Raw genomic sequence first — 72089 nt, 5'->3', positions numbered from 1 at the left:
GCTTCAAATCATTAATCTTCTTCATTGGTTCAACCACTTTAGAATAACACCTCCCGCTGCGGGTGAAGTGTCCTACTTCGCCAACATTTCTGATTGTGACTTTGGATTTTTCACCTTCAGGTATGATAATGTTAACATCATATTTCCATGGTACTGCCTTGTTATCTTTATAAGGGAAAGGAGATGGTACTTTAATTATCATCTTTGGTTTCACTTGCTCCTTTTTTTCATCGTAATAAATCACCAATGGTCGATTGGCACTATAAGGGAAACCTGATGATTGATTATCAGAAGTGCATACTTCTCCTTCATTGTCCTCTTTCATTTTGTTAAAGATCTCGACTTTCTTGTTGTCCATCATGTCTTGAATTAGTTTTCTGAATCCTTCAAAAGACTGGATGTCATGCCCCTCGATCCCATGAAAATCATAAAAACACTGACTTTTTGTATTTCTTTCTTTGAAAATTCTGTTAGGGTGACAGAACAGCCCCTTTTCAACCATTACTTCCCAAATCTTTCGTAATGGTGTCTTTATTTCAGAAATACAACTTTTGGCACGCCACCTGTCTTCTTTTGTCACCACACTCACGTTTCTTTCAGTGTGGTTAGGGAGCGGATTTCCAGTCTTATTGCTAGCACTATCAAATCGTAAAATACCTGCATTGATAAAACCTTGAACCTTCCTTTTAAAGGCTAGACAATTTTCTGTAGAATGCCCCTGGTTTTTGGCGTGGTACATGCAACTGGCATTAGGATCGTACCATTTTGGGTATGGAGGCTTTAGGGGTGCCATATAATGTGGGGATATTAATTTCTTTTCCAAAAGTTTTGGGTACAGCTCTCCGTATGACACGGGGATAGGGGTGAATTGAGGTTTTTCAGAATTGGGTTTTGCCGGTCTTTGTTCATTTTTGGGTTGGCGGATAGGGTTTACGATACCGATAAGATGGACGAGACACGTGGTGATGGAAATCTTGAACGTTCTTGAGAATGAAATCTCGCAGCTCCGTAATACTATTCAGGCACTCTCCTCCTTTTCTTCCCTCTCTAGCTGGCTTGACCCTTGACTCCGCTACCGGAGAAGAGTCCTTGTGTCCCTAGCGCGGGTGATGCCTCATTCATTAGTGCTCCTACCTGAACCTGTGGCTCACTTTTTCTAAGTAATGGGGAAGAGGACCAAAACATGCCACTGAAAGACTCTACTGAGACAAAGATGGGCTGTCAAGAACGTAGAAGAGGTAGGATGGACGGTTGGAGCCATATATTCTTCTTGCTGATCAACGATGATTACAATATCAGGCAATCTCGTCATATATTTAATCCCGCCCAGATATATTTGCAAGCAATAAATAGCTCACTGAACGATGATTGATGCAGCCCCCACCTCTGAAAGCTGAAGGAAGGTAGTGCCCTCGATTGTTCCAGAGAGAAGGATAATCTCAATAATAGACTCAGCTGAACCTTGTATTGTCAAACTCTATCCGTCTGATGGTAACGGTCCACTTTTGCTGATATTCTTATAAATAAGGTGGGGTTCGGCCCATTCAACGATGTAAAATATCACAATGTGATAAAACAATCAATTAAAAAAGATCCTCTAATTCCAATTAAGAATTTATTGGGTCCTTTAGGAACAACACCCAAAATTGCGAATTTTTATTCAAAAAATACAATCTTTGTGGTCTAATAGAACAAACACTAATACCTTAATTGAGTCGGTCAAAATAAAATCTGTTTATCAAAGTGCTTCTCCGATTGCTCAAGACATCTCATTTGACCAACGGGTCCTCGAACCAACCTGTCCTCCCTTTCTATTCCTTGGCAGGCGTTTTTATTCATTCATTGATTGATTCAAGGTAGCTGTAGCTTGCTTCCAAGTCCAAGCGCTAGCGGTAGAAGCTAGTCGCCGGAAGGTCAATCACAAAGATAAATTATTAAATAAAGTCTCTGGCTCAGCTTTATCAGATTGGGGAATATAAAGTACTTCCTCCCCTGTCCTTTCTTCATCTCAACTACTAGGATTGGAAGACTTCCACATCAAGTGGAGAGTCTAGTCGAGCCTCCTGGTCTGTCATTATACCCTGAGAAGTAGAAAGAATTACAATCCCTATCCCGCCTAAAATCCTAAGAATTTGTTGATACAAACCCAGCCTTCTCTGACAAAAGAGATACAGTCATCAACCAGAGTCCGATAAGGGTGAGATGGACCAACTCCCGATCGTAGAAAACGAACCACCACCTCGGCACCCAACTCTTAGATGGATAGATCCTCCAAGTATGATATATGGTTTCCACTTTACGTAGCCAAAAAAGATGGGATTACTGGATTACCTTCTTTACTTTCTTTTCTTTCTTTGCGGGGATTACCTGATTCCATTCCTTTTAATCCGTCCTTGTATCAATATCAGCTTTGTCATCCCTTTTATAGATTTGTTGTCTATGAAAGGATAGTATGATCCTAGGGTAACCTGATCTAGTGAGTGATACGGGTACAGATAGTTTAGTATGAATATCATACGGGGTAATCCTACCGTACGCCTGTTGAAGTGTTATGCGCACTACTTTTGAGCAGTCATGGCATTTGGTAGGAACTTGGAAAATGGTCTTTGGTTATCTATGGCGTAGACGGGATGAGGAGGAGGTGCTTGATAGTAAGGGTTTTAGGGAGGATAATAGAAATTTGGAGGCAGGTGATATCGAGGTCGTGGCTGGGTTAGGCAAGGATTAGAAGTGTGGTGGCTCCCAGTTCCCACCATATGAGTTTCTGCTTCTTTTTTCTTTATAGGTGCTACCCTTTTCGAGCTTTCAAAACCTTCCATTCTTCCACTCTTGATGGCATTTTCTATAAGTTCCCCAGATATTATAATATCTGCGAAGTCTTTCGTGGCACTTCCTACCAACTTATCATAAAATGGTGCTTTCAAAGTGTTGATGAAGAGGACTGTTATTTTAGTTTTAGTCAATGGAGGTTCTACTTGAGCCGAGATATCCCTCCACCTTTTCGCGTATTGCCTAAAAGTCTCCGTCGCCTGCAGAGTTAGCCGATCAGGCACCATGTCAGATACATGCTTGTATTGTTCACAAAATGCTGACGCCAAGTCTTTCCATGATCGGATCATTTCTCTACTAAGTTGATTATACCATCGAATGGCCGATTTGGCCAAGCTGTCTTGGAAACAGTGTATTAGCAATTTATCTTCATTTACGTAACTAGTCATCTTCCGGAAAAACATGACAATATGCGCCTTTGGACATTTCGTTCCATCATATTTTTCAAAATTTGGCACTTTAAATTTTGGAGGCAGAACCAGATCGGGTACCAAACTAAGCTCTTTGGCACTTAGTGCAGAAAAGGTTTCAGCACCTTTTATCGCCTTGAGCCTTTCTTCCAAGCTCCTATACTTGTCCTGGGCATCATGATCATCCATTTTCAACCTGGCTATTTCTACCAGATCATCCAAATCTGGAACATTGGGATCAGCAGGATTAGCTCCTAGGTTTGATACGAATATACCTTGCCTTAGATGAGTAGGAGGTACGGGTCATTGCTCCAAGCTTGCAGGTTCTCATTGTGGACATTCTCTTTGCATTACATGTGCATGAGGTGGAGTGAATCTTGGGGGATAGAGTGGATCCTGATCATGATTAACTCTCGACTGAGGCTCCATAATGTCAGGGCTCTGCATATGTCCTTTTCCTTTGACTAAAGCTGTCATCATCTCCATCATTTTGGCCATCTGCTCTCTTTGCTAGAACGATTCCTCTTGAGATCTTAACATCAGGTCTCTTGCTTCCTGTTGTGACTTGGTCAACTGCTCTTGCAATTCTCTTTAGGTCCTTTCCATCTTTTCAATTCTCTCATTGATCTCGGCCTCCATAATTCTAGCTTTTCGGTGCGTCCTATAAAAATGGCGTGATTCCAGAATTGTAGTGTCGGAACTGCGAATTATACAATTTTAGCCTCAATGAATGATTATGGTGATATGTACATGCAATGAACAGATGAATGGATGAATGACAAATGAATGTTAGTCATGAATGAATGTGCAAGAATTTAGTGTTGATTCCAAGATGGCCCTTACTTAGGCATTTCATTAATCAAAACAGTCTATTACAAAACGTTTCGCTATCTTTGATTCAACAGTTGCATAAACTTTCTAGCCATATTGCCTTGTTTCTTCACTCGTTCTAAGAATTCTGATATGCTTGATCTTTGACTCGGAGGGAATTGGCAACTGAGAGCTTCGGCTTCATCTGATGATTGCACGACTTGCATAGCCGCCTTGCGAATTTCATTGATCAAAAAGCTGAGTTGCATTTCCTTTTCTTGGAGAGCTCTTTCGTAGGCGTGAGTGTCTCTGTCGTACTGACTATTCTTTTCTTCTAGGGCTTTTAGGAGATTATCCAACTGTTGCTGTTGGGCTTGCAGTGTATTTTCTAACTCTCATACTTTCCCTCTTAGCTCCTGATGTTTAGACTGACTAGTCACAAATTCTGCAAACACAATTTCATACTGAGCATTCTTCTTCCTTAACTCTATCATAGCACACGCAGCTTTTTCCTTTTTTTTCTTTGCTTTCCCTTTCCAGAATTCCATCCCACCTTTGATATTTCTAATTTCTTCCTTCCATTCTACTGACGATTTGCCCAAACCACTATTTTTTATAGTGTTTCTTAATTTCTTATTTTCCAAATGAAGATCCCTTAAATCGTTTCTTACGATCTCAGCGTCTCTTTAAACTTTTCTGGTTTTAGAATTTTCAATTTGAACATCGATTTTCAGTTGTAGTTTTCCTCTTGAAGAGAATTGATATCTCGTAACAGCTTAGCCTTTTCACGTTTAAATTCATGTCTAGCTATTTCTAACTAGGATGGCATTTCTTCTGAGAAAGGATTCTGGAAAGTATAATCCGTCGGTGAGATTTGTTGACTGTTCACTCGTCGTTGTCTCCATATGTCATAATCTTGAGTGATGGTATTAGTGTAAAGAGCTAACTCCATTAGGTGAATTTCCTTCTAAGACTTTGCAGTATCTCAGACTCTTTTCATGTAACCCTCACTTGTAAAGGCAAACTCAGACTGTGCCAATCCTCCGGTAGCATGTATGAACTGTCATGAATCAAACTTTCTTTGAACCATTAATGGGGCATATCCAACTCTTCCCCATAATCCTAGTAAAGGCACCCAATCTTGGCTTCCACATTTGTCTAACAGAACTGAAGGACGGATCCATGGTGCTCTTCAAGTTATCTCTTCGGCGCGAAGGTTTTGAAAAACCTAAATCCAGTGCTGTTCGTTGACATCCTTTGGCCAATCTTTCTTAAGATAAGCTTTCAATAGCGCAAAGGTTTTTGAAAACATGTGGAAGGGTGTGCACTCTACTTTCCAGAAATGGCTCAGAATCTAAACATTAAGTAACTGCGCACATCTGATAAAACGTCATTCCCCTTTTCTCCAACAACTGCTTAGAAATCTAAAAGTCTCAACCAAGATAGTCGAGATGAGGTTGATCCCTTTCCTTAACCGTTCGAAGAAATCTACTACCGCAACTTCTACATACCCGAGAACCTTTGGAAAGACAATTAATCCATAAATGGCCAAAGCAAACAAATCTATTCTCTTCACAATATCTGGATGGTTTTGAACTAAATCTCGCAGAGAAAACCACGGAACACAACTAACTTCGTTCTTTTTCTTTATTTGTTTTTCAGCCCACATATCAGTCATTCCTGTCAACCTCACTAACTTTTTCTTGAAGGTCATTGGTTTGGGCTCTTTTACATATATCTTGCTGAATTGTACATTGTCAATGCGAAGCAAGGCAGTATACTCTTCTATAGTCAGAGTCATATAGTCCTGATTGAAAGTGAAACATTGGTAAGTTGGATCCCAGAATCGAACCATGACTTGAATTAGTTGTTCGTCTATATTGACGGCGATCAAGTGAGCTATATCCCCGTACTCTTCGGTGAAGATGCCCCTAGTGTCTGAATCCCACTGTTTCCAAATCCGAGTCAAATCTTCGAGGTTATTCTGATGAGCATTTAAAATTACTTGCTCGGGAAGATTGGAGATACATCCTTCCGCTAAACTGTCCCCTTTCACTTTCTGAGTTTTCAAAGACCAGTCTCGAATCACGGTATTTTTCTCAGTCACTTGTGTAATTGACTCCTCCATCAGAAACCCGTTTTTGGCAACCAATCTCTAATCAACACCTTCCTAATCAAGATGCCTGTGATGTATGATGAAAAATAAAAAATAAAGACAAACAACCTTGGCTAGTAATCACAACAAATAAGAACTGTGAAAAAACTATAAAAACTCCAACAAATTAAGCTACCCAGTTCAATTCCTTTGCATAAACAGTGTAAATGTAGAGGAAATGAAAGGCAAAAGGCGTTTCTCCCGTGTACTTATTTTGGTGACTATTAACGGACAGAGGTTCGGCATGGCTCTAATTAGATGGCTCATATGGTTCACTACATACGGTTTCGGTTCTAGACAGGTACTCGAATTGTTCGTACTGTCATCTGCTAAGATTAGTACAGAACCTCGGTCATTGCCCATCACAGGCTTATGAGTTCAATTCGAGGGATTACATTTACTTATGCCTATGCGGAGGGACAAGTTAACTGACAAAAGCATAAGTCATATGTAACCCAGAAGTATTCACTAGCCTGTGCGGAGGGACGAGTTGACTCACGAAGGCATAGCGGTTACTTCCACTTAAGCGGACGGAGCCCGGGTAGAGAGCTCATGTTATGCAAAAATGCAAGTGCACGGTGTGTGGGGAGAAACTCACAAACCTTTACATTTTATTTAAAAACTAAACTAAAAAAAACTAAAACCATAAAAACTTAGAGCTGAAAGAATATTTACAACATGATGCAAATGCATTACTTTTCAAAAATAAAATTTAAGGATCACGACTAAATATTAATTTGAACAAGGAATTTTGAAAATTTTGACAACATACGTTTAATTCTAGACTCGACTCTCAAAAAATGTCCCCAATGGAGTCGCCAGCTGTAACGACGTAAAAATTTCGCTTTGATCACTAGTTGAGGTGATTATTTAAAAATTTAAGAACAGAATTCCGGTTTTAAAGAGAAAATGAGTCACCATCGATATTTTTTCTAGGTGTGATCGGACACCTAATAAATCCTCTTTTTTAAAAGAAAATTTATTTTTGAACAAAAATGAAGGCCAAATTTGGGTATACGCGAAAATCCAGAGAAAAATAGGGTTCGGGAGTTGGTTACGCACGAGGAAGGTATTGGCACCCTCGCGACGCCCAAAATTGGTATCTTGTTAAACACGCATTGTCTTAATTCTCAAAAATACAAGTTTAATTTAATATTTAATCGCGATCCAATTGAAATAGGAGAATTTGAAATTTTTGGTTTTTTAGAAGGACATCTCGTTTTTAACACGAGCCAATGATATCCACCCAACATAGCGATGAAATCAGTGACTTAGTGTTGAAATCGATACGTTGCCTTATTTATTGAAATTAAAAAATAATAATATCATTTGCAATAGAAATTTGTAAATAATACAAACAATGATACAATTAATGAAAAATATTAAAATACAATATTAGAATAAAAATACAATAATATTCACAGTAAAGAAATTATAATAAAAATAATGTTCTAATAATATAATCAAAGAAATAATATATTTGTAATAATAGTTGAAAATACTAATATGTACATGAAAGATTCACATGTGTATGTATATGTTAATAATGATGATAATGATAATAAAACTAGCAATAATAATGAAATACAAAAAAAAGCAAATATAAAATAATAATAATGTTAAAATAAAGTAATTAAAAATAGTACTATATATAAATATACATATATATATATACATATATAATAAAAATATACACTAATAATAATAATAATATTGAAATACAAAAAGCAAATATAATATAATAAAAATATTAAAATAAAGTAATTAAAAAAATAATACTATGTATAAATATATATACATATACATACATATATAATAAAAATATACACTAATATTAATAATAATAATGATAATAGTAATAATATTGAAATACAAAAAGCAAATATAATAAAAATATTAAAATAAAGTAATAAAAAATAATACTATATATAAATATACATATACATATATGTATATAATAAAAAGTATACACTAATATATAATAATAATAATAATAATAATAATAATATTTAAATACAAAAAGTCAATATAATAAAAATATTAAAACAAAGTAATAAAGAATAATACTATATATAAATATATATACATATACATATATAATAAAAAAATACACTAATATATAATAAAAATATAATAATAATAGTAGTAATAATATTGAAATACAAAAAAGCAAATACAATATAATAAAAATATTAAAATAAAGTAATTAAAAAATAATACTATATATAAATATATATACATATACATATATAATAAAAATATACACTAATATATAATAAAAATATAATAATAATAGTAATAATATTGAAATACAAAAAACCAATACAATATAATAAAAATATTAAAATAAAGTAATTAAAAATAATACTATGTATAAATATATATACATATACATACATATAATAAAAATATACACTAATATTAATAATAATAATGATAATAGTGATAATATTAATAATATTAGAAATAATAATAATATTTAATAAAGAAACAAAAATAAACAAGAAAGGACTAAAATTGAACAAAAAACAAAGTTTTGGGGCAAATTTAAAAATTAATAAAGGGGAAAAGGACTGAATCAGGCACGCAAACAAAGAAGAGGGACCAGATCGGGTAATAAACCCTCTCTCCAAAACGCGCAACATTGGGTAGGATCTGATTGAAATCCGAGCATGAATTCGGGGCAAAATTAAAATTTAAAGAAAACTCAATTTCAAAGTGACAAAAAAGCGGAAGGGCTAAAAGCGCAATTATCCCTTCCGTGTAAAAACACGCGGATCTCCTGAGGCGGGTTGGGTCGGCGCGCGGGTCATCTCAAAACGACACCGTTTTGGGGTTTAAAGACCAAGACCAAAACGACGTCGTTTTAGTCCTTTATAAAAGCCAAGTTTTTTTTTAAATTTCATTCTTTCCTTTGTTTTAAAAAAAACACCTCCCTTTTTTTCTTTTTTTCTCTGCAGGTGTTCTTGGTTCGGTCAGAACTCCGGCGAACCGCCACCGCCGACCACCCTACACAGTGGCTGGAAATTCGAAAAAGGTATTTTTTTTAGTTTTTTTTTTGCTTAATAATATATATTTTGTTATAAATTTGCAAATAAAAAGGAATAGAAAAAAATAAGAAATTCGGGAAAAATGAATCACCTTAGGCTTTCAATCTTGATTCTTTTGGTACTTAGATCCTCTGATTTGGTATTGTGCTTTTGATTTGGTATTACTCTTAGTCACTTTTCTTGTGTTTGAAAATATGGTATATGTATTAAAACTGCCCAAAAAAAATTTACAATCTTTGGCTTTGCTTTTATAGCTATTTTTACATGCTTTCATTATTATTTCTTTACTATAGCCATTTTTACATGCTTTCATTATTATTTCTTTACTATCTCTTGTTTCTGCCTTGCGTGATTTTTGCAGGGTTTGGCCGGTGGAGGTGATTGGTGGAGCAGGTGATGCCAGAGGGTGGTTGCGGCTGTCAACGCAAGTGGATAGGGTTTTTTTTTCTGTTAATGTTTTGGCTATGTTGGGCTTATTTAGTGGGCTTTAGGGTTTTTTTTTAAATTTTTTTTCTTTGGTTTGGGCTGATGTAATTGGGTCAAAATTGGGCCTCAACAGGGATACTATAGACATTTCATAAAATATTATGGTCTCATCACTAGGCCCTTGACTGAATTACTTAAGAAGAATGCTTGGCATTGGAATGAACAAGTGACTCAAGCTTTCCAACAGTTGAAAATAGCCTTAATACTGCTCATGCGCTTGTCCTTCCAAACTTTCAATTTAAATTTTGTATTGATACGGATGTGTCGGGCTTTGGTATAGGAGTGGTTTTTCAACAGTTAGGCAAACCAGTGGCTTACTTTAGGAAGGCCTTAAGAATTAGACACCAAACTCTATCAGTCTAGGAGAAAGAAATGATGGCTGTCTTGTTGGCTATTAAAAAATGGCACTACTACCTGGTGGGGAGACATTTTAAATTTTGTACTGACCATTAGAGCTTAAAATTCTTGGATGATCAAATGGTAGTCACATATTTTAGAAGAAATAGGTTGCTAATGTGATTGGTTAAGATTATGAAGTCGTATATCGAAGAGGTTCGAGTAATGCTGTTGCTGATGCTTTATCTAGGTGACCATGTCTATAGGAGGGGTAGTTATTTCAGCTCACTAGCAGCACCATTAGCTCTCAACTACCTTCATGGGTTCAAGCATCTTTAAAAATTGTGCATTGCAAGCAACAGGGCAACAAACATCCTAAGTATAGTTGGGATGACCGATTCTTGTGAAGGAGAGGAAAGATTGTGGTTGACAATGTGCTTAATTTGAATCAAAAACTATTTCAGTTGTACCATGATAGTCCACTAGGGAGTCATTCGGGAGTTTATGCAACAACCAAGAGGATAAGTAGTCAACTCTATTGGAAGGGTCTTTCCAAGGATATTAAAAAGGAAGGGTCAGAGAATGTGACATTTGTCAACGATGTAAGTCAGAAACGGTAGCGCCTTTGGGTCTATTACAACCCTTACCAATACCGGAGCGAGCTTAGTCTTTTGTGTCCATAGACTTCATAGAAGGTTTACCTTGTTCCAAAGGGAAGAATGTTGTTTTTGTTGTGGTAGATCGTCTCACAAAGTATGTTCATTTCATGGCTTTATTTCATCCCTATACTGCTATGACTGTTGCTCAACTATTCTTGGATAATGTCTACAAGCTACATGAAATGCCTGACTCTACTATATTCGATAGAGACAAGGTGTTTATCAATAAATTTTAGAAGAGTTGTTCAAGAAGGTGGGAACAAAGCTTCATCTTTCCACTACATATCATTTGGAGACTGATAGTCAAACAGAGGTGCTGAATCAGTGCTTGGAAGGCTATCTCCGATGTATGACAAGGGAGAGATCTCAAGACTGGATCAATTGGTTATCCTTAGCTGAATGGTGGTATAATTTCACTTTTCATTCGGCTATTCAAAGCACACCCTATGAGGCCTTATATGGTCAATCCCCCATCACTACACACTCTACTTAGTTGGAGTCTCCTTAATGGCTATTGTGGATAAAAGTTTACAACATAGAGAAGCTGCTCGACAACTGCTAAAATTTTATCTAAAATAGGCCCAAGATAGAATGAGACAATAGGCAGATAAGCACATAACATATCGACAATTTGCAGTAGGAGACTAGGTATACCTTAAACTTTAGCCTTACAGACAGTATTCTGTCAAGAAGGTGCTAAACCAAAAATTAGCTCCTAAGTATTTTGGGCCATATAAGGTGGATAGTGGGGTTGGGAAGGTTGCATATAGACTGCAATTACCACAAGGATCGAAGGTCCATCCTACATTCCATGTCTCCCAACTTAAAAAACATGTTGGCAATGCTCTTACACAAGCTTCTCTGTCAGTGGTGGATAACCATGGGTCATGGGTCAATAGACCTATTCAAATATCAGATAGAAGAATTGTGAAGTGGGGAAATGTGGCTACAACCGAGGTTTTGGTCGAATGGGCAAACTCATTTCTTGAGGATGCCACTTGGGAATCATGGGTAAAGTTGAACGCTAGTTACCTTTATTTCAAGGATTGAAGACAAAGATATTCTCGTGGGGAAGGTATTTGTTATGGACCATTTTTAATGACAATTGGGCTGAAGGACATTAGTTAAATGGTGCGCACTAAGTTTAATAAAACGATGCATTTTGTGAATGGAAAAACTTATCGTACAAATTGTTGTTTCTTTCTGTTATTTATTTCCTATATATTTGTTTGTAAGGAAGTAACCTAGATGTAAGAAAATACAATAACTGTTTCCATTTTCTCTATTTTGCATCTCTTCTTGTATTTATTTTTTCTACTATTTCTCTTCCTTCTTTTGAATTTTCAATTTCGGTGCTATCATTTTACTAGCTGTAACAAAATCTCATTGACAACCTGATGTTTAATTACGACAAGTTATATCTATTAATTATAATTCATATATATATATAACAATAATGTAAAATATTTTAAAAAATAGAGGTGAAATCAAATACTAGTTGAATTGGAGACATGTTGTATAAGAGCTAAAATAGGAAATGAAAGATAAGTTGAGACCCAAAAGTTGATTTGCCAAATGAAAATTTAGAGTTTAGGGTTAATTATAAGAGCTTTTAAAGACTCGTTACGAAAGCTAACCGCCATCTCCATTGCTCTCTTTCTTAGTAAACCAACACTACTCGATGAAAGAAAACAGAAATAGAGGATTTGCCTAATAAGGTATACCCTTTATTTTAATACAAATTTGTCATTTTGTTATCCTTAATGTCATGTTTTAGTGAAATTGGCAAAATACTTTAGAATTTAATCGATGGTTAAATCCATCAAATCATCGATTTGTGATTCAACTAATTTATCTATTTTAATTAAATAAATTAAAAAATATAAAAAAATAGAGAAAACGAGTCCAATTAGTTTTTTTAGAACTTGAATTAATTAGTTTTGAGAGATTTGCAAGTCAACCTGATATCTAACCTTTTTTTCTTTTGATTGATATCCCAACTGGTTCCTAATCCAACCAGTCCAATCGACCAATCAAATTTAAACAACATTACAAGTTAGTAACACTTGTTAAAGATGGTATACTGACTTATTTGACCCTTCAACTTTACAAAGAAGTCATTTTAGCTCTCTATATAATTTTTCGCCACTTTTAGCTTTTGAACTTGTATTGTTTGTCAAATCACCCAATATGGATGGAAAAGTTAAAGTTTGTTAATTTTACTGATGTAACAACCCATGTGTATGTCACATTACAATTAATTTATTTTTTAAAAAATAATTTTTTTATAATTTTTATAATTTTAAATAAATTTAATAATTTTTTTGAATCTTTAAAATTTTAAAAATTAATTGCTTTCTGGCGTAACATCCACATGTAAGTCAACAAAGTTAACTTTTTCATCTATTTTTGGATGATTTGACAAATAACACAATTTTAAGGGCTAAAAGAAATGAAAAATTAAATGAATAACTAAAATGATTTTTTTATAAAGTTAGAAGACCAAATAAATCATTATACCTAAAATATATCTAAACTTTTTAACAAATCCAAAATCAAGAATTTTTTTAAAGTTATAATGATCATAATAGTTATTTTTTTAAAGTGTTATAAGTATAATACAAAATATATGTTCAAGTGACATAGCTATTAAATTATTACAACACAAATTAAGAATTTGTACAATATAGACTAAGGGCCTGTTTAGTAGTGTTTAAAAAAAGCACTTCTAGCTCCAAAAGCATTTTTGGGAGAAAAGTTGTACTAAAAAGGAGAAGTTAAAATTTTTAGCTTTTCCTCTCCCAAAAACATTTTTAGTGCTTAAAAAATATTTTTAAAAATACTAATTACAAATATTTAATGGTTATATTTAAATATTTAAAATATAGTTTATATATTCTAATTAAATTTTATAAATAATTAATATTTATTGCTTAAAAATATTTAAAATTTATATTTTTATATTAAAATATTAACAATAAGTTATAATAATTTTTTATATTCTTACAAAATATAATAATATTAACTAATTTAAATATTATTTAAATGCATATTTGTTACTTGATAATAATATGTCTAAAATGAATATTTTATTTCTCAAAAGTACTTTTTGACGGCAATGCTAAACACTCAAATTTTAAACTAAATTTTCCAAAAGCACTTTTCTACAATATTTTTCAAAATCATTTTTTTAAAAGCATTGTTAAATTAGTCGTAAAGCTAACTAGTTGAATTAATTAGATTGGACTAAAACTACACGTAATAAAACTCAAAAACGTAGGAGTTTAATTGTAGAGGCCACTATGAGCGATTTCATAGGCTTAGGCCGTTTTGGGCCACGTTGGCAAAATGAGTAGTGTGGGCCCTACAGACTCGTGGGCCCCACACTGGTAAACCACATGGACATGTGGGGATTATTGAGACAGGCTGTGTAATTCACACGGCCAAGGTCATTTTGGGGCTTACTAGGCCACACAGGCGTGTTGGCCCACATAGGCCCGCATTATGGGCTTTGGGTCCATTTTCAATGTTGGACTGTTAAGGTTACATGGCTCGTTTGAGACGACTATGGACCTACTATTGGGTCGGTAAGTATACCCAGACCCTAATTTGATGAAATGACTATATTGCCCTTATATGCTCAGATGACTGTTTTGCCCTATGTGATGTATGTTTACATTTTAGTATGTTATTTGCAACTGTATTGAGTACATGTATAATATTATGAAATGACATGACATGACACGTTGCATGATGCATTGCATGGGGATGGGTTTATATATGATTGGAGGAAGTGTATTGTACTGGCAGCTCTATTGCAAATCACTGATGGCTCTAAGCCTATTATACTGGCAGCTCTACTGCAAATACTGTTTAGTGCTGCAACGGTGCTAATTCTAGAGTGTAGGGATGAGTGGGTTGATTATATCCCCTCATGGAGTGTAGGGTTGGACGGAGATGGTGTGTAGAGGCTGGATGGGTAGGACTTGCATACTGTTTACTGATACTACACTGTTTATTGATACTGCACTGTTTACTGTTACTGCACTGTTTACTATTACTGAATTGGGCCAAGGCCCAAACACATGTCCATTCTGTATTGAGATGGGCTAAATCCCAAACTAGTATTGCCACTGTTACTGATATAGGCTTAGGCCCAGACAGTACTTGTTTACTGTACGTTTGACTGTCTGTTTATTAGGGAATACAGATTGAGTTTTTTATAAACTCACCCTTCTGCTCTCCTGTGCAGGTAATCTCTAGGTGGGTCAGTGCTGCTAGGGACTCGATGGAGGCCACACCTCTACTTTACCTACTGTTTTAAACTTTTAACCTTTAAGCTATTTAATTTGGGTATTTGCTATGTAATAAGGCCTTTTTACATTTTTACTTTAATTTGGGGTTTACTTACTTTAATTTATATTTGCTAGAAGTAGGACGCATATTTTCAAAAAGACAAATGTTTTCAAAACAGCACGCCTTTACAATATCTTTCAAGATCTTTCGCAACAAAAAATATCTTTAAAATGTAATAACAACCTAAATGTTTAAGCCTACTTGAGTTTTTATTAACAAACAAGATACTTAAAAGTTTTATAAAAGATCAGTATGAGGGTTTTAATATAGTACGGACTTTTCGATTAGATCGATGCTTTTCAAAACACACTTCAATGTGACATCGCGATTCGGCCATAACATTTAGGCCGAGTTTTGGGTGTTACAATCCCAATATAAAATTCATAATAACTTTGTCTCATTTCTATTTCGGTATCTTCGCTGGCTATAATCATCCTGAAAGTTTCATCATTATCTTGCTGATACATCCAACAGTTAAACACAGATTCAGAAATAACACATTTCATTCCGAGCTATTAATACATCTTTTTCAAATCATTTTACATTTTATCATTCCCAAGATAAACAGACATAGTACCACTATGATCATTCATGTAAAATTTTCTGTATAAACTCCAAATTATTCAATATACAGGCTTTATCTCGGAATAACAGACAATCATCAAATTCAAATCTGCTATCTTGATTCAATAATTATTTCATTCTAAACCCATTTAACTTACAACTCATTATCACTTTTCTGAGTTTTACTATTTTATCGTAGAAACATCAGTTTAGCTCTATATTCAGCTAAAATTAAACTATTATCAGACAATCATAATCAGTATCCATGGCTTACAAAGTATACAGAGATTTCCTACTCAGAATATTTGTAACCACAATCATTCTTTCCAAGTGATATACAATTATCAAATCATAATCTTTCAACGTTTCAAACCATATATGCTATCTCAGATTCAAAACTTTTAGCAACACCAGGTACTTCAAACTTTTATAATGGGTGAATATATGACATTTTTCACCAAACAAGTAATGTTTTTAGATTTCAACACAAAAACAATAGTTGTCAATTCTAGATCATGTATCAAGTAATTCTTTTCATGTGGTTTTTAACTGTCTGAAAGCACAGGCTATTACTTTGTCTTACTGCATCTAAACACAGTATAATCTCATTTAATAATACATCACTGTAATAACAAATTCCTTATCCAATTCAGGTTGAACCAAAATTAATATTTTGATCAACAGAGCTTTCAATTGGTCAAAAATTTACTAACATTTGTCAGTCCATTCAAATCTTACATCTTTCTGTAATAATTATGTCGTCAATGTTGCTATTTCAATTATTACACTGAAGCTTTAAGTTTTTCCAAAACCACAACCATCAGATAGATTTAAAACCATTGTGCAATAATATAACTGACATTTCAGTTGTATAGATAAAACAACACTTTAATATCAATAATGTACCTCAACTTAAAAGAGGGAAAACTAAAAGTGGCCCCAATAATGACCAATGCGTTAATACAGTTTCTATAATTTCTGATCTCTATCACCATACCTTATGATTGAGTCAATATTTATAACGATAATAAATGTAATCACCTCCGATCAAAGAATATCTTTTACAGATAAACCATGTTTGAATAATAAAGAGATAGATGATATCTCAGTAGAAACAACTGTTATTAAGAAAATATAACTTGCACATTCACAATTCAGGGCTTTAATCAGTAGAAATAGAAAATAACATCATATAAACCTTATCATTAAATCTTATATCAATCATGATGAATTAGAAAACCCAAGTAAGGTAGAGCAATACCGCTCATAAATCAACCTGACTTACAGTAATTCCATCTATCATGATTTACTAGCCTTTCAATACGACAAATATTGCATCTGAACATGAATAATTTCATATGCCTCTGAGAATAACAGAACTTATAGAGTACACAAGAGATGTTGCTGTAATATACTCAATTATAACAGCTGTTTTCAAATATATTTGCAACTTCATCACTATTCTACTGACTAATTAAGTTATCAATAATCTTACATTATTCAGTTCAATGAAAGAGTCAATTTGAAAAAAAATTTCAACTAATCCGTTCTGTAAATCTCATATATGGATAAGTCGTTTACTCATGAATAACTTCTTCCTTAACAATGACATCACATATTCAGAATAATTTTTAGTAAAATCTGATATCTCTTTTTAATACCGTCTTTACTTATTAAACTATTTCCATTCTGACTACATCATTATTCATTCAGCCTTTGAACTCTTTAGTTTCACATTCATGAGCTTAATCCATATAAATCTTGTGAATTTCATTGTATAACACTATACTGGTAAATGGTGGAGATCGTAAGCCTCAAAACTCAACGTTCATAAATACACACATATCTCACTTAACGTGTATCATTAACATGATCATTATAAAACATTTATTTCATACCTTTACAAGTCCTTTTTTATAATAAGCAACATTTTTACTTAGGTACGTGTGTATTACTTTCAGCAGTATCAGAATTAGCTCAGTTGGAGAGCATCTCTGTCTGTTTGCAAAATAATTTTCATTAGAGTCGGGAGATATCACACTATCACAAGTTATATAATGACATGTATTTCTAGACTTCACACACGCTACATTCAGTTTGAGAACTGACTAAACCATAGCTCTGATACCATTAAATGTAACACCCTTAACCGTATCCGTTGTTAGAATAGGGTTTCAGAGTATTACCGAAACTTTCAGAACATTTTCAGATAATTCATGTAAATTACTATTCATTAACCGAGATTTATTCATAACATCCTTTTAATGAACCCTCGAGGTCCAATACGAGCATTATAATCAATTCAGGACTTAATCGAGACCTCTAAGAATTTTTCGTGAAATTACAAAATTTTTCCAAGGTGCAGGGCTTACACACCCGTGTGGTCCAAGGGACATGCCCGTATGACCCTAGGACACACCCGTGTTAGAGGCCGTGTTTGACCTCGTGTAACTCTCTAACTTTTACACACGGCCGTGCCACACACTCGTGTGCTAGGCCGTATGGTTAATTAATTCAAGTCGAAGTTCGGTGCAGGTTTCACATGGCCAAGACACACGCCTGTATTCTAGGGCATATAGCACACACGGCTTAGACTTACGCCCATGGCTCTACCGGTGTGCTCAATTCTAAGCATTTTGTTTCTTAAAATTAAGGTGTAGGGACACACGGCCTAACTACACACCTATGTACTCAACCGTGTGTCACACACGGCCTAGACGCACGTCCATGTGTCTACCCGTATAGATAAAATAAAGCCATTTTCTAGCCTCATTTGTCACCCAAATTCACTATTTTCCTGCACCAAAACATACCAAGCCATTCTAAGCATTTAAATTAAACAAATTTCATCATTCATCATGGCATACCATTACATGCATACATGCTTACAATCTTACATTGCCTCAATCCATATGTTAGACATAATTTGATCAACTACTTAACATATATTTAGCTACCATATCATGACATTACAAGTATATCAAAACAACCATTACTAGCCATTCCAATGGCTAGATTACAAGCACTATTTACATTTACATACGAATATAGCCAATATAACCTATACATGCCATTACAACCATAATTGATTTACCATATATACCGATATAGGCCGATGGATAGTGTGAGTGATCTTCGTCGAGCTTCCAATCCAACATGCTTCCGATATACTCTAAAACAGGGAAATAAAACTAAATAAGCATAAAATGCTTAGTAAGTTCGTATGACATGGTACTTAACTTACCATTCATTCTATTTTGAGGTATCCATGTAAGGCATAATCAATCAATTTGACCTCAGGCCCTACACACATTCTCATTGCCCTTGTTAGTCATATATTCCATAATATCATCAAACATATATTGCCTCAACAACCATCAAGTTTTCATACACATATGCTTTTCACAACATGTATTCATTTAACATGTATAAATCATCTCTTTATATTACAAGTATAATTTCATAATAGTTTATTTCAAGTTCAGATCATTTTGTATTAGAACTTTACTCATATTACTCGGAATATCAAGGTCACTATTAGTACACTCAAGGTATACAAGTCTATAATCAAGAATAAACATATATTCATCAAATAAAGTCCATGTACAAATATCATTATCTCATGCTTTCATATATCATTTTTCAAGTATCATCATTTTCTTGTATTTTAGACAGATACGTGTAATAGCTCATTTTATCATTCATATCTTCTCATTTCTAGAATTGTTACCCGTTGAATTTATTCGAAATATCAATGGATAGCAAGTAATACATTCGAGGTTTACGAATCAGGATCTGTCAATTCATGTCCAATGGTACCCATAAGGTGCTCTATCAGATAATACATTCTCAAGTCACACATGTATTCAACAGGATTACCAGTCCAGGCTAAATCCTTTCATATGCTCTAAGGAGCTTGATCTGAATTACCCGTCCGGGCTAAATCTAATCCATAACATGTGCTTAAGAGGACTTATATCAGGATTACCCATTCGAGCTAAATCCTTTCTGTAATGAGGTCAACAGGATTACTCGTTCGAGTTAAATCCCGTTAGTAACAAATGCAGGACCTCATTAATTTCGGGAAATCACATATCCATCGATTTTTCATTTTATTCAATCGGGATTTAAACATTTTTCTCAAACATTATCGGCATGTAATTATTTCATACATCCACAACTTTCATGTAATTCAAATAAACACATTCCACATTCATTTCAAGCATATAAGTAACATTCTCATCGTTTATCCTTTATCATCTATCGAGCATTATCATTTAATTTAAACATTTTTATTTATCGGGCTTGATCGGATATGTAATCATTTCACATATTTATGACATTGATACAATTTACATAAACACAATCAATGCAAGCATGTAAATAAACACAATTTAGTTACACGAACTTACCTCGATAAAGGTTCGTGTACAAACATTTACTAATCCGACATTTTCTCGTTCTAGCTCCGAATTTGTTCTATCCGAATCTATACGAGTAAATTTAACATCAAATTCACACATCTCATATACATTTGGACTCAAATTACATCCTAGGAAAAATTACAATTTTGCCCCTAACTTTTTCATAAATTCTCATTTCGTACCTAGGCTCGGAAATAAAATTTGTGCAATTTACTCCCTATTCTAAGCCTAACCAAAATCCCATTACAAAATTTACAGCACATGTATTCATAAAAATTCAGCATTTTTCTTCAATTTCATAACTTTACATTTTAGTCCTTAAATCATGTTTTCATCAAAAAATCATATTGTAAAAGTTGTTTATCTATGAACAACCTTTCATTTTCTACCATAAATTTCTAATTTTCAGCATATACATCCATGACCCATTTTCCATACTTTGATAACTTCTTAAATTGATCCTCCAAATAGATAGATTAAGCTATCCCGGTTTCAAAAATATCAAAATTACTAAAAACGAACCAAGAAAACTTACCCAATTTGGCCATGAAAGTTTTTTCTCTCTCTCCTAAGGTTTCCAATTATTTTTTGGGGAAGAAGATGATAAAATAAAATCATATTTCTTTTTTTATCATTTTTTAATTAATTAAATATTTTCACTTTCCAATTTAGTCCTTGGCCTTTTTCTAAATTTACATGGATGAGTCACCAAAATATCTACATAGTTTCTTTAATGGTCTAATTACCATATAAGGACCTCAAGTTTTGAATTCCATAACTATTTAATCCTTATAGCTACTAGAATTTAACTTTTACATTTTATGCGATTTGGTCCTTCTCGTAATTAAACACATAATCGATAAAATTTTCTTATCAAAATTTTCACATGACATTTCTATCATAATACGGGCCATATATTAAAGTAAAATAAATTTTATTTTTCAGCTCAGATTTGTGGTCCCGAAATCATTGTTCCGATCTCACCGAAAAATGAGCTATTACACACCCATTAAGTACTTTAATAGTTGTACGATGGTTAGATGTGAATAAAAATCAATTTTGTCCTTGCGAGAATGATGAAGAGTTTCTTGGTCCTGAAATACCATATCTAAGTGTCATTGGGGCATTGATGTATCTTGTAAACAACATAAGACCTGATATAGCTTTCGCTGTAAACTTGTTAGCAAGATTTAGTTCTTCTCCAACACGTAGACATTAAAATGAAATTAAACATGTATTTAGATATCTTAAAGGGACTATTGGTATGAGGTTATTTTATTCAAATGATTCAAAATCCCTATTAGTTGGCTATGCTGATGTCGGATACTTATAAAATCCACATAAAGGTTGATCCCAAATAAGATATTTATTTACAGGTGGAAGTACTACCATATCATGGCATTCGACAAAGCAAACATTAGTTGCTACTTCTTCAAATCATGCAAAAATAATTGCAATGCATAAGGCAAGTTGAGAGTGTGTTTGGCTAAGGTTATTGACCCAACATATCCAGAAGAACATATCCAGAAGATATGTAATTTGCCTTTATAGGAAAAGATGTCAACTATCTTATATGAATATTATACAGCATGTATAGCTCAATTGAAGGGTGGTTACATAAAATGTGATAAAACGAAATATATTTCGCTAAAATTATTCTTCACCCATGATCTTGAGAAAAGAGGTGATATAAATGTTCAACAAATTCGTTCTAGTGATGATTTAGTAGATCTTTTTACTAAGGCATTGTCAACTTCAACATTTGAAAGACTACTGCACATGGAATGTGTCAAGTCAAAGATGTAATGTAATGTTGCCATTAGGAAGAGTCTAAAATAGGTTGTACTCTTTTCTTTTAACCAAGATTTGTCCCGTTGGGGTTTCCTAGTAAAGGTTTTTAATGAGGCAACTTGTAATAGATGATTATGTACTCTTTTCCCTCCATTAGGCTTTTATCCCACAGGGTTTTTCCTAATAATTTTTTAACGAGGCACATTATCGACCAATGGACATCTAACAGGGAGTATTATGAATATCTTATTAAGTGGATGTCCATCATGATCAATATAAAGTTTTGATGTACTTTAAATTCTAATAATTATTAGAATTAAATCTATACTTATTTTATACTTTTTATGCCTATAAATAGAAACTCTGATGAAATATTTTAATCATCCCATTGATTAATAAAATACATTCTCTGTTGCTTCTCATATTTTTTTTGTTCTTTATTCTCTCTATCTCTCTTTATTTTATAACAATTATGTATTTATCACTGTTCCGAACTCCGAAAATTTTGAGGATGTTACAATAAGTATAGTAAGAGACTTGCATAAAAGTTTATGGCCATTTCATTACTTTAAGCTTGTAACGATGCTCGTTTACTTAAATAAGGACTTTGCATTTGGACATTTTTTTTTCCATAATAGCCTTACCTCATCTTTCCATATTAGTGACGTGATTCATACATGTCCACCAATACTTTTTTGGAACCTCAAAATTCTTATGTCATAATTTTAATTAACAAAGCAACTCATGGCTACATAATTACAACTTCACGTTTTAGTGACTTACTCATATGATAATGCCATGAAATTTCACACTAATATTAGCACCACTAAACACTTAATTATAACATTAATTTCATAAACTCTAAGCTTACTAATTTAGGATAAAGAAGAGTATTCATGATAGTTACCTCAATGGATGCTCTACAACATTAAATCAAACTTCCATGAACTTTAACCCATCTTCAATCAAGCTTGGAACTCTATAGATAAACATTCCCAAATTTTCATACAATAAAAATACATTCAAAAATTAATATAAATTTCTTTCAAGCTTTCTCATAACATTTCTCAACAAATATAAAGTAAATGGAGGTATAGAAAGCCATTTTTTTTACCTTGATGTAAATTTCTCGCTCTAGCTTCAATTTCTCTCTCTAAAACTCCATAAACCCTAGGCTAAAATTGATGAATGAAATGAGCTTAGAAGGTTGTTTCCACTAAGTTTTTAATAAAATTTTAAGGTGGGTAGTGGAAATTTTGGGAGAAAATGCAAAGAAGAAGAAGAAGAATGACAAGAAGTGTTGTTTTTGGCTAGAAAAGAATAGAAATGGGGCTAATGGGGGTTCTTAACCCCTAAAAAAACATGTAGGCTTTGGGATAACTTAAGTCCAAATTTGTTCATTTGAAGCACATTTCTTTAATATGGGGTTCCAATGGTTCAAAATAATTTTTAATGTTAAATGTAATATTTAAATATTGTTTCCATCATAAAAGTATCAAAAATTGACCAAATTACCCTTTTACGACAAAATTACTATCTTGCCCCTTTTTTATTACCCTTTTTAGCAATTTCTTTTTAAAATTCAATACTTAGATCAATTCGATTTCATGATTCATAATAAATATTTAATATACTACTAAGTGATAAGAGAATTACACTTTTGCTCATTTTTCGATAAAAAAATCTACAATTTAGTCCTTGTACTTTCCATTTTTTCCAATTTAGTCCCAAAATTGATTTCCATAATAACAATACATATTCTAAATATTTCTCATGTTAATTAATCATTAATAACTCACATTTTTGCATTTAGGTCAAATTGTACTTTAGTCCTCATACTTTTCAAAATATATGATTTGGTTGTTTTTGTCATATTTTCACTTTCACAACTCTTTTAACATATTACCATCTCCAATATCAAATTATTTTCATAAAGCCTCTTATCTGAGTCATTCCATAAAATTTTTCATAATTTTTTGAACATTCAAGCCAAAATTATACCATCTGTCATACTAAAATTTTTGAGGCATTACAAATTTGACTCTTTTTTTAAATGTTGAGGGTCAAATTTTACTTAAAAAAGAATAACAAAAAAAATGTAAAATTAAGTGCTAAATTTTACATTATACCAAACATAAACTATCCAATTTTTTAAGTACACAAGCAAATATCATATGCAATTTAGAATATCCAAAAACAAAAACTAGAATACAACTAACACAAAGTTATAACTCTACAATGACATTGACAAGCAAGCACAAGATAATAGAAAATTAATGGTATATTTGAATCTTTGTATTATTATGCTTGAACGAGTTGAACAAAATATAAAACAGTTCTAAAACAAAACATTAGTCATGGCATTGCTACAAAAATAAGTTTGTTGTGTGTTCCATGCTCGTGATTTAATCTAAATATCAATTTTTTGTACAGTAAAATCATGTTGTCGAAACTTTACAATCATATTATCCCAATTTCCATCAACGTTGCAATCATATAGAAGCCTATATATAAAGAAATAGAAAAACCAAATAAATTCCCTCGTTTTAACACTCAAGGAAAAAAATTATAAATATAATCCCCAAAACTTAAGAACTAAAACCCTAATTATAATATATATATATATATTCGAGCTCCAAAATAACTATAATCGAAAACACAAAACCCATATTGAATCTAAAAAAATGTTTACTAAAACAAAAGTAAATCAATTTCACAAGACCCGTTAGCAAACAGAAATGAAAAACATAAACAGTTATTCAAAAAAGCAAAACCTAGACTAATGCTACTTGGATTAAGTCAAAAGTTTACTAGAATTTAAATATCGTTAAAAGGAAGAAACAGGGAAGAAAGAACTGACCTTTTTTTTGGATTAAAATAGGGAAATAGCAAAGAAGTGAAGGGAGGGGTTTTGGAGGTTTGACAATAGAATAGAAACCAAAGGGGAAGGAAGAATTAGAGACGACATTCACGTTCAACCGATTAATAATGTAAAATCTTATCTTATCATCTATTTCTTCCTAGCCTGAATTGGAGATTTAGAAGAGGGTGCGTTGAATGCTATTCAGGCCTCCCGTCGAACAAAAGTTAAAACGATATGACTCGTAATGTTCAATTACAATAAATTAAGTAGATGTTTTATTTAAACTCGTTGAATCAAATTTAAATAAATATCTCATTTCATCTAACCAACCATGCCGTAAAACTTCAATGAACATTTCACGCTTCTCATCTCTCCAAGTGGATTTGTCACCGGCAACGGAACACCAAGCCCTTCAGTCGATGTCTAAATTTCCCAGGAGAGTTGTTTTTATTTTTTATTTTTTTTGAGTTCTCAAAAATTGAAGACTATCATATGATGGGAGAAAGTGTATGAAATTAGCATAAAAAAGACTGAAAAGATGACTTTATGAGTTTTTTGGGTTGAAAATGATTAGAAGTCAATGAACTAATTAATTTTGTTATTAAAGCTTAAATTAGAATAGGCCATCAAGGCTTTTCTTGGGTTAAAAAAATATTTAATTTCAAGTTCTTTTAACATGTTTTAACATAAAAAAGAAAATAGAAAAGAAGTGACACGTGTTTTTATTTAAGTGAGTTATGCATTCTAGTCAAAAGATAACATCTTAATGGAAGATACATTAAAAAAATTTAATAAAGTACATGTGAAAATTTACCATTATCCTTTTTATTTATACGAACTTGTTTATAAAAAAAAAAAACAGAACTTGTTTTGGTACTGATCGATGGAATTTTAAATTTATATCAAAAAATTGTCGAAACACGTGTGAAAATTTGTAAGAAAAAGAGAGGGTAATTTATTAAAAAACGTCTATTTCTAAAATTATTTATAAAAATGGGCCAATTTTTTGATTATTTATCAGAAAAGTCTGAATTTCCCGAAAGTGCGTCCATGCTAGCGCGAAGTCAGGGGATATGTCAGCAAAACGTGTCCCTGGAAGAGCGTTTTGCTCCTTTTTTTAGGGTTAAAGTTCTTGTGCTTGATTTGGGATTTTAGGGTTTAGGGTTAGGGTTTTAAGAGTTTAAGAGTTTGTTGTGTTTAGGGTTTAAAGGTTAATTAAATTAAGGTTTAAGGTTAATTAATTAAATTAACTATTAATTTTAAAAAATCAATTAAATTAGGGTTTAGAGTTTTTAAGGTTAATTAATTAAATTAGGGTTTTAGGTTTTAGGTTTTAGGGTTAAGGTTTTAAGAGTTTAAGGTTTTATTGTGTTTAGGGTTTTAGGGTTAATTAAATTAGGGTTTAGGGTTAATTAATTAAATTAACTATTAATTTAAAAAACAATTAAATTAAGGTTTAAGGTTTTTAAGGTTAATTAATTAAATCAGGGTTTAAAGTTTTAAGGTTCAGGATTTAGGGTTAATGTTTTAAGAGTTTAAGGTTTTATTGTGTTTATGATTTTAGGGTTAATTAAATTAGGGTTTAGGGTTAATTAATTAAATTAACTATTAATTTAAAAAAATTAATTAATTTAGGGTTTAGGATTTTTAAGGTTAATTAATTAAATTAGGATGCACTGTCAGTAAAATTACTGAAAAAAGCTCTAACATAGACGCTCTTTTGCTACAGTAGTATTTGAAAAATAATTTTGAGAAGACATTTCTGAACAAATAATGTCCAAAACGCTTCAAGCAGGATGCACTGTCAGCAAAATTACTAAGATAAGCTCACACTTGGACGCTCTTTTGCTACAGTAGTATCTAAAAAAATAATTTTGAGAAAATATTTCTGAATAAATAGTGTCCAAAACGCTTCAAGCAGGATGCACTATGTAACACCCCCTACTCGTATCCATTGCCGAAATAAGGTACGATGCATTACCGGAGTTTACTGAATATTTTCAGATAATTCTGAGTCATTTATTATTAATATTTTGAAAATAATCATAACGTCTCTCTATTGGGCCACGAAGCCCCAAACATACATTAGAAACCAACCGGAATTAAATCGGGATCATAAAAAAAAAATTCGCAAAATCTTAAATTTTATTTTCATCTAAGTACTTATTATTTCAATGCTCCTTATAATTAAACATGTTACCATTCAATCAATAGCTTGGCACTTGACTAAGCGTCAAACAACATCATTATTAGTATACTTGCACATATTTCATCTAAATTCAACATTTATATACTTATTTTCTCGACATATCGCACTTGAGTTTAATAATAGTCTCAACTTTCATAATTTCCTTGTATCAATATATCAAAGATAATCATATATGTACATGTCATGAAACATACCATTCTCTTACTGTTTCTTCATAAACATATATCATTCATTTCATTATATCAATATTTCGTGCTCCATCATTTCCATATATTTTATGTATATTTATTCCGGTAATAGTTTATATCAAACTTAACATAAATTATATTCCATGTACTTATACTTATTTCGTTTATCTATCTTCATAATTATTTCATACAACTATTTTGTACATATATTTCCATGTGACCAGTTCTTGTAAACATTTCACACAACCATTTCATGTAACCATTCGTCATCTAATACGTATTACCTGAATATCAATTGTTCAATAGATATCATAGCGTTTCCCATCCATGGTCTTATTTATCTTTGACATGATGCCATAGTGTCTTTCAACTATGGTCTTACTCATTTTCTGTCATGTTGCCATGGTATCTTTCAACCATGGTCTTATTATTTTCATGTCACGGTGCCATGGTATCTTTCAACCATGGTCTTACACATTTCATATCAGGTTGTCATGGTACCTTTCAACCATGGTCTTACACATTTCATATCAGGTTGCCATGGTATCTTTCAACCATGGTCTTACACATTTCATATCAGAGAGCACACTCCGCGAACCTCATCTTTACAGTGGGATTACCAGTCCAGGCTAAATCCCCTGTAATATAAACTCATAGAGTATTGTCGGGATTACCAATTCAGGCTAAATCCCCTGCAACGACAATTACTCTAATGAGCTTGGATCTGAATCACCAGTCCAGGCTAAATTCAGACCCTAATTCGGGTTACCCGTCCGGGCTAAATCCATTTTCTACATATTCTTCGGGAGGGCTATATCAGGATAGGATCACCCGTCCGGGCTAGATCCTTTTCACCGTCAATTCCTTCTCAGAGATCCATCAAATTTTCCTTTCATTCAACCGGGATTTCTTCCTCTTTTTATCAAATATATCAATGTTTCATCAATTTTCATACAATGAACATTCAAATCATATTCACATTAATAACATACATTTCAAGCATTTAAGAATATAATTCAAGTTACACGAACTTACCTCATTGCTTGTTTGTGTTTATAATTTCATTAATCTGATATCTTTTCTTTTCCACGATCAAGTCTCATATTTGAGTCGTCTGGATCTTTATAAATAAATTTGATCATCATTTTCATTCATTTCATATTCTAATGCATTTAATTAATGCTCTAGGAAAAGTTGCCATTTTGCCCCTAAACTTTTAATTATTGACGATTTCATCCTTAGGGGCAGGAAAATAAAATTCTTGCAATTCAATCCTTATTTCCAGCTATTATTCTCATACATATTGATAAATCCATGAATTCTATAAAATATCAGAATTTTTCCATAATTTCAACACTTTTCAATTTAATCCTTAAAACATGTTTTCCCCCTATCTTGAACTAAATTAATAATTTCATTCAATTTTGTAATTTAAATAATAAAATTAATCCATTTCATGCAATTTGGTCATTTTTTACATTTTTACAAAATTGCTCATAAAGTTTTACTTTTATTCAATTTAGTCCCTGAGCCTGAAACATGCAAATTAGTCATGCTAGATGAATATTCAAACATATTTTCCTCCTCCTCCTCTCCATTCCACATCCTTAATGTATAAAACACACTTGTAAGTAACATTATCTATAATTTTTATTATTTACTTTTATGAATATTCAAGCTGTCCATCTGTGTCATAGTCACTAAATTATTTATATCTAGAGCTATAGAACTCCAATTTAAGATCTGATAATTTTTCCTGAAACTAGACTCATATATATTCTTACCATAAAATTTTAAGAATTTTTGGTTTAGCCAATAAGTACAGTTTATTCTTTAAAGTTACCCCTATTTTGCTGTCTGACAGTTCTGACCCTTCTTCACTAAAAATTAATTATCTACTCTTACAGAATTCGAATGATGTTCTCGTTTATTTCTATTTAAAATAGACTCATTAAAGATTCTAAACATATAAATTTAAGCTCATAATTATTTTTATCCAATTTTTTATGATTTTCCAAATTCAGAATAGGGGAACCCAAAATCATTCTGACCTTGTCTACCAAAATTCATTATATATCATGATTTACAAATCCATTGCTTACATTGTTTCTTCTATGAGAAACTACACTCAATAAGATTTAATTTCATATTTTTTTCATCTTCTAATTCGATTTATACAATTTATGGTGATTTTTAAAATTTAGACTACTACTACTGTCCAAAACTGTTTTAGTGCAAGATATTAATTAGCATGTTTATAACACCCTTATTTTCTTTTTCTACACTATTTCTCATCACTTTCTCTTATTTTCTCTTCACTAACATATCAAGAACATAGGACCTTATGTAAGAAAACTATACTATAACATTATTTCCATTCTTTCTCAATAATAACAACTTAAAAATATATTAAAATCTTGATGTACTTACCTTGTTTTATTGATTCCAATCTTTAATTTGATTTTCTTTCTCCTCTTGCTTCTATTCCTTGAATCCAATTTGACATTCTAACTCCCTAGAGTCTTCTTAACATTTTTTTCTCTTGGTAGCTATGGAAATTCTTTTGATTTCTAAATGAAAATAGTGAATTTTTGGTGGAAGGACCAAATTGTAAAGAAAAGAAAACTTTCTTTCTTTTCTTCTCTTCTAACGTTTGCATGCATGGAAAGATGATGAGAATTCTTCATCTTTCCTTCCTTATTTACTAAATAAATAATAATAAAATAATAATAAATATCTCATTAAAATATTAATAAAATAATATTTATCTAATTAATTAATTAATTTAAAATATCATCAACATAATCATTATATTCTAGAATTCTCTTTCTTACTAATTGACCATTTTGCCCTTCATGATCTTTTAGAATTTCATCCTTAAGTCATCACTTAATTTGGTAAAATTACCATTTAGTCCCTAATAATTTTTCATTTATTCAATTTGGTCCTAATTCATCCATTTTTCTTAGTTTCTAGATCATTCTACCCTTAAAATATTTGCACTATTGGTCCTTCAACTTTTTTATATTTACACTTTAACCCCTCAAAATTTGAGTATTTACTCTTGTGCAACAAGACTTTTCTCATCTTTACAATTTAGTCATTTCTTGAATTAACATATCATAATATACTTCCCAAGGTTGACACAAAAAATTTTCCTTTTTTTACTTTATTTTCTTATTTTACTATATCGAGGATAATATCTTACTGTAAAAATTTTCGGGATATTACACACTATCAGCAAAATTACTGAAAAAAGCTCTCACGTGGATGTTCTTTTGCTACAGTAGTTCCTATTTGGCCTTAGACTATAAATAAGTCAAATTTTATTCTCAGGTTGCATAAGTTACAGTAAGAGAAATTGAGACTAAAGTAGAATAGAAACTGAAGATGAGTGAACGTATTAGTGCTGTTATTTACTATGATGGTGAGGTCCATGACATGGAGAACGCCATTGTTTTTTTATCGGAGAGCACAACGTGACTAGTTTTTAACTAAAACATAGATTTGACAGAACTTCGTAAAAGAATTAGGCGTAAAATCTTCGGAACGACGCCAATAAAAGTTTTGTCTATTAAGTATCGATTTTGTGCATTAGTTGATCTCGTGATATGCGACTCATTCGACATCAAAGGTCCTCGTAGCTTAGAGGCAATGGTACAGATTCATATTGTTAGTGGATCACTCTATCTTGAGTTATATGTACAATTTTCATTACTAAATGATGCATTTGTGACTTCAACATCTACTGCTGCTCGAGAGGAATACAAAACCCATGCTCGAAACCCCGTTAGTGGGTAGCAAAACATGGAAGCGCCCGTGTTTGGTAGCAGTATGGAATACACAACCCCTGCACGACACTCCGTTGGTGGGTGAGACATGCATCTCGGTGGGTCGATGTTTGATACTGGAAATATGTACTAGGGAATGACATCAACTTCTAGTGGTTGACAATCCACATCTGATTGGGGACGTTATGAAACGTCTACAAGAAAGGATGATGTATTCCCTACGACATCTACCGGTAATGGGAACTCGTCTGGTGCAGATGATAGTGGGTCGAATGATAAGTCTGATGTGGATCCACCTCAAGAGCCTGGCCCTGATGGTGCAGAAGTTGTATTATTTTCTGAATCAGAACTATTCCAACCATACCTAAAAATGTTGAAGGAGATTCAGATGAAGAAGAAGAAGATCCGCGATTCAGGGCGTACTCGCCTCCAGCCCACATGTATAATGTCGATCTATCTTACGATGATGCGTTGGAGTTTTCAGATCTACCGCACAGAAAGCATGACAGTACAAGTTCGTCATTGGATTCGATTGAATTGGAAGTTAGTAGGGAGTTTTCCAATAAGGATAAATTTTTTGGTACATTGAAACAACATAGCATCATGAACGGAGTTAACTACAACGTGGTTAAATCCAAATCCAATAAGTTTGAGGCCAAATGTGCAGTGCAAGACGGTGCATGTTCATGAAAAATTATGACCTTGTTGAGGAAAATGACAGGCTTGTGGGAGATAAAAAAGTATAAATGTCCATATACATGTGTTGGTGGTACAGTATCACTAGGTGTTTAGGGTTTTTGAATAATACTGTGATTATGTAATGTTGCATTATTTAACGTACTTTGTTGACAGGTGTTTCACAAGATCATCCCAAGATGGATTTAAATATGTTAGCTAGCTACTACCGATGATAAAGGCAGATCCCAAAATTTCAGTGTCGGTCTTAATTTCCAATATTCATAGCCAATTGAGGTACACGCCCTCTTACCGAAAAGTTTGAATAACTAAGCAGGAAGCATTGGAAAAGATGCATAGTAAGTGGGATGCTTCATATAATGAAGTGTGGCAGTGGTGCCAGGTGCTGGAGAGATATGTCCTAGGTTGCATAACAAACCTTGAAACGACACCTGCGTACTACAACGACCGATTTTCCGTGGATGCCAAGTGTTCAAGCGTCTGTTCTAGAGCTTTAAGCAATGCCAGGACGCATTTCTATACTGTAAGTCATTGGTACAAATTGACGGTACCTCTATGTATGGTAGATATACCCATCGACTATTGCTAGCTGTGGCACAAGATGACAGTGAGAGAATTATTCCAATTGCATTTGCAACAACACTGGGAGAGTCAGCTGATGATTGAGATTTCTTCTTTCTAGGTTAATGAGACATGTCTGCCCCCAACCTGATATCTGCATTATATCATATCAGGGTACTGGAATACTAGCCGCAACTGAGCGACATGGAAGCCAATAGCATCGCACACATCATCGGTATTGCCTAAGGCACGTTGCGTCTAACTACTACAGGCAATATCGATCTACAACTGAATGACAGTAAGTGATCAACATAGGTATTTAAACTCTATTAATATAATTTTGTTTATAATATTCAATTTATTCTAAATGGAAGAGTGGTATGTAATTTTCACTATCAACTAATATTGGCAGGGTATGAAATAAGTAAGGATCGTTTTCATGATATGTTGGCAGTTTTACGTTCAGTTAATGAAGAAGACACAAACTACCTTTGTAATATACTTTTCGAACAGTGGACACAAGTATACGACGGCGGTCTACGATATGGTCATATGACCTCAAACCTGGCTGAATGCATAAATTCTGTTTTAAAAGGAACGCGTCATTTGCCAATAACATCGGTTGTGCGAGAGACATATTTTCATTTAGCGACATTATTTCCAAAGTGAGCTGCGAGTTATCAAGGCCAAATATAGGGAGGCCATGTATGGTGCGCTAAGGTATTGTAAGAAATTAACAAGGTGAAGGCACAGGTTAACACCATGCACACAGTATGTCTCGATCGCAACAACCTATGATTTTGTGTAACGGAGTTTGACAGACCAAACCAAGGTATTACTGGCAGGCAATATCGTGTACACTTGAGAAATAGGACCTGCGACTGTGGGACGTTTGACGCACTACGTTATCCATACGCTCATGTAATTGCAGCTTGTCAGAATCTTCGTCTGGATCCCATGAGCTATGTCGACGAAGTGTACAAAATAGAATACATGTACAAAATGTAGTGATACGTATTCCCACCGGTCCCAGATGAACGTAAGTGACCGTTTGTATTGCTTGCTCCATTTAAGCTATTACCAGATAGAGAATTACGTCGCAAACCAAAGGGTCGACCTTACTCGATTAGAATACGTAACAATATGGATATCTGAGAAACAACAAACCAACAAAAGTTGTGCGGATGGTATAGGAACCCAAGCAATACAACTCGATCATGTCTAAATCGGAATAGTTGATAGTTGTTATAATAAAACTATGTTGCATTATTTATATTTTATTAAAAATATTAAAAATATTACCTTATTCAAAAGAACATTTATTTATTAAAATTATAAAAAGTAAATTACAATTAAAATATTAAAAACAACTTTTATTTTATTAAATGAGACAATATAAAAAACTTTGTACAAATATATTAAAAAAAATCAATGTTGGTACCAGTCGGAATCAGTGCCACATGGGGGTCATCGTCGGTTATGTGCTGGATTTCTCCTTAGTTCAGCTTTCGGCGGGGATTGTGGTTCATCTGGCAAGGGATCTGGTTATGGGTGTTGGAAGGATAACCCACTTTAATAGAATAATAATTGCGGAGGTGTTTGCATCACCCATGGCGGAGGTGTTTGAATCCCATAAGGCGGTGGAGATTGGTAAAAAGAATGGCTCCCCGACGGTGCCTCGTGTGATCCCTCATACGATGATGGCCTATTGATCGGCAGTTGACTCAGAGTAATCGAGAACAGAGATGAACCGGACCATACATTCCAACCTGCCATAGGACTGGGAAAAGGAAACATATAAGGGTTAGGATACGCACCTGGTATAATCTGAAAAGGCTGTGATATGAGTGTCGTCGGTTGAAGTGTTGGGCACGGTGACTGTGTGGATGCTGTTAATGGGCCCGGTGATTGTGTGGACGCTATTGATGGGCTCGCGTGATCATCCATTCTTCTTGGATTTAAAGGGTCCCGTTGTTCCCTTTGGACACGAATTTGCCGTCGCCTCTTCTATTCTGACAATAAATATGGCTTGCCATGGATCCTAAACCATGACATGTATTCTAGCACGCACGCTAACTCAGGAACGATGATCGGTTCCCTAGTAGGTATATAATCATACCGATTTTCCCACATTTCGATATATTCTGACTAGTATCTTGGCCAATCCGTATTCAATAGCCGTAAGTCGATTTTGTGCTCATGTCGAAATTCAAATTGCCGCAATACTTTATCTGACTAGTGCATCTCCATGATAGCATAATTAACCAATGGGACCTTCACATGGCAAATGTTCATATTTTAAAAAAATTCATCCAAAATTACTGCCCGAATTGTCGGATCCTCGTATAGTGTCCATTGAAATTATATGAACATGATAAAAATATTAGTTATATATATAATACTAAATACTAAATACAAAACGACTATTTTATTATGTATATATATTTTATTTAATACTTACTTGTGCTTCTGACCTTTGGTCTAATAAAAGCCATATATTTTTAAGAAAGGTGGGTATTCCAACATAACTTGTCGAATGGTTCCACCTAATTAAATAAATTTTTAGCATACAATTATATTATAAATCTACGTAATAATTGTAAAATCTAATATAAAATTTACCTCGTTATTAGTGGGAATGTATATGGGTGGTTCACTCGAGGACGTAAAAATGAAAAGCGAAACCGTGCCCATGATTATAGTAGTGATAGGCAACCTCTGATTTTTACTTTATTCGGTCGTGTCGCTTCGCACATCTCCTGGTACAATGTTGCTAACACGGCAAACCCCCAACTAAATTTACCAGCTGCTCTAAAATCAACGAGTTATAAAAAATTATTAAATAAAAATTAATTAAAATTGCATAAATAAAAAAAACATCAAATAGTATTGAAAAATTAATTAAAATTATCACTTACCATTGTCATTTGATCGACGGAGATGTATTTATTATCGAGATGAATTAATTCTCCGGCCATTACTAACACGATAAAATATTTTTTAATTAAAAAAATTAATTAAAAAAATTTTAAATAGAGCTTTTTTGCAAAAATTAAATAGAGTTTTGAAAAAATATGATAAAAATTTGAGAGAATTTGGAGAAAATTTAGAAAAAATTATGAGAGGACTTTTGGGTGAAAAAATGAAAGGGGACCTTTTATATATATTTTTTTGATCGTTGGAGGTCAAACAGTTAAGTGACCATTGGAACAGGGCAAAACGCGTTCTTAGGGGAGTATTTTATCTACGTCAGCATAAAACGCGCCTTCAAGGAAGTACTTTGTGCTGACGTGGACAAAACGCTTTCTTAAGAATACGTTTTGCTGACATATCTCTTGACTTTGTGCTAACGTAGACGTCCTTTTAAAAAATTTTAACATTTCTAATAAATAATTAAAAAATTAATCTATTTTTATAAATAATTTTAGAAATGGCGTTTTTCACTAAATTACCCAGAAAGGGAGGTAGGGGGTGATATACAAATATAAGAGAAAAATCATAATTGGAAAGTAGGAAGTGATAAAGAAAGAAAGGAATTCTGGAGCTATCGCGGTCGGTTGATTGATGGAAGTGACGCGATGATGTGGCCGTAGAGGGGAAGCCAAAGTAAAAGTGGGGTTAATATCTTGGGTTTTTGGCCAATGACAGTCTCCATTGTACGGAAAGCCCTCGTCCACAAAAAAATCCCCAAAATAAGGATTATTTTATTAGAAAAAAAAGTGAAATAGAATAAAGAAAAGGAGTTAAATGTAGTCACTTTGTTTGGTTTGATCAAATCTGCTATTATTGGTGATCAGAGCTGATTTTGGCTATTCCTTTCTCTGCATACAAAAAGGAAAATAAAACGGAGTGAGACTTAATTTCCAAAAACAAAATGTCCGAAGACTGAAGATAAAATATAGAAAGCTTCTCTTTATATGTAGTTCTAAAAAGCAAGGTCTGAAGAGGAGACCTTTCCTTTCTTGAGTCAGGTAACAGTCCCAAACCGAAGGGCTTTTGCCTTTCTTTTTTCTCTCTCTTTTATGGTTTTTCAGTTTAAACCTCTGTATTTGGGAGGCTTTTGATTCCTGTCACCAGACCTAACTCCAGCTCCTGAACAAATATATCTCAATAAGGTAAATTTAATGAAAGTAAACCCACCAATCCGACTCCTTTTATGTCTGAGTTTTTAGTTCTGTCAGTTTCTTTCTTCTTTTAGAAACCTGGATCTGAAACATGGGGTCTTTCGCTAGGGCTTCAGCTTAAAATTTCCTCAAATGAACTTGGCACAAAAAGTCAAGAAAACTCACTTTTTCCCTCTTGTTTTTAAGTCATTTTATGTATTATTGTTACTATTTTTTTTTCCTCTGAGAGGAGTTTTTTTATATTGTTATTTTTAAGGTAGAAATGGCGAGGGAGAAGATCAAGATCAAGAAGATAGACAACTTGACGGCTAGGCAAGTGACTTTCTCTAAAAGAAGGCGAGGGCTTTTCAAGAAAGCTGAAGAGCTTTCAGTTCTTTGTGACGCTGAGTTTGCTCTCATTATTTTCTCAGCTACTGGAAAGCTCTTTGAGTTTGCTACCTCCAGGTATATTTTCCATCAACTTCCAATAATACTCTTTCTCTTCTTTTACTTTCTGTCTACTTATATCATAGTTATAGATGGAGAGAGAGCAAAGGGAACTTGTAGTAAGCTTCCGTTGCCATGTCCGGTTTAGATCCTGTGACAGATCTTCCAAAACAAAAATTAAGCCTTTAATGAAAAAGAATAAAAAAAAAAGCTAAGTCTTAAACAAACCTGGTAACATGATATTTGTTTTTGTTCAGATTCCATAGATCGTGGAGGCTATACTACTATACTGATATCTTTTGCATAAAATAGCCACACACACTCTCTCTCTAAAAAGATACCAATATTTCTTTTTATAATTAAAAAAATTCTCGATGTCTTTTTGATTTAATTTTTCCTGGCTTTATTCATTAATCGATTGGTTTTAGTTCATAAGTGTTGGATAAATTTGGGCATTCTGCATTTGATCTTCCTATGCCCTTCGGTTACTGATTTATTGGGGTATGAGATCTTTGTTTTTCCATGGTATATGTTGAGAATCTTTACCGGCACATTTAGCTAAAGATTATATCCATTTTAAATTTACCCACAAACTTCTTATTATTATATTATATTTATATTTTGTTTGGATTTTTATGTTTATTTTTTTATTAAATATTCGTTTCAATATATATTAAAATATGGGGGTGAGGTTTAATCTCCCAAAGTTAGTTGCGTTGGATGTTTTACAATATATTAATCCTCATATGTTATCAGATCTTACCTTTGATTTCAATGTATCCCGACTCATTTTCCAAACTGTTTCTAATCAATGTTATGCAAAGAGCATATATTGGTAAGCAAGCATACAAGTTTTTGCATTAGGTCTAGTTTCTTGCATTACTTACAGAATATTCTATATATTTTCCAAAATCCAGTTCTATCGCGAAATTATATATTAAATCGGGGAGGAACTTAAGTGTCCAAGCTTAAACTTTAGACCTTAACTAAGACTAAAAGTTAGTTGACAATGTTTAAAGCTTATATTGCGAATAAATTCTACAAATAAGAACCCATTTATCCGGTTAATGTCTAAAAAAGGTTGAGTTCGTAAAAGTCTAATGATATCAGTTCAGGGGACAAATCTTGAAAATGCTAATTTTTGGTTGCCCTTCTTGTGTATTTTTAGTGGGGCTGGAATGGGTTTTAGTTGAGACTTTTCTTTTAGATAATGTTGATATTAGAGCTTGCAAAATGCTATGTTTTGCTTTAATAGGTTGTAGCTAGTACTGAAATCTTTTGGTTTTCAATAAATTATTTGACTTGGCCGAAAAGAAAATACACTTGTTTGTTAATATTGCATATTTGAGTACTCAATTTATTTTTTGAATATTGAAAACTTCATTTTTGAATTTATGGGTTTAGAATATTAATTAAAGAGTATTTAGTTATCTATCTCTGTTCCTTTTAAGTGAATATTATATACTAATGCTTCTTTTGGTTATTAGTATATTATAATAAGATAAGTAAAAAAGTATTTATTACATATATTACAATAGTTAAATTTAAAAACAATAATTAGTACAAATTTAAATTTAAAATTAAAAAAAATTAATAATAACTCTTATAAAAAATAAAATATCTTCAAAATAAACAAAAAACTCTTTCCCTTTCCTATAAATAGGTGCATAATAGTTTATTGCTTTTTCTTTTATTTCAGTTTTAAAGTAAAGAGTTTAATTTTTGAAAATCTCAAAATGGAAAAACTTAAATAGAAATTGAACGTAACATTCGAGCATAAATACATGCCGGAATCATTCTTTTAACATTCGAGTTTGAATGTTAAATGTACAAAATGGATTCATGTTTGAGATCCAATATGAACTAATTTTTTCTATTACTAAATAGCTAGTTGCTTTCTTGTTTGTTCTGCTGTGTTTTGTATTCACTTCTGTTGCGGTTCAATTATGTTTTGTTTTGTATTTTTACACACCTGTTACAAATAAAAAGACTGAAGAACTTTATATTAGAAGTTAGATTATAATTTATTTATTTTATTAAAAAAGTAAATTAATTCATATATAATTGTTTGGTTATTTTATTCGTCATGTCAGTATCTAATGGTAGAAATGGTTAAGATTTTTAATATTAAAGATTAATTAATTTTTTAATTTAACATATAAAAATTAATTTATTATTTTTTAAATAAAAGGTGCAAAATACAATCTAACTCCTCAGTAGCTTACTTTTACTCTCTGCTAGATCTTTTCATGTATTTGTGCTGCTTCATGCTCATGGACCCTGTTGTTGCTCGCTCCTTTTGGTCATATATTATCATGTCATATAAAGGAAAGAACTTTGATTTTGGGGAAACTTTCTGGTTCCTTGTATTAAAAAAAATCCCTTATTTATTGAGAAAAGAAGAAGAAGCTAGTTGGCTCATCGATAGTAGCAGTAAATGTTTAGGCTTTGCCGCAAGCATCTATGGATTTCCTGTATGCTTTGGACTCTGATTGCCAATTGGAGTTCAATGTTACCGCTCGCAGTAGTAATAGCAGGCATCTTTTACCTTAAACTCTTTTCATTTCTGGTGAATTCCTCACAGGAAGTTTTGCTGAAGAAATAATTTTAAACCGTTCCTTGTTTTAATTTTTTTTTTGGCCCGTTGTTTATTTCATATTTATTTTTTTGCTAAGCCAATAAATTTTTTAAGAACCAAAAAGGTTACAAAGCTAGCATAGTGCTAGTGAGACAATGAGCTATAAAATCTCATCACCAAAGCTCCAAAATTTCCGAAGAAAAAGCACCCAAAAATTAAAGCACCGAACCAAAATAACAGAAATTGTGTTGAAATATATATATTTTAAATTTATTTAGGTAGATAAATTTTATTTAGGTAGATAAATTTTATTCTTATTTTAAGAATATTATATTTTATCTTTTTGTAGTTTATTAGAATAAGAGATATTTTTTTTATATTTTAGTAGTTTATTAGAATAAGGGAATTATTTTCTCAATTAGGATTAATATTCTTTTCTCTATTTAAGTTCAGTTCTTTAATTAATAAAAGATATATCACTTTTATTAGAAGCTTATTAGAATAAGAGAATTATTTTCTTAATTAGGATTAAGACTCTTTTTTCTATTTAATTTTAGTTCTTTAATTAATAAGAATATATCACTTTTATTAAAAGCTTTATTGAAAACTTTCATGGCATCTAAGTTAAGTTAAATTTCTAGTAACATTATCTTCATTGGAGATAAGAGATCTAGCAAACACACAGAGAAAAAAAATTCTACCGTTGAAACAACAATCGAGAGTACAGTGACTCAAGGGACAGTCATCTAACCTTTCTTTCAGATGACATCTCACAAGTTGAATGGTAAGAATTATCTAGAATGATTGCACTATATAAAATTAGCAATTGATGAGAATGGCAAGCTAGGTCATTTAATTGGAGAAGTCAAGCGACTATAGGTGGGCGATCTAAAGATGAGTAAGTAGAGGTTAGAAAATTATATGATAATTGTGTGGTTTATTAATTTCATGGAAGCATCTGTAGGTAAATTTTTTTTCTCTCGACTGCTAAATATGTTTGGGACGTTGTGAACGACACCTATTCAGACTTAGAAAATGTTTCATTGATCTTTGAGTTAAAAATAAAACTTTAGAAAGCTAGGTAAGGGGAAAATGAAGTTATTTTTCATTATAATGAGATAATGTCTTTTTGGCAAGAGCTGGATTAGTGTTATAATGATGAATGAAAGTGTCTTAAAGATGGTGTGAAAGCCATGAAAAAAAGAAGAGAATGAACAAGTTTATTTCTGGTTGGTTTAAATAAAGAATTTGATAAAGTGAGATCTCGGATCTTAGGGAAAAAATCGCCTCTAAAATTTTGTGAGATTTTTTCGAAGTTAGAAGAGAGGAGACAAAGAGAAAAGTAATGTTAAGACTAAGGTTTGAAGTTAATGATGATAATTCTGCTCGTCACTATTAAAAATAATGATAGCAAAAAAAAAAAAGCCTTGGTGAAATCACTGCAAAAAAATATTGGCACACTTGAGAAATGTGTTGGAAGCTCCATGTGAAACCGATGAATGGAAGAAAAAAGAGTGGCAATGTTTGTATTTTTCAATGACAATAGTTTCGGATGAATTTTTCTATTCTTAACTCATCTAATACTCTTTCTTCCTCTTTTGTCTAATCAGGTATTGATTTTTTCTTTTTTTCAGTGTTAAATCTTGTAAAACAAACACGTGGATCGTTGATTTTAGAGTTAGTGATCACATGACTAGTAATTTTTTTTCGAACTTACACACCTTGTGCAGTAAACAAAAAGATCAAAGTAGTAGTTGGGTCGTTCTCAACAATAGTCAGGAAAGGCATTATTAAAATTTCGTCTTCCTTAGTTTTACATGATATTTTACATTGCCAAATCTAGCTTGTAATCTCATATCAGTCAGTAAATTATCCCAATCCTTAAATTGTCATGTTATATTTACTCATCTATGTGTAAATTTCAAGACATGATTTCAAGGAGGATGATTGGCAATGCTAAAGGATTTAGTAGAATTTACTTTCTTGACGACGACCATTTAAGTCAACCAACAATTATTTTATGTTTAAATTTTAATTTTGATTTTGATAAGGTTATGATTTGACATTATAGGCTTAGAAATTAATTTTTACTATTTAAGATATTTGTTACTTAATCTATTAAAAAGTAAAAGTCCATATCTTTGTGAATTTTGTGAATTGGCTAAACATCATCGATAATCCTTTCTATTTCAAAATAATAAAGCATTCAATCTTTTTTCATTAATTCATAGTGATGTTTACAGACCTTCAAGAGTCTTAATTTTTTCAGGAAAATATTGGTTTGTCACATTTATTGATGATCATATTCGTATTTGTTGGGTGTTTTTATTAAAGGATAAATTTGAAGTTAAAAATGTGTTTTAATCTTTTTATACCATGGCAGAACACAATTTGGTGTGAAAATAAAATTTTTGGGGAGTGACAGGTGGGAAAATTTTTAGTGAGCAATTAGGTGTTTTCTTAACCGAACATGGCATAGTCCACCAGAGTTCTCGTACAAATACACAACAAAATGGGATTGCAAAAAGAAAAAATTGACATCTTTTAGAAGTAATTTGAGTTTTGATGTTCATTATACAGATATCATATTTTCTTTGGGGTTAAGCCTTGGTAACAACTACATATCTTATTAATAGAAGGCATAGTAAAACTCTAAATTATAGAACTCCTTTTTGTCTCTTTAAAGATAACTTTCCTAACTCTAAATTGATCACATATTTATCCTTCTGAGTTTTTAGGTGTAGTGTTTTTGTTCATCTTCATAACCAGGGTAAATTAGATCTTAGAGCAAAAAAATGTGTCTTTGTTCGGTATGTTTCTAATAAAGGGTTATAAATGTTATGATCCAATTGATAGGAAGATTATTGTTACCATGGGTGTCACATTTGTTAAAACACAATCTTATTTTGATTCTAATATTTAGAGAGAGAATTATAGTAAGGAGGATTCTATAATTAATTAAGAAAAGATTAGGAATATACAACGTAAGGATTCTAATAATGGGGAAGGTGAATTTATGATTAACACAGAAATAATGATGTTAATGTTAATAAAAAGGAGTATGAAGGTGTAGAGTTTGATCATGAGAATAAAGAACAAATAAAGGAGTTAATTGTTTATTTAATAAGAATTTGAAATCAAGAAAGTAGAATTCACTAGATTCATCACCAAGAATCCGATTCGCAAGAGCTTTTCAAAAGTCCAGGTAAAGCTCATAATCTAGCCAATGAATTTTCAAATTTAGATATTCCATTTACTAAAAGAAAAAGAGTTAGAAATATTGTCAAATCTCATGTCTAACTTTGTTTTCTATAAAGTCTTATCTTCGACATTCTTAGCCTTTATTTTGTGTCTCGATACTGTGAAAATATCTAAAAATGTAAAAGATGCTTTACAAGTTCTTGAGTGGAAAGAGGCTATTTTAGAGATGTGTGCTCTTAAAAAAAGTACATGGGAAACAATGGAATTATCCATATGGGAAAAAATAGTGGGTTGTAAATGAGTATTCACAACTAAATTCAAACCAGATGGATTTTTAGATCGATACAAAGCCCGGTTGGTGGCTACAAGGTACACTCAAACATACGAGATAGATTATCTTGAAACATTTGCTCTGTTAGCCAAATTAAATTTCGTTAGAATTTGTTTATTAATTGCTGTTAACCTTGATTGGTCTTTACAGCAATTAGATGTGAAGAATGCTTTCTTAAATGAGAAACTTAAAGAAAAAGTTTACATGGATCTTTTTCTAAGTTTTGAAGGAAAATTTGGAATTCAAGTATGTGAACGCAAGAAATCTTTGTATGGTCTAAAGTAGTCCCTTCGAGCGGTTTGAACGGTTCACTCAAGTTGTTAAAAAACAATGTTACTCACAAGGGCAAGTTGATCACACAATATTCTATTGACATTCACAAAAAGGTAGAATAACAATTATAATTTATGTTGATGAAATCATTTTCACAAGAGATGATGTGGTAGAAATAATGTGTCTCAAGGAGCATTTAGCATTGGAGTTTTGAGATCAAAGACTTGGGTCCTTTGAAATACTTTCTTGGAATGGAAGTTGCTCCATCAAAGTAAGGTCTTGTTGTTTTTTTTAAAAAAATGTGATTGATTTTTTAAAAGAGTTTGGGATAAGGAGTTGTCGTCCAGTTGACACACTAATTGATTCAAATGTAAAATTCGATAATAAAGGTCAATTATTTGATAAAGGGTAGTACCAAAGATTAGTTGGTAAGTTAATTTATTTATCACATACAAGGTTAAACATAGCTTCTGCAGTGAGTTTAGTGAGTCAAATTATGCACTCTCTAATGGAGGAACATGAAGAAACAGTGTTTCGGTTTCTAAGATACTCGAAGAGTTCACCTAGAAATGACTTATTCTTCAAGAAATCTGAACAAAGAGGAATTGAAACTTATATAGATGTAGATTGGGTAGGCTCAATAACAGATGGAAGATCTACATCAGGATACTGTATATTTGTTTGAGAAAACCTTGTGACTTGGCGAAGCAAAAAAAATAAAGTGTTGCAAGAAGTAATACAGAGGTTGAATTTAGATTAATGGCTCAAGGAATTTGTGAAATGATATGGTTAAAAAGAATTATAGAAGAGTTAGGGAAACTAATAACTTCACCAATGAAGTTGTACCGTGATAGTAAAGCTGTTATTGCCCATTAGTATTGCTCACAACCTAGTCCAGCATGATAGAACTAAACATGTTGAGATTGATAGACACTTCATCAAGGAGAAAATTGAAGAAGACCAAGTGTGCATGCCGTTTGTTCTTTCAAAACAATAGATTGTTAATATACACACCAAAAGGCTCTCTAATATAAGCTTTGATTTTCTTGTAAGCAAATTGGGCATGATTGATATATATGTATGAACTTGAAGGAGGGTGTTGAAATATGTATATATTTTTAATTTATTTAAATAGATAAATCTTATATAGGTAGATAAGTTTTATTTATATTCCAGAGAATTATTTTCTCTTATGTTTTAGTTGTTTGTTAAAATAAAAAAATATTTTCCCAATTAGGATTATTACTTTTTTCTCTATTTAAGTTTAGTTCTTTAGTTAATAAAAAATAGAACAGTTTTATTAAAAGCTCTCTTGAATAATTTCACATTGGACATCACCATACTAGACACTTAAAAAGCCAATTAAACACCAAAATGATCACACAAAGATCCTATCAGACTCTATAAAACCATATGCCTCACAGAGGAAATTAAAAATAAGAAGACAATACCAGCCTAGAGAAGGTCAACAAGTGAAATGAAAATCACCAACCAGCCAACAGTGCCTTGCAAAGGGTCCTCAAACATCAACATTTGAATGAATAGTAAGCTTGTAGAAAACTCGTAAATCCGTAAATCCTTAAATTCATAAATGCTTATACGTTTATTTCATATTTATGATGCTTGCTTCAGGTTTTCACCTGAAGAATACTTTCGTCTAACTAATTTTCACCGTTCTTTTTTCTCTATAAGCATGAAGGACATACTGGGAAGGTATAATCTGCATTCCAACAAATTGGATCAACCAACTCTTGAGCTTCGGGTAATTCAATAAGTCCATGCCCGTTTCTGACACCTATTTGAATGTTGATATAGGGTTATAGGGAAAAGAAATTTGAGTATATTTATGTTGCATGATTAGCCATATTCATGCCAATATCATATGTATAAGTTGTGACCACCTAAACCATTTTTTTTGTCATACCTTCTGAGTGTCTTTTGGAGGCTTCGAATATTTCATGAAGATTAATGCAATTGCTTTCATTAATCATACATATATAGAACACTCATCTTCTAGGTTTCCAATCTTCTTTCTCTGAACTCCCGTGTTTGGCCTAATGACCAAAGGGTGGTTCACTTAAAGAGCTCACTTGGATTTGAGCTTTTGGGAAGTAAATGGTAGGCATTTATTTGGACAGCTCCTTTTGAATGTATTGTGTAAGTGAATACTAATACACTAATTATACAATACCAAAAAAAAATCCCTCTTTGCAAAATCTGTTTTTCCTTATCGTATTCCACTTTTGGTATTTGAAGTCTTGCAAATTGAGAATGTATAGCTTTCTATGGTGTTTGCTGTTTTCTTTAAAATTGCAGCTGGAAAACACTAATGAAATTAGTTTGAGCAAGGAAGTTGCTGACAAAACACATCAAATGAGGTTAGTAATCAGTTATTTGTTGACTGTTGTTGAAGGAAATTTGACATATAAATATAGTCACTTATATATAATAGGCAGATGAGAGGAGAAGATCTTCAAGGATTGAACATTGATGAATTGCAACAACTAGAGAAACTGCTGGAATCAGGACTCACACGAGTTCTTGAGACCAAGGTTCATATATGTTAATTGGCGAAGCAAATTCTTGAATTTTGTCCATTGTAATAACATATTGTATATTCTGTTTTTTGTCTCAGGGTGAACGTATTATGAATGAGATCTCTTCACTTGAAATCGAGGTTAGTACAATGGATTTGATTTTTTTTTCTTAAAATACTTGGTACGATCAAATATATAGAAAAACATAAAAAAATGAATATACTTGTGTTAAACAAATGCCCGAACTTACCCCATACTTTTTGCAACATTAATAGCCATATATTTTTTATGAAATATCTTTCTTTGTTCGGAAAGCTTTATTAGCGGCAAAATTATAGGAGTATTCGCCACGATATACATGTTCAGAAAACAAGTGCCATTTGATCCATGCAAAGAAGGTTGATCTGAATATGGTTTTTGTTCATTATTCGAAGTCATGCATAGAGGTATTAACTAATAAATGATAAAAAGTTGCAATACATTATTGATGGTACGAATGGTCTCTTGTACACAAGAAAGCCTAGAAAATCTCTTATAATAGAGGAAAAATTATTCAAAATCAAAACATTTCAACCAATGAACAAGAAGCCTATAAGTATGTCTCAAAAATCAAGATAACTGAACCAATAAGACTGCTGAAGAGGAAGACCTAGTTAAATTTTGTAGAAGAACAAACTAGATTTTTTTTCATGTGTCAACAACCTTAAGCTTGGGATGATGTTGTAAAGCTTGACGGGGTAACGGTGTGGTGGTGCTATTTTATTTCTGCTATGTTTTTACCTTTGAATGCGAGTGGATTGGGAAAGGTTTTTAGTGTTGAATCATGAGCTAGGTTTTAAAGGTGATTATTGTTGAAATGGATTTTTTTCTTGAAGTAAATTTAGAGATGTGGATGACAAGTAGAATAATTGTTTTTGGGGTGGTATTGTTTTGATTTTGAGCTTTCGGTAGCAGTGGGGAGGTTCAGTGGCTTTTTTGTTCGATTTGTTTGTTAGGGAGAGGATGATTGTGATATAAGGTTCATGGTTTTAGTAAATGTTTGCAACTATGGGGAGTTTTTGATGTACATTTGGCATATTTAATACCTTTAAAGCTAGCATGGTTAGAATAAAGATGCACCAAAGAGGGGTTTTCGGTTGTTTTAGGGTTTATTTTGATCTGGTGTAACTTGTTCGTTAGTAGGTGGTGCTTAGGAGCTTCCTGGCTTGTCCTTGTGGTTGGTAGCTTTTAGCTATATGATGTTTCTTCATCTTCGTCTTGGCTTGGTGTGTGTTTTTTGGTGTAGAGTTGCTTTCATCTATTGGAGTTTTAATAAAATTTTATTATGGCTTAGAAAATAAAAACTCCTAAATTGTTAAGAGTTTATAATGGGTGGATTTGGCAACATGAAGTTTAAAGAATAATTGTAAATTTAATTAACTTCGAAAAGAGTTGAACAAAAAACTTGATTAACTAAAAGTTGTCACTATTTATAACGATGAGTTTGTCTTTTAAATTCAATAGTTATGTTATTCATTTGGGTAGTTTTAATGAGAAGACATGAGACTTTCTATAAATAGAAATGAAATTTCTTTGTTAGATACTAAAAAAAGATATAAACAGATTTTTTTTATTATCTCACCATCCTTCGTATTCTTAGATTGTTTTATAAAGGATTTATGCATTAACTTTTTATAGAAATTTATTTGTTATGCTTTTTTTAATATTTAGTGGACTATTTTCGTCAGTGCAAAACGTAGATAATTATTAAGCTTTATTGTATCCTCAAGGTTCATTTTTCAGTGATTCTTTTGTACACCATAATATAGGTAGAGGTGGATAGAATCTTAACGAAAGTGACATTGATACATGTCTTGAAGCTTTTATTAATATCTTAAAGTTTATTTTTATCCCCCTCACATCAACAATTTTAAGGTTTTATTTTAGCAATTTATGAGAAATTAAATGTGTTTGTTCACGATGCATTCACATGCCACTACAATCATGGTAATACGAGGATGACTATCAGTAAGGGGACAACACTGAGGTTGATTTAACTATTGATTTAGAAGAAATTCTTATAGAAATAAGAGGTACATTAAATTTTTGGTTTACTATTATTCCATAAAATAAGTTTCATGGTTATGTTCTATTGAGATTAATCTTATTATGAAAAAAGTATAAGTGTCTCATGGATTAGTTTTTGATAAAGTTAAATGCTAATTTATCATATGCATTGGAACATCCCAAGGTCTGATTAGACGATCGATCAATGGGGATGTAACTCGAAACTAAATTTTAACTTGAAGGGTTATCGTATTCAAAACAGCTTGTAGAATATCTAGTATCCACAATTCAATAAAGGCTAGCCAAAATAAATTTCATATATTGAAGTGAGATGTAAAAAAACCCATCTTTTACATCATCCATGACATTAAAATTTATACATCATTTTCATGGTTAAAAAACATAACAAGTATGAGCATAAGAACTCGAGTCTATAGGTTACCCCAATTTGTACATGCTACAAGCGAAAGAAAATAGACTTACATCAGGTTTGAGGTGTAACACCCCTAGCCCGTGTCCAATCGTCAGTATAGGCTATGAGGTATTACCAAGCTAAACATTTAATTTCAATCACATAATCTACCAACACAAGTATAAATCGAACTGAATACATACAGATTTATAATTCATAAGTGCCATTTTCATACGGTCAAGATATTTACAATTTCAAAACATATTTTTGTCAACAGTCCAACCTATACATGCCATATCGAGTCCAAAATATAACTGTACAAAAAAGATCGATAGTATGAAGAACTGCTGACGATTCCCGAGTCGATAGCTAAAATCAACAATCTATAAAACAAAGAAATAAGAAACAGAGTAAGCTTTCGAGGCTTAGTAAGTTTTAAGCAATTCATACTTTAAGGCTTATCATTAAAATTGAACATTGAGTATCACAAAACTTGTATTCTAATTGTAATTCACTTGACCAAATATACCAGTACATTAGTTACAAAAAACCTTGGTCGAATATATATGTATGTATACACAAGACTTCTTGCACATATTTCATTATTTACATAGATTATACTAATACATTTAATCACATTCTTTAATATGGTGACTTACATTAACCAATTATATTATTGTCTTATCCTCAAATACCGAATTCATTCACACACATATATATATTTCGTGCCTTGATGCTATTAAATCACTTAAAAAAATCAATTCAAATATAAGCACATAACACGAACCTTAACATGTAAAACATATAATACTTACGCAATGATGTTTACCACTGACATTCGAAGTTGAAATCTTATTTAACTTACTAGCATCGGTTCTGTCAAATCTTAGAGCTCGAAATATATTACTAGCATAAGCCTGCGGGTCTATAACCCTGATATTTTTCCAGCACGTAGCCTGCGGACCTTAAGTCCGGATATATTTCTAGCATATAGCCTGCGGATCTCATGTCCGGATATTTTTACAGCATATAGCCTGCGGATCTCATGTCCGGATATTTTTCCTGCATATAGCCTGCGGACCTCATGTCCGGATATTTTCAATCTCATACACATTTGATCATAACACATGACAGTCATTTTATCACTTAATAGTCGTATATTACATTTGAATATAAACTCGATACGCACATCATTATTCACATTTCAGCTCAATGGTTATATCTTATATCACTCATTTTATTCATCATTTAATCTTAAATTCAAAGTGGCCATCAAACTATAAGTCATATACATGCATTATCTATTATACATCTTAATTCAAGTGCAAGCTAAAGGTCACAATTTACCTACTATACTCTTATAGTGGCATCGTCAATTATAAATTAGAGGAAACTACTTAAAACTTACCTTGGATATATTTGAACGGTTGCGAAATGGCTACTCGGTTACTTTCTCTTTTCCCTTATTCGAAATTGCCCCCTTATGCTCTTGAGCTTTAATTCAACAAATTTTAAACTAATCATTAATCGACTATTCAAATATTATTTTCAGAATATAATACATATATATTTGACTTTCACACATACAAATTATAGTAAGCTTATAAGAAATCAATAAGCAATTTATTAGCAAATTTTTATCAATGTTTACAATATAATCACAATTTCACTATAAGCTGACTTCCTAAGCAACAGTCACTAAATTATTTATAATTAGAGCTACGAAACTCCAAATCAATTGCCGTAAATTTTTTTTGAAAATACTCATTTATCTTTTATCCATAAAATTTTTATAATTTTTAGTTTAGCCAATCAATACCAGATTTTTCCTAAAATTTTTCTTGTTTCACTGTTTGACTAATCTGACCACTCTTTACTACGAAATAAATTTCTCATTGTACAGAATTTAAAACATGTCATTGTTTGTTTAATTTGAAACTAGACTCATTAAGGAGTCTAAGTATATAAATTTCATCATTTGACTTTTTATACGTTTTATAGTGATTTTATAAAAACAGAACAGGGGATTTAGAAGTCATTTTGACTCTGTCCCACATTACTTCAATTATCTCATTATTGGCAATTCTTTTGCTTTTATAGTTTTTTTTATAAGAAACTGGACTCATCAAGCTTTAATTACATAATTTGTTCAGCTTCTAACTCAACTCTCACAATTTATAGTGATTTTTCAAAATCACTTTACTGCTGCTGTCCCAAAGAGATTATTACCAATTCACTCTTTCACACATTCTTTGTATACATATTATTTAAACATGTATATCACCAAATCAATTTCATCATATATATTTCTATAATTTCACTTAAGCATAATATCAATACAACACATCGTGCTCATTTAAACACAACATTAACCGAATATCCATCTACTAAGCATTTTAACAAATTTTTCTTTAACTATCCACACATTCGGCAATGACATAGGTAATCTAGAAAACCTTAATTTACTAGTAATTATTCACAACACTTATGGGCATCCACTCCAATCCATCACTTTAAACACAAGCATAACTCAACTATTATAAATGCTCACATTTGGCATTTTCACCAATGCACAAGCCGATTTTTTTCTATCATTCAAAATTATCTATATAAACATTAAATTAGTTCCAACATCACCTATTCCTAATTATTCCTTAATTCATAAAGGCAACAAACATCCCCTTAAACCTCTTCCATAACCGAATACTCATTTTACTACCAAACTCAAAATTTTGACATGGGCAAGTAAGGGACTCAGTAACTAGCTTAATATATGCAAAAGAATTCAAAAACTAACATGGATTTCATACCTTAATTAAGACTAGAAAGGAGTAGCCGAGTGCTTGTTTCCCCTCACTTCTCTTAGAATTTTCGGCCAAAGATATCAAAAGATGAACATTTTATTTCTTTTCTTTGTTTTATTCATTTAATTAATTTAACACACATTTTTTATTATATAAATTAAGCCATTACTATATTATAATATTATTACATAACACATATTGCTTATCATCATTACCATGGCCGGCCACTACTATCAAAGTGGGGAAATTGACATGCAAGTCCACCTTTTTGATTACATGCAGTAATAGACCATTTTAAAGTTAACCTATCACATTTTAAAAATGTCACACATAAGTCCTATTTAATAAATTTTACATACAAATGACAAAATGAAAGCATGAAACTTTCAAACATGCATGTACACATACAATAAGCATATAATATAACAATCAATTATTTTTGTGACTCGGTTTTGTGGTTTCGAAACCACTTTTCGACTAGGGTCAAATTAGGGCTGTCACATGAGGATTTTGGCTTAGTCCCTTTTTTGTGTTCCAAAACATATATACTTGAAAAGAAAAACAAATGAGCGAAAGTAAGTTTAGGATGAACTTAGTGAGTTCGTTAAATAACTTGCCTCAGATGATTTTATAGTATGATTACTCCATTGCATTGGCCAATCCATGTATATGTTGCACATGGACATGTTTGCGTATTGGTACAACTCATATGTTGGCACAACTCGTGCCTTGACACATTTCGCACTTTTTCGCAACTCTCACAACGATGCATTTAGCATGTTAGCATAACTCGCATGGGATTTAACTTGTACTTATACGCAGTTTGCACAATCAACAACTTGCACTATAAAATAAGTTCATATGCCATATGACTCGCACATTTAAACAACTCTTATGATACGAATCACCCATAAAGCTTGCCTGGAATAATTCACGCATAAAGCCAACTAATACGTTAGACAATTCAAGTATGAATATATGCAACATGCATACAATAAACTTTGCTTAAATAGATAGTTCGCTTTCACTTTCTGTAAACATATGTACTACGGAAAGTCTAGATGGATTGCCCCATAGCAGACTTATACAAGATGTAAAATCTTTGCGAAAACATACTTGGTTACCACACACCAGACACATGCCTATGAATTCACACTTATGGCTTCATGTGGACTTGTACTTGCGGGCTTATAACTGCGTATTCATATTAACGGACTCATACTTGAGCTCTTATATACAAATTCATACTTACATATAGTTCTTTCGAACTCATGCTTGATGGATAGTCCTAGTAGATTCGTGCTTGGAAGACTTAGACACTCAGACTCGCACTTGGCAAATTTATTTTTGCAAACTATTGGCGGATTTATTTTTGCAAACTTTCATATAGCGGAGTATAAGTGGATCAACTTATCCTTGAAGCTTGAGGGCAAGTCCTACAGACTGTTTTAACTTCTAATATAGTCTTTACAGACCGATACTTGAAAGATAGTCCTTACGGACTCATGCTTGGATAATAATCCACGTGAATTCATGTTTGAATGATGGTCTTTGTGGACTCTTTACTTGAAAGATAATCCATGCAGACTCTTACTTGAAAGATAGTCTTCTTGAATTCTTAAACTTGAAATATGAATATGCGGTCAGTAGATTGTCATAGCTTAAATCATAAAGGTAAATTCAACGGATTGTCATACATATAGATTCATATGGAAGATTCATTGATGCGAACTCATAAATGGCAGACTCATACATATAGATCCATAGGCAGATACTTATATAAATGTGGATTCATTTATGTGAATTGTTCTGTGGACTTTCACATGGAGAATTTCCACGAATAACCTTGTTATGAAGCTTAGAGAACAAGTCTAACGGGCTATTGTAACTTGAATCATTAGATAAGTCTAGTGGATTGCCTTACCTTGTGTGTGCCTATGGCCATGGGACTTGCATACATACATGAGACTTAGAGCTTTAGACTTCGCAGAGTCTCATACTTGGGAAGAACCCTAGTAGGGTCATCATATACTTGTGTGTATAAATTTCCTTATAGACCAACTAAATCTCTACAACACCAAATATCATACATACGTATTCTTCGTACCCTTCAATCAAACCTCCACAAAGTCAGTTAACATTTGGCATAAAGTGCACAACATGACATCTCTTTATTCTTTCATCCCTAATCATCACGTACCTCCCAAACTCTATATATAATTCATTTTATCCATAAAACACTTTATCAAACATCTCACAAAATCACACATTCAACTAATTATATAGTTTGCTAGCACAAAATAAAAGACACCAACATTTTACCACAATCGCTAAAACACATTACAACCCAATGGACTGTTGAACAACACAACATAATTAGTAGTAATTTACCTACTAAATATCTCCTTAATACCACAAGCTTATGCTCACAACCAGACACGCATATGCATACCAACATTTAACATACATCATCTTACAACAAAGCCACATCTTGACATTAGTAGAACATGCAACAGAATTTTAGAAGAGTCACAATCCAAATCAATGCACTGAAACATGCAAGGTGAAAATTGAAGGTTTGAGTTTAGGGACTCACGAGCTGAATACTAGAAGGCTGTGTCCTCTTCATCTATTTAGTTTTTCTATGATGCTTGGACCTCTTCACTTCTTTCGCAAAGAAATCATCTGAATTCAAACAAAACAGAAGCATTCATGAGCATCAAAACCAAAAAATAAAATGTAGAAAAATTTTAAAGCTAGTTAAAGCTTGGTTTCTTACAATCCACCGGTTTGGATTTTACAGAGAATCCAAAAGTTTTCTTTTCCATTTTCTTTCTATCCAAAGATACGGAAGGGTTTAAAAACTTACCAGCTTGTAATTGTTGCAAATACTCAACTAAATCACTAGTCTTTTCACAAAATGCAAATGCGATTTCATCTTCTCCTTCCCATCGTTTGAGTAACCGAGAGAGAACACTAAAAAATAACCCTTAGAAAAGAAAAGAACCCAATAAAAGACATCATTTACCTCGATTTATATTGACCTTTTTTGCATGCCATCCATTCTAATTTAATGTTTTAGAACCTACAAACATGATCATTGTGTCCTCCACTACTAACTGTGTAGTTCCAATTTAACTATTTAGTTCCATTGCAATTATTCCCTAATCAGCCATATAAGTATTCCATAATTACTCTAAAGCGCATTGCAATCCAAATATTTTTAACTTGGTACTAAATACTTGTCTTAGGGGTGGTTTAAAAAGTTTAAAAATAACCTAGGGACTTCAATTCAAATATAGCTAAACTTTATTTCTAGATTTGGGTACATGCATAGTTACCATTGGTACATAATTATATAATATATATGATATGCATATATTTTTACAATCATGAAAAGGAGAAAAAAAAGAAGTTATTGAAATTTTTAAGCAATGTAAGGAATAATGTTTCAATTGTTGCCTTAAGCCGAAAACATATGTTTATTTGATGATTTCAAAACTAAATTCTATTTGGTAAACTTCTTCAGAAAGGCACTTATGTACTTAATGGTACATTATATATATGTTTGGTTGGAGTTGAATTAATTTAATTCATTCCATCCAAATTGTGAGTGAAATTTTTAGTATAAAAGTATTTCTTTCTTTTTTATGATATATATTTTAATTTGAGACGTGAAATCATTTTTTTATTTAAATCATGATATTAGTAACTAGCATTTTGATGATATTGGTGAGACATTTTCATTTCTAAAATCAAAAGTTTGTAGATCATATAATTTAAATAATTTTGGTTTTTTTTTGTTAAATAACCTTAAACTAGACGAGTTTTATATATGATTACATATTTTTTATTCTATGTTACAAAGTTTGGATTAGAAGCGGTTTTGACTTGAAATGAAATAAATTACATGCATATGTATGGTTAAATTTTCTAATCAATGTAGAATAGTGAAAAACATTCTAATATAGTAATATCACTATTCTGGCATGAAATCTTCTAGTGATAATATAATGTGATAATCATATATTTAAAATTGAGATCATACCATGGACATTTACAGTGGTGCGTGTGATTTTTTATATATGGTTTGGATATGATTTATAATCTCGTGGTTTTATAAAATTTTAAGATGTAAATTTTAAAATTTACTTTAGAAGGCATGAATCAAAGATCTCATGAATGTGAAAATAATAATATAAATGTTATTTGACCCATTTAGGTGATAGATATGATTTTGATCATAATTAGAAAATAATTGACAATTTTCATGATGAAGGGTGAATAAATGTGTAATTTTATATTCACTTATTGGACAATTGATGGTCTAATAATATAACTATATATGTTGCACCTAAATATATGGTCTATTAAGAAAAATGTTATTTGACTATGAATGCAATAAAGTTCTAAAGTCATATACTGACTTTGAAAAGAAACTATGACAAATAACAAATGTTTTTAGTTTCATCAAAGGGATTCGAGACCTCTTTATGACAACTTGGTGAAAAGGACATGATGTATTGTTTCATATATTTGGTGATTGTGAAATTAATTTTTTTTGGATATCAATAAATAAATAAAGTAGCCAAATATAAAATTGTCATTATAAGAAAAGATAAAGTGATCACTGTAATTTAACAATAGTAGAAGAGATATTCTTGGTTGCATTTTTTTGCGAAAGAATAGGTAATTGAACATCATGATGATGGTCTTGTGAATTTCTAGACACAAATAAAGTTTCAGCATGTGGTACAGATAATTGATATAACTATGTTGAAATTTTAGAAATTTAGGGATGAATTACAAGCCTATAATATTTGACTCACCCATGATGGAAACTTAACGCTTAGTATAATGTCAAGTCTTAAGTTTAATGAGACAATACATCATTAGTAGGTGACTACTAGCACTATAAAATAATATATAATATATCATCCCAAGTTAAAAAGTTTTAGGTACCTGTAATGATAAAGAAATGGTGAGAGTATTATACTCTTAATAGATTCATAACATAATGATGTTGGATTGTTATAATTACAAGAACACTTTTGATGAAATCTACCTGTGTGAGTGAAAGCGTGTATGCTTCTAAAAGTTCAAGGGTCTGACTCTAACAACACTCATGAAAAGAGGTTACAGATACATGGTCATAATAATGTCTTTGGATATTGTGTATTGATTGGTGTTGGAATTGTTTTGTGAGATGTGTTTGATTAATTAAATGGAAGAGCTGATTCAAAGTATTGTCTATAATGCAATTTCAATTAACTTTAATGTTTTCGCTAAGTGAAGATTTAATCATAAGACGCCTTCATTTATGCAAAATTTTCAAGATTATCAAAATTTAAAACATTTTGAAAGTGAGAGAGATTGTTGGAACAATTTCAAAATATTTATAATGTTTTAATGGTTCTAATTGTAAAATTAAAAGTGATTTAAAAATTGTCACTTGATTATTAACCAAAAGTTACTATTTATAGTGATAAGTTGTCTTTTAAATTCAAAATTATGTTACTTGATTATTAACAAATAGTTATAATTATTTAAATAAATATCTATTGAATAATTATGTTTATTGCTAAAGATATGACTATCTATTTGGGTAGTTATATCTCTATGAAAAGACATGTGACTTATAAATAAGAGTGAAATTTCATTTGTATGAAACATTAAAAAAATCACAGAAACAAATTTTATTTTTATTTTTCCATCTTTTATATTTTTATATTATTTTATAAAAAAATTTCGCAATATTTTTTTTATAAAAATTGATATCTTTGCTATGCTTTAGTAAGTATTTAGTGGATTATTTCCGTCAGTGCAAAACATAGCCAATCATTGGGTTTTATTTTATCCTTGTGGTACATATGTTAGTAATTCTTTTACACACAATAATGTGGTTGGGGGTGAATAGAACTTTAAAAAAAGTGACATTGATACACGCTTTAAAGCTTTGGTTAATTTCTCAAAGTTTATTTTTATCCTTTCACACCAACATGGCCAAAGAACTAAATGAAGTCAAAAGTGGATGTATGATTTTTTTATATCACTTGTTGAGTCCACATTAGAGTAAATAAAAAATCAAGGGGTAAACTTATTATCTTCAAGTCATGATTGTTTGTTGTAGATGCTAAAGGAGTCATTTAACATAATGATAGTGTCTAGCCATTAGATCATGCATAAAATTGGAAATTTGTTGACGATAAAGCTAAGATCAAGTCTAGTGAGTGATAAATTTTGAAGCTTACTAATAATTTAATGATAGAGAGTTTCATTAGTTGGAAGAGTCGAAGAGCACCATTATCAAAAGTTAAGGAAAACCTAGAACTCATAAGTGTCTAAACATGTTTACATTTAGAATTTTTTTAAGTGGTTAGAATATCAGAGATGTGCATAACTTGAGAAAGCAAAATTCCATCTACAATTAGAATGACTATAATGTCCAATAAATATGTTAAAGAGCCAAGATCTTTAAGAGAAATGAGTTGCAAGGTCTTAAATGACTTGTTGAATAATGTTAGAGTTGTTTCCAACCACGAGAATATCATCCATATACATTAAAATATGATTAAGTGTACCTTTCGGTGACGGATAACAGAGAAGAATTTGAGTGATAAATAGGGTGTTTGTTTAGATTGTAAATAGCTTTCTTTATTTCACAGATGTAGTTGGATTATTGAGATATTTATAGTCTAGTAGTTGTCTCATATACACTTTTTCACGAAGATGTTCTTGAAGAAATGCATTGTTTACATCTAACTAATGTAGAGTCTAATTGTTTTGTACATCATGTAATAAGATGAAATGAATGCTGTCAATTTCATGATGAGATTGAAAGTAGAGTGGTACACTTGGATATTTTTACAATGAGACAAGATTTGTATCTGTTTAGATTACCATTAAAATTTGTGTGAAAGAACGTCGATAATGACAATATATCACAAAGAAAAGAGAACAAAAAATAACGAATACGCAGATTTTACGTGAAAATCCTTTCAAGGAAAAAAAAATCACGGGTAGAAGAGAAGACAATTCAATATGTTGAATTCGAATGAATACAAGAGTAGACTATGTCTATTTATAGATGTGTAAAATTATATTCTAATAAAAATAAAATAGAAGTAATGCAGTAAGGTTAAAATAAATTATTCAAATCAACATTAAACAGAGACAGTATACTTCTATTTGAACTTCTCTTGCACACTTGTATTTTACCACTTGTATTTTATTTTATCATGAATTTGGGTCACATCTCTAATAATCTCCACTTTGACACGAATTCTTCAATAAATAAGTTTTTCATCGTGAACTCTCAACAATCAAGTTCTTCACCTCTTCTGAAAAATCCATTAAGGGTTTAACTTCAACAATGAACATCAAGTCTAAGCAATGATCAAACTTGGTTATGGAAAGTGACTTAGTCATCATATCTGCAGGATTTTCATGAGTACTAATTTTGTTTATAACAATATCACCCCGAGAAATAATATCATGAACAAAATAATATCAAACATTAATATGGTTTGTTCTCTCATGAAATATTTGATATTTGTTAAGGAAGATGGCATTTTGATTGTTACAAAATACTGTATTGATTTGAATGTCTTCATTGAGTTAATTAAAAAGTCCTTTCAACCAAATGGCTTTTTTATAAGCCTTAGTAATTTCCATGTACTCAGCTTTAGTGGTAGACAAAGTGATTGTAGTTTACAAAGTGGCTTTCCAACTAATTGCACAATCTTCGATTGTAAAGATATAACTTGTGAGAGATCTTTTATTAAGGTCTCGAGCAAAATCAGCATCAACATACCAATGACTCCATCTCTAGTTCTTTCAAATTGTAAGCAAACATCAATAGTATCTCGTAAGTATTTTAAAATTTATTAAACTGCTTTTCAATGTTCTTTATCAAGATTCACCATGTATTTTTTAATTGCACTGACTATATATGATAAATTTGGATGTGAACAAATTATAGCATACATGAGAGATCCCACTGCCCTAGAATATGGAATATGTGACATGTACTCAATCTCATCATCTGATTGTGGAGATAAAGTCGATGAAAGTCTGAAATGAGCTGCTAAAGGAGTATTAATAGGGTTAGCATTCTGTCTATTGAACCTGCAAAGAACTTTCTCAATATACCCATTCGGACTTAAGGTACAATTTACTTGCTTTTCTATATTTGAGAATCTCCATACTAAGTATTTTATTTATTGGTTCCAAATCTTTCATCTTAAATTCTTCGCTAAGCTAAGCTTTGACCTTTCTTATTCCTCATTTGTTTTTCATTGCTATCAACATGTCATCAACATAGAGGAGTAGATATATAAAAGTACCATAACTATTTTTATTAAAATAAACACAATTGTCAAAGCTACTTCTTTTGAAATCATGAAAAGTCATAAATGAATCAAACCTATTGTACCACTGCCTTGGTGACTATTTCAAACCGTAAAGGGACTTTTTCAGCAAGCAAACATAGTTCTCTTTTTTTGAAACTGTAAAACCTTCTAGTTGTTGCATGTAAATATCCTCAAGTTTTTCATGCAAAAATATAATTTTTACATCTAACTGCTCAAGTTCTAAATCATGCATGGCTACAATACTAAGTAAAACGCGAATTGACCTATATTTCTCAACTAGGGAGAACACATCTGTGAAGTCCACACTTAAAATTTGATTATAACCCTTTTGCAACAAGCCTTGCTTTATATCTAGGTTCTTCAACTCGTGGAGTCCCTTCTTTCTTTTTAAACACTCATTTACAACGAACATCATTTTTTCCTTTAGGAAGTTATACAATATCCCATGTTCTATTTTTGTAGAGTGATTCCATCTTTTCTTACATAGCAAACATCCATTTTTTTAAGTCTTCACAGCTAACCGCCTCAAAATAAGTAGATAGCTCTTGGTTTGCATTTATATCTTTAGCCACATTTAAAGCATAAATAACTAGGTCAGCCTCGGCGTACCTCTTTAGAGGTTTAGCAATAGAGTATTGTGTTGAAGAAGCAACTCTATTCTGAATATATGTACCGGCTTGATAAGTCGACTCTATTGTGGTTTTGGGATTAATTTATGCTCCATTTGATTTTGTTGTTCTTTATTAGAAGAGTCTTTAAGAGATAAGTTAGATAGTATAGTAGTTTTATAAAAAACATCTCTGCTAATAACAACTTTTCTACTTTTAGGACATCATAAATTATATCTTTTTACACTAGCTTTGTAACCAAGGAAAACACATTTAATGGATCTTGATTCTAATTTTTCATTATCCACTTAAGCATACGCAAAACACCCAAAAATCTTTAAATTAGAATAATTAGCAGGATTACTAGACTATACTTTTTGTGAAGTCTTTTTCTCAATAACAACGGATGGAGATCGGTTGATCGAAAAACATGCAGTAGATATTACTTTGGCCCAAAATGACTTTGGTAAGTTGACATTCGACAACATATATCGAACCTTATCCGTGATTGTTATGTTCATTCATTTTTCGACACTATTTTGCTGTGGAGTATGACGAACTACCAATTGTCTCATGATCCCTTCTGACTTCTATAGTTCATTAAACTTATCAGAACAGATATTTAAGTTCATTAAACTCATCAGAACAGAAATTTAAGTCATTGTTTGTGCGAAGGTGTTTTATTTGTTTTCTAATCTATATTTCAATCATAGTTTTCTAAGATTTAAATGCGGAAAACACATTGCTTTTCTGCTTCAGGAAAAATATTTAAAATTTTCTAGAAAAATCATTAATAAGTGTTGGCATATAATTGCCCCACCTCTCGAAGGCATTATAGATGATCCCTACATATCAGAATGAATATAATCCAATATTCTCTTCGTGTTATGGATTCCTTTGGTGAATTAAACTCTCTTTTGCTTCCCAAAAATATAGTGCTCACAGGACTTCAGTTTGTAAATTCCTTACCCATCTAAAAGTCCTCTTTTGCTCAATTCTATCATGTCATTCTCACTCATATGCCTTAGGCGCATATGTCAAAATTTAGTAATATCATCATCTGGTAAGGAAGAGGAAGCGAAAGTTGCATCACCAGTAACTGTAGAACCTTGCAAAACATATAACTTGGTAGTCTTTCTCTACCCTTTCATCACAACGAGAAAACTTTTGAAAATCTTCAAAGCTTCACTTTTAGCTATGTATTTGTACCCTTTTGAATCAAAAGTACTCAACGAAATCAAATTTATCTTTAATTCTGTAACATGTCGCACGTCACCAAGTGTTTGACAACCCCGTCTAACATATTAACTTTAATCATTCTAACACCTGCGATTTTACACAAAACATTATTTCCCATCAAAACAATACCTTCAAACATAGTTTCGTAAGTTGTAAACCAATCTCGATTAGGACTTATATGGAAGGTGCAACCCGAATCAATGATCCACTTCTCACTCACTTTAGAATTGTTGACAGAAGAGACTAGAAGTTCACCGTGTTGTAGTCTTCTACAACATTAGCTACAAGTTTACCGAATCAAGCATTTTTCCGCTTGTTTGCTCTTTTGATTCGCAACATCCCTTTTGATCTTATTCTGCAGCTTATAACACTCAGATTTAATATGCTCCTTCTTTTTACAGATGTTATAAGTTTTACTTTTGTTTAAAAACTTTGATCTTCCCTTAGATTTACCATGAGGATTTTGATCCTATGTCTTTCCACGATCATTATTAATATTCCAATTCTGTCTCCCTCGAACAATGAAACCCTCTCTTTGAGAGCGAGTTTAACCACAAGAGACTTTATCTTATCATACGAGGTTAACGAATCATAAATCTCATCAACTGTGATAGACTCGTGGTTATACAAAATCATCTCTAAAGGTTGAATAAGGCGGGGGTAACGAACAAAGCAAAACGAACACTAATTCTTTATCATACTGAGCCTCCAAGGCCTCAAGGTCTGAGAGAATTTTTTTAAACACTGTTAAGTGTTCGTGCACACACACTTTTCTTCAAATGATGAGTATAAAGACGCTGCTTCATATGAGTTTGCTGGTTAGAGCTTTTGGCATACATAGTTGCTCCAGCCTCATCCATAATGTAGCAATGATATTCTCCTTCATCACATCCTGTAAAATTTCATTAGACAAATGTAGATGTAATTGCGTCAAAGCCTTTCGATCCTTACGCTTCTTCTTTTCATCCATCAGTGTCGAATGCATCTTATTTATACTTAGCAGAGCATCCTCTAGATTTATCTGCGCAAGGATAGCTTGCATATTAATCTGCCACAATACGAATTTGGTGTTGCGATTCAATTTAGAGAAAGTTCCAATGTTAAAAATTATAATTACGGGATTGCTCCAAATATGCTTCTTTGTAATTTTATAAAAATGACCAATTTGACAATATGTTTTAAGAAATATGTATCATGTTGAGATGTGAATCCAATGTTAAAAGCTATAATTAGAGTGGTGCTACAAATACTTGAAATGTTAGATCTACAACAATTTACAATTATAACCATTCAAGTTTAGTGAAAATTTAGGCTTTACAATCACATGTTTTCTCATGTCATATTTGTGTCTAAATTATTTATATTTACAAAAATTTTGATAAGTTAATTATTTATGTTACATGGATATGCGTGTTATGGATTGTTTGGTTCACAAAATAATATTATCTTTGATAATAGGATTGCTAGAATATAAGGTTACTTAACATATTATTAGCTAGGTTACATTATCTTGTTCGATTCAATTAATAGAATGCAAGATTATCTAAAAGCACATTTTAATAAAATTGTCATTGTTATAGAAATTTTAAGATTTTTTTAATGTGTATAAAAAAAGAAGTTGAAATAACTTTAAGAATTATTAACATACAAATTACGTAGATTTATAATTTTGGATATGAATTGCATTCTAATTTAGTTTTTGTAAATATTAAAGGGAACTTCGTATGAATAATATGAACTCAAGGTATATGAACCATGCGTGTAATGACTTATTTTGAGATTTTTATAAATGAGAATGATTGAGAAAATTTAAGTTGTTGTAAAATGGTTTAGTTAAAAATGGATTCATGCACGTTGTTTAAGAATAAACTTAGTAAACTTAAAGAAATTAAAATTTTTGCACTAGTCATCTATTATTAAGAAAATTAAATGCAAATCATCATAATAATTAAATGGCCATATATATTTTAAAATTGATCTCAATTATTTAAATAAAATCTAATATTTTCTTAGTAAAAGATGAGAGAAACACAATTTCCTTTTAAATAAATTATGATATAAAATGAATATAAGGTTGTGTAAGGAAGAGGTGGTATTGAAATTACTTTTTATATATTGCAATCTTGACGTTATTCAGACTATAAAGTTAGTAGCACAAGGTAATTTTTAGAATCTAAGCGTTGGAATGTTATGTCAAAATCTCACATAACTTGTAGGAATATCAAATTACTTGAACCAACTACTCCTTTGATGTATTTGTCTTTTGATCTTATCTCCTATCATGGGTTTAGTTTCTTTCTTTCTTTTCTTGTTTGTCTTTTATCATGTCTAGCATTGTCAGGTTTATGCTAGTCATTAGGAAAATTTCATTTCCTTGATGTGTTTACTTTCCTCTTTGATGAAAATGACAGGGGGCACAATTGCAGGAAGAAAACAAGCTACTTAAAGAAAAAGTAAGTAGTAGTTTGGTACCTGTTAATATGTTATACACCAATTTCCAAGTTAATTATACCATTATTGACAAAAGATTTTAGGGATGTTTTCAGTTGGTGTCATTGTGCAAGGGCAAGAGACTTGTCTTAGTAGATTCAGAAGTTGCAACTCAAGAAGAAGGCATGTCATCACAATCTGTCGATGATGTTTATAGTTGTAGTAGTGGCCCTTCATTGGAAGATGATAGCTCAGATACTTCTCTTAAACTAGGGTAAGCTAAAATTTAATATCTTCCAACCATTCTTTGTTAAATCAAGCGGTAAGGAGCTCAGCTTTCCTTAAGTAAGATTTTGTTCCGGGTCTTGTAAATGTAAAAAATAAGTAAAAAGATAGCATCTTTTGTTTGAGATCCAATTTGTAAACTCTGAAATAATCGAGATCTAATCAAAAGAATCTCTTAAAACATGCATGCTTTAAATTATGAGAATTAAAGTTTGAAAGATAAAAGCCAGATACCAGTTGCTTACTACTACTTTTAATCACACAATTAAATTGGAGATAACTAAAAAACATTCTAGGAAAAGGCTGTGATCAGGCTTTTTAGGATGAAAAATAAAACTATGATTTGTGAAGACAGAAAGGGTTTGTAGATGTTATAGTTTCAAATTTGATTTATTGAATGACTATGAATCAATTAAATCAAGCTTAGGGTTCTGGTATGATCAAATGTAATTGAGTAGAATTAGCTTTTCTTTTTATAGAATAATCAACAAATGTTTGATAAATATTTTTTTCTCTGTTTTCTTTATCGTGTTTTTTGCAGGCTTCCCTTCTCTTAGCTAATATAGATTAGCAGCGACGTATCAAATTCTAGCAAAGGATAAAAGCTGAACTTTTGCGAGAATACATTTCTATTATCTTATGTTTCAAGTTTAAAGCAAATATGAAACATATAATATGTATGTTGTTTTGAATTTGGATAATTTACCTTAAATTACTTTAAACTTATTCTAGTATTCTATGTACGTGGATGTATTTCTCTTAACAGAAGTCCAAAGGAGCTTAATAATGATGATAATGGATTTTAGAAGAATCTGATTAAGTTAGCCTTTTATGTAGCTACTTTTAAAAGATGATACTTCATATTTTTAGGTTTGAATTTCAAACTTAATAGTTTTTTTTAATATTTAATGCATGGAAATTATGTGGATTTATAAACGATTAGTAAATCATGTTAAAAACAACTTGTGAACAAAAAATTGTTAAAATAATTTCATGGTAATTATGGCTCCAGTTACAACGCAGTTAACAAATTTGAATGGATTATCTCTCGAAAAGGGAGAGTGTTTTCCTTTTTGAGGCTTTATCCGCGACTTCTGCAAATTACGATATCATCCCGTCTTTTGTCTAATTGATACCTTTTACAGACTCTTTCACAGTGGATATTGTGTATTATTTCAACTATAGTTCTGGTAAGGGGGTGGTAAGTTAGTTTATGTCGGTTTACCTGTGTTTTAACTATTTGAGTTGCTTCTATTATCTCTTTTGGTAGGATTGATTTTGTTTGTCTCTGCTGTGGTTATTGGGGGTTCTTTGGGTTATTCTTTCTGGTGTTTTATATAACTTGATTATCTTTGTATTTTGAGGGTATTGAAGACTTACATCGGATTATAATCTATGTTCCTTAATTACTCCACTTTGGTCCTCTGTTTCGTCTTTTGGGTAGCTTTTGGGCTTCTTTGATCCTACCAATTAGTGTTATATTTTCTCCTTTCTCCTTTTTTAAGAGCTCTTTGATTGATAGCCACTTTCTCTACTATTCCCTATCGTATATAGATCCTAAGACTACTCCTGAGAGACACATGTTCTATCAAAGGTAAGATTCTCTATTTATTAAGAGGAATACTGTGGCAACATGCAAAAGATGTAGAGAACCATTGTCTTACTCTAGTTCTAAGTGTCCGGTTTCTCAGTTTAAGACTATGGGTCTTGATCATGAAAGTAGTTGGACTGAAAGTGCAAACATAGATTCTTCTGCTTCATAACTCTCTCTATCTAATTCTGAAGAGATTAACAGAGACATGTTTTCTAGGATTCGTAAGGGGCCGATCATTCCATTTTATCGTGATGAATTATCGGTAAGTCATTCCTTTTGGCGAAATTGCATTCTTGCTTATCTGCATGATGTACGTAGGTTCTCAGTGGATTTCTTACAAGGTACTCTAAGTAATATTTGGCGTCTGAGTTTTAGGATTATTGTGATTAGTCGGGATGATAATTCTTATGTTATTAGTTTGAAAGTAGAGATGAAATGGAACATATTCTAAATAGAGGCCCTTGGTCTATAGAAGTCATCCTCTTGATGGTTACTAGATGGAAACTTAATGTTTACCTTAACAGAGACATGTTTTCCTATGTTGATAAATGGGTACATAATTGGGGCTTGCCTCTCGAATATCACAGACCTTTTGTAGCAAGACGAATAGCACAAGTTGCAGGGGAGGTACTAAGAATTGATTGGGAAAATATTGCACCATGGAATATCCGTTACATGCGAGTATGCCCCCGTCTTACACCTTAGGAACCTCTGCTACCTGGGTGTGTTATCCAAAGAGATGATGGGAAACTTGATTGGATTAATTTTTGTTATGAACGTATTCGTAAAGTTTATATGAATTGCGGAAGAATTGGAAATTCAGCCTTTGTTTCTCATTAGTTCCATGAAGTTGAGGATTCTATTTCTTTACAGCTTTAAAGTATTCAACAAAGATTTGGGTTCCAACCCATGGTTGATTTCCACCAACCGCACTTTCTAAGTAAAATTCAGGCTTTAAATAGAGGTCGACATGCGTCTACCTATGTTGATTACAGACATGGCTATCGTTCTCAAACCGCATCAACCCTTTTGAAAATTAAGTTGTTGGATTTTTGATGAAGTAAGAATTGAAAGAAAAACAAAAAGATCAAAGATGAGAAAGATCAGTTTGTGATCAACTATTTCATTAATGAAAAAGTTAATACAATGTATACAAGTGAGCATAAATAAGCTAAAAATAATCATAGAATAATTACAACTTGTTTTAATCTTGCAACTTGATTCATACAATTTACTTCCCCATTGATTGATTTCAGTCTAATCAGCAACTAAAAAGTCTTATTAAAAAATAATCACTCTTTCAGCGCAAGTTGACAAGAACTAAAGAGCTTGCAGGTATGGGTTCGCCTGATAGAGCTCGCACCTTTAATGTCATCATAGGTTTGGTGAGCTTGCGCTATTAGTAAGCTCGCAGATTTCTGATCAAGGTTCACCATTGCATGGAAGGTCACTTCGCAACACTCCACCTTGGCCTCCATGTTGAGAACCCCATTATCATAACGTAGGTTTTCAAACTTTATATTCCTAAGGGGTTTTGTTAGAATGTTAGTCAACTGATCTTGCGAACTGCATTGAACTAATGTTACTTCCGTCGCTTGTTCCACTTCTCACACAAATTGATATTTGATTTTAAAAATGTTTTATTCTTCCATTTTGAATACTGGATTTTTTGCAATTGAAACAAAAGATTGATTCTCAAACTTAATCTCTATTGCTTCTTCTTGTTTTAAATTCAAATCATTAAGCAATTTCCTTAACCAGATAGCTTGATTTACAACTGTTGCGGCTGTCAAATTCTTAGCTTCAATAGTTGACTATGCTATTGTTTCTTGCTTCTTCAAGTTCCAACCGAACACACTCGACCCTAAAGTTAAGAAATAACTTGAGGTACTCTTCATGTCTTCAGTAGACCTAGCCTAATCATTATCTGAATACCCAAATAGTTTAACCTTTTTAGTTTTCATAAACTTCATTCCATGGCTCAGAGTTCCTCTTATGTATCACGAAACTCTTTTTGTTGCCATGTAGTGGTTCACATTGCAGCAATGCATGTATCTTGACAACAGACTTACAACGAACATTATGTCAGATCTGGATGATGTTAAGTAAAACAAACATCCCACAAGGCTTTTATAGCTTGTTTCATCAACCTTTTCAACATATTCATTGTTGGTGAGTTTCTCACCTTGAGCTATAGGGGTGCTCACAGGTTTACAATTCTCCATGCATATCTTCGCAGGATTTTTATCGTGAACCCTTTTTGGTTTATGAAGATTGCATCGCGAGGTTGATTTACCTCCTGACTGAGGAAGTATGTCATTTCACCTAAGTCTGATATTTCAAACTTTTCTTGCATTTGGTTCTTGAGTACAATCACTGGTTCACTGTTGCTGCAAATCACAGGTAAATCATCAACATATAATGAAATAGTGAGGAATATTTCATTACTAATTTCCTTTACATATAATGTGGGTTCATTGATGCTTCTTACAAAACCCATCTCTGTCAAATGACTGTAACACCCTATACCCGGCCCGGTCGCCAAGCTTGAATATTAGGATGCCATACCACTGTTCACACCGGAACTTAACTACTTTGTAAAGGTTTAAAAAGAGTGTGTGAGTGACAAGCTCAGTGAATGCCTAGAACAATTACCATGTAAATAATTCATCAAGCTTTAATGAAAAAACCATATAACAAAACCTTAGCAGTTCCAACTCCAGTGTCATATTATACTCACTCATGCATTATTTACTAGTTCATTTACACAGTAATCACATTCACGTTTAAGCATATATCACATCACACATATAATCACATAAAATTTAAGCATATATCACAATTATCTATATGACAATTATCTTATAATCACACAACATTCAAGCATATATAACAATACTCATATAACATATAATCACATAACATTTAAGCATATATCACAATACTCAAAAACATGTTTATAGATAAATTGGCACCTGAGCTATGAAATGTAAAAGTGGGCACTACCACCACTCATCGGATACACGGATCTCTAGCACACCACATAGACTCATAGAGTCAAACATATCCCAAAAGTGAAGAATAAAGCTAACACTCTCCTTATTTCCTCTCACATGTCTCGTTGAATGGAGCTTAGCTCACATTCCTTTATCCTTCAAACATGTCTCAGGCCCTTAAAGCCCAAAATCACTGTATGTATAGGTGAGTACTCACAATCCTATGGCATGCCAACTATATCCAACGATTTCAGGATTTCAAGGCTAAAATATCCGAAATCAAACACATATCACTTACCGGTTATCCGTGCACTATCACTGCATATTTACATTTTTAGCAAAACATTGTCACTAACATTAAACATATACATAACATGTAAACATTTGCACTTTCACAACAGTTAACATAACTGCATATCACATGTTATAGCATCTCATCTCACTTCACATATTTACAAACACATAAGCACATAGCTCATAAGAGAACATAGGTATGGGAAAGCTTACACTTGAAATTTAGAGTAGGGTTTTAGGCTATTACTAAATTCCTAAATAACACATTGAATCATGTCCACAAGCAATTATTCCAAACACTCACCAGTTACACTTTCGCCGAAAAGCCAAAAGCTCAAACTAGCTTTTCCTTACCTTTATCTCTACTCGTAGAAGATCCTATCAAGTCCAACGCTTCAACAAAGTAAATCACAGAACAACACAATCAACATTTAGCCAAATACTCACATTAAACAATCCAAAAGCACAAGCCTAAGCTAGGTTCTATTTTGACCCAAACCTTCAACATAGAAAACTTAAAATTCAAATATCTCGGTCTATACTTAATATTTTAGACTAAAATTGATTCCGTTCATCTATTTAGTCACTACGACTAATTCTCAAGCTTTAAACTATGTAAAACTACTCAATTCATGGTATTGAATTTTTTCGACGTACAATAGACATTTTTCATAGAAACTTGTTAAAACCTTAGAAATCCTTAACGAAATTCTAATCATGTTAAAATAAGTTGAAAAATACTTTGAAACTACGTTTTTATCCCAAATCTCGAAATCCACTATTAACGATCCGATTTTTGAATTTTATTTAAACATGTGATTTAATGACTGAATATTCCGTTTAAAAGATCAGATGTCATTTAAAATTAATTAGGAATCAAATCGTTACCTTAGTTGATAAAAATCGAGCGTTTGATCAAAAATTCGAAAAACCACAAGGTTGATAATGGATGAATTTTATGGAGGTTTAAGGCTTTGATATTGATAGTAATCAAAAGATTAGAGTTTGGAAATAAACAAGGGATGACACAAGAATGAAGGAGAAGAAAAACTAGCATGAAAATAAACTAGGAGGGGAAGATATAGGGTGAATTTTAAAATCTAGTCTAATTGCCTCTTAAATACTCTAAGTTTTGAATATTTTAAAAAATAATCCTATTTTCAAAATTAAAGGTATTTAAAACTCGTTTTTAGAAATTGATTTAATTTTCTGAAAACCATAGTTGAAAATATCTACGGTGTACCATGTCATAGATTTTCGAACACTCTAAAGCTAAAATCCCTAAAATACCCCTAAAACTACTAGGTCCTATTTTGGGTGTTACAAATGACTGCCAATTCTTTCATACCACGCTCTTGGTGCTTGCTTCAAACCATACAGTGCTTTTTGTAGTTTGTACACCTTGGACTCGTACCCAAGTACTACGAACCCTAGAGGTTGCTCAACATAAATATCTTCCTTCAGAAAGCCATTCAGAAAGGCTTACTTTACATCCGTTAGATATATCCTCCAACCTTTTTGAGTTGCAATAGTTATTAGCGTCCTTATGGTGTCTAACCTTTCAACAAGGGCAAAGGTTTTAGTGAGGCCCACTCCATATTACTGGCTAAACCCCTTCACAGCCAACCTTACTTTATATCTGTTGACTGGTCCACCAGGATTCATCTTGGTTCTGAACACCCATTTAACTTCGATCACTTTTTTTGCTAACTGGTCTATCCACAAGCTCCCATGTTTCATTTTTGTTGATCATGATGATTTTATCTTTCAAAGTTGTTCACCATTCAGCTTCTTGAGCAGCTTCTTCAAAAGTGACTGGTTCTAGCTTCGCCAAATTACGTCATTGATAAATTTTAGTGATGGACTTGATTCCTCGCACTGGCTGTTCATCAACTGGATCATTTTGAATTTGGTGTCCAGTGGCTCGCACATTAATTTTAGGACCCCTTGTTCGTACATCTCCTCCTTAGTTACAGTCCAATTCCAAATTTTTCCTTCATCAAACTCCACATCTCTACTCATAGTCACTTTTTTAGTGAAAGGACTATAGATTCTATATTATTTTTAACACTATAATATCCAACAAATATCCCTAGCTGCGATCTACTGTCTAGTTTGCTTCCTTTCTCTCCAGGAACATGAACAAAGTACATGCAACCAAATACTCTTAAGTGTGAAACAGAAGGTTTAAAACCATACTAGGCCTCAAATGGTGTCTTCTCTTCAACAACTTTTGTGGGTAGTCTATTTAGTAAGTAAACAATAGTGTTTACTGCCTCTGCCAAAAAATCATTTGGCAATATACTTTCAAACAACAAGTAGTGAGACATATTCATTACAATTCTATTTTTTCTATCACTTACTCTATTCTGATGTGGAGTGTACACATTGTTCAATTGATAATGGATGTAACACTCCATACTTGGCTTGAACGCCAGGTCGAAAATCAAGATGCCACACTACTGTCTCACATCGATTTCATTATAGTTATCAGAGTTGAAATACATGCAGTTTTGTTTTACTTTAATTATTCTAGTATTTATAAGAATATCAAATCATGCAAGCTTAGTTTAGTGTTTAATCATACTAACACATGATAAACAAACATAAAATGTACATATCTCGAGCATTGGGACCATTTGGAAAATTTTCCCAAAAATGTTATGTAGTTATCGATATCGCCTCTATGGTATCGATATTTCCTTTAAGTGGTATCGATACCACCTGGAAAATCAATACCAAACTAGCATTCTGTTTATTGCCAAATTTCAAAACATTGGAAAATATTAGTACCTTTCGCAAGGTATGTATAATTACACCACGAGTATCAATACTCGGGCCAAGATATCGATACCAAATTGGTATTCTGACTCCCTGCACTTTTAACAATACAGAGGTATCATTCTAAAAGTCTTAATATCGATACCATTTCTTCTAGTTACAAAAATTCAGCATATAAGAGCATTTAAATCATTCAAACTTAGTCCCTAAACATCGTGCTTTATTTACCTAGTCGCATATGCATCAAAATGTCAAAATAATAAACCAAACACCATGTCCAAGTTCATAAGCTTCAAAAACATACGTAATATACAAATAATGCCCAATATGTCTTAATAAACCGATACAATTGTCTACTACATTGCCTTTTTATTCCATAAAACTAGAATAAGAAAAAGATCTATTGTAAAGAGTAAAGAATGGCTTGGATCAATCCCTTGACAGCCACACTACTCACAACAGGAACGAAATTGCTCTGAAAAGGATATAATGGAGGGGGTGAGCTTAACAAGCTCAATAAATGCCTAGAACAACCATCATGCAAACAAGTCGTCACGCATCAACCAAACAACATACATCA

The 72089-nt window shown here is 32.1% G+C and overlaps 1 protein-coding gene across 8 annotated transcripts; it reads left to right on the top strand.

Annotated features, from left to right (window-relative positions):
* The first annotated feature begins 35931 nt into the window (after positions 1–35931).
* LOC107920922 (MADS-box protein AGL24-like) lies at positions 35932–64566 on the top strand. 8 transcript variants are annotated; one of them, XM_016850756.2, is made up of 9 exons: positions 35932–36293; positions 36563–36746; positions 44804–44873; positions 45428–45489; positions 45564–45663; positions 45747–45788; positions 63541–63582; positions 63664–63833; positions 64386–64566. In XM_016850756.2, the coding sequence occupies exons 2-9, from the start codon at positions 36565–36567 to the stop codon at positions 64399–64401; spliced, it is 684 nt and encodes a 227-aa protein (XP_016706245.1). In that variant the 5' UTR covers positions 35932–36293; positions 36563–36564; the 3' UTR covers positions 64402–64566.
* The last annotated feature ends 7523 nt before the right edge of the window (positions 64567–72089 follow it).

This window comes from Gossypium hirsutum, chromosome A01 (assembly GCF_007990345.1).
Source record: "Gossypium hirsutum isolate 1008001.06 chromosome A01, Gossypium_hirsutum_v2.1, whole genome shotgun sequence".
NCBI classification, from domain to species: domain Eukaryota; kingdom Viridiplantae; phylum Streptophyta; class Magnoliopsida; order Malvales; family Malvaceae; genus Gossypium; species Gossypium hirsutum.
The sequence above is the reverse complement of the archived record's forward strand: the minus strand, read 5'-3'. Positions and strand labels throughout refer to the sequence as shown.

What these genes read in the sequence shown, in the direction of transcription:
- LOC107920922 (XM_016850756.2), top strand. Translation starts at nt 36,565, where the DNA reads ATGGCGAGGGAGAAGATCAAGATCAAGAAGATAGACAACTTGACGGCT. An exon ending in TCTCTTCACTTGAAATCGAG is followed by an intron (nt 45,789 to 63,540) that starts GTTAGTACAATG and finishes TGAAAATGACAG; the next exon opens with GGGGCACAATTGCAGGAAGA. An exon ending in ACAAGCTACTTAAAGAAAAA is followed by an intron (nt 63,583 to 63,663) that starts GTAAGTAGTAGT and finishes AAAAGATTTTAG; the next exon opens with GGATGTTTTCAGTTGGTGTC.